The sequence below is a fragment of the Elephas maximus genome, chromosome 13 (genome assembly GCF_024166365.1).
Source record: "Elephas maximus indicus isolate mEleMax1 chromosome 13, mEleMax1 primary haplotype, whole genome shotgun sequence".
NCBI lineage: Eukaryota > Metazoa > Chordata > Mammalia > Proboscidea > Elephantidae > Elephas > Elephas maximus.
Genome location: NC_064831.1, coordinates 29,074,463 through 29,146,551, shown reverse-complemented (window position 1 = coordinate 29,146,551; position 72,089 = coordinate 29,074,463). Strand labels below are relative to the sequence as shown.

General features: G+C 39.2%; 1 non-coding gene across 1 annotated transcript; it reads right to left on the bottom strand.

Annotated features, from left to right (window-relative positions):
- Positions 1 to 32,746: 32,746 nt before the first annotated feature.
- LOC126057407 (small nucleolar RNA SNORA26) lies at positions 32,747 to 32,868 on the bottom strand. Its single transcript, XR_007512497.1, has one exon. It is a non-coding gene; the product is annotated as a small nucleolar RNA SNORA26 (small nucleolar RNA).
- Between the last annotated feature and the right edge of the window lie 39,221 nt (positions 32,869 to 72,089).

Sequence of the window (72,089 nt, the reverse complement as noted above, 5' to 3'; positions counted from 1 at the left end):
CTCAAGAGGACTATCTAGAGTTGAGGACTGCCTAGATTTTGAGCCATATTTGTGGTGAGAGCATTCAACCAGGTAATTTGGAAATGTATTAGAAAGTAATCAATCAATGTCTTCACTGTCTTTAGGAATCTGGGTCTCTGGGTTCTGTGAGGATGCTTTATTGCTGATGGAATAAAAACTATTATGTAAGGATGTGTCCAAAGTTCAGTGTGAATGCTTTGCATTTTATTTTCCTTAGTTTGGCAACATCTACAAATAATGGTGCCCAGTAGAATTACAGGGTTTGGAAATTTTCTTCCTGGAACTCAGATCACACATACTGATTGGACATTTGCATTAGATTCTCAGTTAGTCATTCACCATTTCTGCTGGTAAGCCCATGTTGCGGCCAGCACGTCGGAGGACTCCTTGATCCTTTGTCAAATAAAACAGACTAACGCACATTTACTTTGCCATTTTTATTATCATTAAGTAAAATACCAGAAAGCACTTCAATACAACCAATCTCTAGAGAAAATATTGAAACCACTATCCTAACTGACGTCAGTTCTGTCTCTTCATAAAATGGAACTAACCCAAAACCCAAAATGGAACTACACACTTAGAATTCTCCATCTCTACTAGGTCAAAAGCATAACTTTCTTCCCACGCTGTTCCAAAGCTATGGTGAGTGAAGCGCCTATACTGAGGTCTCCTTTAGAAGAAGCTGGACTCTAGAGACCAATAAATTATAGGGGAAAGGAAGCATGGCATAAACATGTATTGAGAAAGGTTTTATGTATTTGCAATTTTTTGCATTGATATTGTCTCGTTGGTGCTCTTTTATTGAGGTAAACAACAAAAGACTATTCATGTTGTTTCTGGATAAGAGTGAAAAGCTAGCTCAGCAGCAGAAGAGAAATGTGCTTAACGAATCACAGTTAAGACAAAACAGGGATAGAAATAGGGCCAGACTAGTCATCGAGTCATTTAGGACCTATCACAGGGCAGGCACATTGAAGAATTAAGAGGCTAAGATATTGACTGCTAGCAAGAGATGAAGAAGCCTTCAGTATTTCAACCAATTATTCATTCAAAAAAAAGTTTCCTAAGGATCTTCTCTAGGCGCTGGGTCTAAACAGTGAACCACACATAAAAATCTCTGGAGACAGACAGTGAACAAAAAATGGCAAAACACATAGTATGCTAGATAGTATGGGGAACAATAAAGTTTGGAAGAGGACTAGAAAATGATAACGGGTTACAAAATTTTAGAAACTATTTATTGAACCAGAGAAATTTCTGCTGTGTACCAAGAAACAGGATTTGTAAATATAATGGAAGAATGAAGTACTAGTTAAGAACCTAGCCAAGAGCTAGACCTAACATACACCAGTGTGATTGACAATATATGTATTCAGCAACAGCAGGGAATGAGGTTCTCAGACAGAAGTCTTGAGTTTTGGACCCAAGCTGTCACTTCTGGCCATATGAACTTGTATGAATCACTTAACCTCTGAGTCTCAGATTCATAATCGGCATAAAGGAGAAAATATCTTCATGGCTGAAGTCATGGGGTTATGGTGAGGATCTGATAGATATTGTACCTGAAACTTCCTTGTTGACATCTGAGCTCTGGGAGTGCTTGGTAGATACCAATCCAGGGATTTCACCCAAGAGCTTCTGATTCAGTAGGTCAGAAATGGAGCCAGAGTCTAATCCAATGGTTCTCAGTCCTGGCTGTGCATGAGAATCTCGAGGAGAACTCCTAAAAAATACAGATGTCACAGGCCCACTCCAGACTAATATAATCAGAATCTCTGGGGCATAGGCATAGGTGTTTTTTTAAAGCTCCCAAGGCAATTATATTATGTAGACAAGTTAATAATTCATGGTCTAATAAAGTCCATGCTACCATGAGCGATTAAAATTACAAGCTACTAATAGTCCCAACCACCTTCCTCTTAAGTACGAGAGGAGTGGGACACTCTCACTTCACCTATATTAGGTGCTAAGGTAGTTCAGGTAGATTGAAATGCGAAAGTTGCAAGAAGGATCAGTAGTTGGAAAATATGGCCTTGGTGATGATAGAAACGATGTGGGAGATTGCATGATTAAATATTGCAAGACCAATGACTTCATTGCAAATACCTTTTTTCACCAGCATCAATGCTGACTATACACATGGACCTCGCCCGATGGAATACACAGGAATCAAATTGATTACATCTGTGGAAAGAGATGATGGAAAAACTCAATATTATCAGTCAGAACAAGGCTGGGGCTGACTGCGGATCAGACCATCAATTACTCGTATGCAAGTTCAAGTTGAAACTGAAGAATATGAGAACAAGTCCACGAGAGCCAAAGTATGACCTTGAGTATACCCCACCTGAGTTTAGAGACCATCTCAAGAATAGATTTATTGCATTGAACACTAATGACAGAGGACCAGACGAGTTGTGGAATGATATCAAGGACATCATACATGAAGAAAGCAAGAGGTCATTAAAAAGACAGGAGAGAAAGAAAAGACCTAAATGAATGTCAGAAGAGACTCTGAAACTTTGAAACTTGCTCTTGAACATCAAGTAGCTAAAGTAAAGAACAAAATAATGAAATAAAAGAGCTGAACATAAGATTTCAAAGGCTGCCCGAGAAGACAAAATAAAGCATTATGATGGCATGTGCAAAGACCTGGTGATAGAAAAACAAAAGGAAAGAACAAGCTCAGCATTTCTCAAGCTGAAAGAACTGAAGAAAAAATTGAATCCTTGAGTTGCAATACTGAAGGATTCTACAGGGAAAATATTAAATGACGCAGAAAGCATCAAAAGAAGATGGAAGGAATACACAGAGTCACTATACCAAAAAGAATTGGTCAGCGTTCAACCATTTCAAGAGGTAATATATGATGAGGAACCAGTGGTACTGAAGGAAGAAATCCAAGCTGCACTGAAGGCACTGGTGAAAAACAAGGCTCTGGGAATTGATGAGATACCAACTGAGATGTTTCAACAAACGGAGGCAGCACTGAAAGTGCTCACTCATCTAAGCAAAGAAATTTGGAAGGCGGCTACCTGGCCAACTGACTGGAAGAGATCCATATTTATGCCTATTCCCAAGAAAGGTGATCAAACCCAATGGAGATATTATTGAACAATATCATTAATATCACATGATAAGCGGAGAAAATATTGAAGTTGTCAAAGATTTCGTTTTACTTGGATCCTCAACCAACACTGATGGAAGCAACAGTCAAGAAATCAAAAGATGCATTGCATTGGGCAAATCTGCTGTGAAAGACCTCTGTAAAGTGCTGAGAAGCAAAGATGTCACCTTGAGATATAAGGTGTGCCTAACCCAAGCTGTGGTATTTTCAATTGCCTCATATGCATGAGAAAGCTGGACAATGAATAAGGAAGACCAAAGAAGAATTGATGCCTTTGAATTGTGTTGGTGAAGAGTATTGCACATACCATGGACTGCCAAAAGAATGAACAAGTCTGTCTTGGAAGAAGTACTGCCAGAATGTTCCTTAGAAGCAAGGATGGCAAGACTACGTCTCACATATTTTGGACATATTATAAGGAGGAATCAGTCCCTGGAAAAGGACATCACGCTTGCTAAAATAGAGGGTCATTGAAAAAGAGGAAGACCCTCAAGGAGATGGATTGACACAGTGGCTGCAACAATGGGCTCAAGCACAGCAACAATTGTGAAGATGGCACAGGACTGAGCAGCGTTTTCTTTCTGTTGTGCATAGGGTCGCTATGAGTTGGAACCAACTTAATGGCACCTAACAACAACAACAAAGGTAATTCCAGGGTGGGAAGTGGCTTCAAGAGAAGCCAGGTAGACACACATAAATCTTCCCAGATACACAAAAATCTCTTCTGTTTTTACCAATTTTCAGAGAAGGAGAATGCATTACATCCTCCTCTCCATTATTTAATTGTCTTCACGATGGAGAATCCATTCTTTAGATTTGTCCTAAGTCCCTTATCTCTCAGTGTAATGACAGAGTGAAATAGATAGTGTACATGTTGTCTGGGGATCTAAACATAAAGACAGACTCAAGTTGATCATGAAAAGAAAGATGCAACCATAATAGTACATTTACTTACTTTCTGTTAATTTTGATTTGCAGTATCAATCAACAGAATAAAGTGCATCAACCCTGAGAACAACCCCAAATTAAAGTATCCAAAATGTCAAGTGCGACTTGCTGAAAATGTCGTTAGTTGCCGTCTAGTCAGCCTTGACTCATGGCAACAGGCGAAACACTGCGCAGTCCTGTGCCATCTTTATGACTATTGATACATGTGAGCCCATTGTTATGGCTGTTGTGTCATCTGTCTCATAGAGGGCTTCCCTCGTTTTTGCTGACCTTCTCCTTTACCAAATATGATGTCCTTTTCCAATGATTGGTCTTTCCTGGTGACGTGCCCAAAGTAATGAGCACAACCTATTCTTTAAAATATTGACAAGAAACACTTATTTGCAAACAGAATTTTTTTTTTTAAATGGGAAGGAAAGATGGTAAAACTATGCCAGATTATTGTGTAAAGTTTTCATGTAAATACAAATACCAAATGATCAGTTTTTTTTTTCCCCTAGAAAATATTCCGAATCCTGGAGAAATTATCACAGATCTTTTTTTCCCTTTATTTCATTTATTTTGTAATCCTTGCCAGATATTTCTGTGTGGAAATATGTGAAACTTCAACAGGGAATGCAAAAGAAGGAAAATCGATACTAGGTTGCTGTGCTGGGAAGCAGTTTCTGTGAGGTGCAAAGCCAAGGTCGGGGGAGGCTGGGAACAGCAAAGAGGGCTTTCAGCTGTTGGTGAACTACGCCAAGGGGGTCCCAGAGCAGTCTATGTGCTCACCAAAGCTTATTTTTCTAATTAATCACAACATAAACAGAAACCTTGATGCTTAAACAATTACACCTGCGGGACCAGGTGATCCCTGGAGTCCTGTTCAAATGTAACATCTTTCAACTTTTGGGGGTCCATTTTTGAATTGTCTTGATTTCCAATGGCAAAGACTGTATCAAGTAACCATGCAGGAGAAAAATTTTAATCTTGGCATCTTAGTTCTGTAAAACCTTATTTATAACCCCAGGCCAGTTCTGTCTTTACATTTTGAAAAGTGAGATAAGAAACATCCAATCCTTTGCAAAGAAGGGCAAATATTCCATGTGGTTTTTTGAAAGCTGGTTAAAAGTTTCCTCATAACACATTTCGGTAAAATATTTATAAATGAAAACAGCTGATTTCTATTTTCCAGAAACAGAAAAAAGATTAAAATTCATAGCGTATAGAAAGAAAACATTTTGAGAAATTGCAATCTTTTAGTCTCAACTTCATTAAGACTCCAAGGCCAACCTTATTATTTGAATACCTGTTTAAATATTATAAAGAACTCAGCAATAAACTACTGGGGGCGGTGGTTCAGTGGTAGAATTCTCACCTTCCACGTGGGAGACCCAGGTTCTATTCCTGGCCAATGCACCTCATGCTCGGCCATCATCCATCCGTCAGCAGAGCCTTGGATGCTGCTGTGATGCTGAACGGGTTTCAGTGGAGCTTCCAGACTAAGATGGACTGGAAAGAAAGGCCTCTGAAAATCAGCCAATGCAAACCCTATGCATCAACAATGTTCAGGTCTGTGACTGATCATGAGGGCGGCATACATAGGACTGGCAGTGTTTTGTCCCATTGCACATGGGATCTGCACGAGTCAGGGCTGATTTGATGGCAGTGGTTTGTTTTTGGGTAATAACAATAACTACTACTATTTGCATTAAAAGAATCATCTTTACACCTAATATTTTTGGCATTATACTTCTCTTACCTAAAAGCTACTCAAATTACTATTTCGTGGTCCCACATTTCTTCATTTTTGACCATTACCCTATTTATTCTTATTCATTCAGAAGCCCCCAAAATGATTGTTTCCAGCATCTGAGTACACATTAACATGCTCTGCTAAGTGTCTCTTTGCTTATGTTCTTTCCTCCTTCTACTGATTCAATAAATCAGACAAGAATGAGTCAGGCCTACTTGAATGAGTCAGACCTACCTGAATGAGTCAGGCCTACCTGTATGAGTCAGGCCTACCTGAATGAGTCAGGCCTACCTGAATGAGTCAGGCCTACCTGAATACCTGCAGCAGTTCTGCATTAAAATTAATGTTAAGACTTAGAAAACTCTCTGAAGGATTGCTTTCAGGACAGGTGGTTTGATTTTTCTTATTTCTTAGCTGAAAATTGATTCTCTCTACTGAGGTACACTGGACAACTCTAAATTAAGCAAATATATTTACCTTAATTTTGTGACTGCTTCTGAGGGAATCTTTACTGTTGTTGCTGTTTTCTTTTTAATGATTCATAATAGCTCCATTTTGTCATTTTTCTGTGTACATATAGTCAGACTTATGGTTCAGTGCATTTTCAGTTGGAATCCTTCCATAGCATTATAATATGTACACACACACACACACACACACACACAGATTGTATACAGGAGTGCTGGTGGCACAGTGATTAAGAGCTCAGCTGCTAACCAAAAGGTCGGCAGTTTGAATCCACCAGCCGCTCCTTGGAAACCCTATGGGGCAGTTCTACTCTGTCCTACAGGGTCTCTATGAGTTGGGATCCACTCTATGGCGATGATGACAGTTGGAGGACTGGTTGGTTGGAAACAAAAGAAGCCAGTGGCAGCTGAGGGTCCATCTCTTTCCTGAAGGTTGAGAATCACTTGAGATGTTAATGTATGGAGATAATTTAATTTCAAGTAATATTTTTTTCTTTAATTACACAAGTAATACATGCTTCATGCAGAAAACTTATGTCAAAGGCCATCTTTGGCCTAAGACCACCAGGAAACACACCTGTAGTAAAACAGAGTTAGATTTATTGATCTTGCTGCAGCAGAGAAGTCCACTGGGAACCATAAGATGTGTCAGTAAGAGGGTGTTACGGAGTCTTGTTACAGGGTTAAGCTTGTGTTAGGTGATTTGGGGAAGATTTCAAGAACGTTGGTTAGGGTGCTGTCAGAAAATGGGAGAAGGGAAATTCTTTGGGCACGTTAACAGTTTTTATCTAGGTGGAACAGAACAGACTAACTATAACTTGCAAGCAGCTGTAGTCACGCACGTTCAGTTACTTGTAGTCTGCACAGTGTTCCTGTTTTTGTCTGTGTTCAGACACATTTGCAGAATGGTCCTGTGTTCGTTTTGCTTCGTTATGGTCACAGATGAAGGTCATATCTTACTGGTGTGCTGTCAGGTCATTTATGCTCATTAGGAGAACACCATGGTCCAGCTGTTGGAGCCAGTCCAGCTCCCAGCTGAAGCTGTCAGGGACTACTTTTTCCTTTTCTCACTTAGAAGACATAGAAGAGTACAAAAACAAACAAAAAACCCAGTAAATAAACTAGTAAACCAGAAATGCCTGTAATCCCACTATCCAGAGATAACCAAGTTGACATTTTTGTTGTAGGTCCTTTCAGTGTCCTTTCCAGGCATTTAACTATCGTCAAAATATTAGTAACATTTATCAAACAAGATTTTCTAGCCTGTTTTTTCACTTAACAAGATATCAAAACATTTTTCTCTTGTCAGCAAATATTCTCCTACAACATGATTTTTTTTTTAAAATGTTTTGACTACAAAACATTCCATGAGATTAATGGCCTATCATTTACTTAATCAATTCTTTATTGTTAGACATTTACATTGCTTGAACATTTTTACTATTATAAATAATGTTGGGATAGATTTCCTTGTATAATATCTGATAATTTCCTTTAAATGAATTCCTAGAAGTATAATTGCTGGGTCAATGAATAGTCATATTTTTCAAGGACGGATATGTTGAGATAGTCATGTTTTAGGATGATAGCCTCTGTCTGCCAGTCGGGAGAAAATCACAGGAGTTAAGTTGAAGTGATTGCCATGGAGATCTTCTGTACCAGGGCTTTGCCTATAATCCAGAGTCAGGAAAAGACAAATGACAATAAGGATAAAGCTGTACAATTGGAGAAAATCTCATTTGTAGACTTGAGGACTTTCAGTGGAAAGCGAATTTTCACCATGTGGAATGTACCTGAAGCTTTTAGCCACTTATTGAAAAATCCAACTACAAATCAGAATGGAGAACCATCTGATATCTTTCCTACCCCTTCCCATGAAACCTGGAGTTGACCACTTTTCTCTCTGTGTGGCAATGACAGGAGAGGTTGTCTTTGATTCACAGAAAAGGGAAGTAGGACTTGATTCCTCAGGAAGAAGCAAGGATACATGTTGGATAAGATGGGACAAATGACGGGAGGGAAACTTTGAATAGGAGGATGGAGTTCTGAGTCTTCCTTTCCGTTTCCTATAGGTTTAATTTTATTTTATTCTTGATCAATTGCATTGGATAACAAACCCAGTACAAGACTGAATAGCGATGGTGATTAAAAGGCATCTTCTTTCTGATTTGATGGGACTGGACTTACAGTTTTATGATTGAGTATGCTGTTTGGTGCATGTTTTAGGAAGACATCCTTTCCCAGGTTAAAGTAGATTCATTTTATGCCTAGTTTCTCAAGAATTTTAATCGTGAATGAGTAAATGTTGAATTTTATTATTATTTTTTTTTTGCATCAAGTAGACAAATTTTTATCCTTTAATCTATTAATGTCATGTAAAAAATTAATGGTTTTCTGATATTAAACCATTCTTACATCCCTGGACTAAAACTTACTTGGTCATTTTTAAAACTCTGCTAAATTCAGCTGACTAATATTTTTACATTTCCATTCATAAGTAAACTTAGTTTAGAATTGCATTGTTCTTTTCCATTTTGATTCAACCAGCCTTATAAAAGGATTGGACAGATTTCTTTCATTTTAAAATCTGTAGAACAGGTTTTGTAAAACAGAGATTGTATGTTCCCTGCAGATTCAGTAGAATTGGCTTCTAAAACCCTTTCCTCTCACCTTCCTCTTCTACTCTCAACCCCAACGAATGGGGGAATTAATCACTTAGTCAATTTCTTTAATTGTTACTGGATTTTTTAGCTTTTGGATATCTATTAAAATATCAATTTTAATAATTGATATTTTCCTGGAGTATGATCCAATTTCAACTAAGTATTTTAATAGATGGAACATTTATTTTCTCAAGAGTTTTAAATTTTTCTATCATTTCCATAGTATGTCTCTTCCCGATTCTCCACTGATAACGTTTATTTGAGCAATTTTAACATTTTCTTTCTTATTGGTCTTTCTAGAGTTTGTCTATTTTATTAGATTTTTCAAAAGACTGGCTTTTGATTTTTTTAATTCTTTTTTTTGTATCTATTAATATCTCATTTTAATTTTTTTCTTCTACTTGCTAAAGATTCATTTTGTTTTTCTTTTTCTAGGTGTTTGGATTTATTTTCAATTTTTCTTATTTAAAAATTCATTTTCATCCAAGTACCACTTAAGCTGCTTCCTATAAGTTTTTATGTACAGTAATTTTAACTCCTTGTTCTAAGTAATTTCCATTGTGATTTTTCTTTATCTCATGAGTAATTTAAGATTTACAGAATTTCAAACATATGAGGTATTTGTAACCACATTTTCATTTGCTTTATAATTTAATCAGTTTATGGTTAGATTATGTGGCCTGTATGATGCTGAAACTTTGAGATTTGAGATACCTTTGTGACTTAGGTATGGCCAGGTTTGCAAATGTTCAAGCTTATTAGTTTTGTTCATATTTTTGAGTCCTTGCTATATATTTTTTCTCTATTTGATCTATTAATATCTCACAGAGATGTATCAAGATCTCCACTATGATTGTAAATTTGTGGATTTCTCTTCATAATTTTATCCGTTTTAGGATGTTTGTGTGTGTGAGTGTGAAAGAGAGAGAGAGAGAATATGTGTGTTCAAGTTTATGTTGTGAGGTATATTCAAGTTCATGATCATTGTATCTCCTTGTTTTTCTACTTTTATTATTATGTTGTATCCCTCTGTACCCCAATAGTGATTTCTTCCTTAAAATCTATTTCATCAGATGTAAAAATTGCTGCACCAGTATTCCTTTCTGTGTGGTTTGTTTTAGGTGTGACTCTTTTAAAGACTATATACCCAAAAGAATATATAGCTGAATATATACAGCTGAATGTATATATACACCCAAAAATATTTTTATATAAATCAGTTCAAAGGTCTAGGTATTTCTTCAATAGCTGAATACAATTGGTATGATTTATTGTGATTAAGGATATATTAGCTCCATTTCTATCATATATATTTGTGTTTTCAATTTATGATTATTTATTATTCCTTTCCATTGTTTCTATTTTTTTCCTTCCCTATCTTCTTTTGAATCAATAATATTTTGTATATGTTCCTCCTCCCCCCACCCCCCCAACCTGCTAAGGTAGCCAAAGATTATACTTTTATTCTTTTTGGTGGTTATATTTAAATTTGTAATACATGTTTACACTTAAATATATATTTTTAACAAAATTAAAATTATTTTGTATTTCTAGACTCCTCCTGAACAAGGATCTTAGCACTCATTAACTAGCCATTAAACTATATTCCACCTGTCTTATAATTGTTGTTTAAAGTTTTAATTTTCTTTATATAATAACAAATGCTTATTATTCATTTTATAGCTGATAATTTATAGCTAACAAATTCACTCATATTTTTTAAAAAATAAATTAACATTCATTTACAATTTTTCTGCTTAACATTGTTTTCTCTATCTTGCCTGCCTTCTGAGTTTATATTTTTCTGAAAGTGTCTTTATTTTGTCCTAACTCTAAATGATAGTTTAGCTGAGTGTAAAATTCTAGGTTAACCCCTGTTTTCCTGTAGCATTTAGAAATTATTATTATTTTTAGTCTTCTGGCATATATTACTGTTAACCAGAAATGTGAGTCACTGATTATTCCTTTGTAGACAATATGTCTTTGAACTATAAGGATGGTCTCCTTACTCTTAATGTTTTTTTAGTTTATTATAGTATGGTTATGTGTAGAATAATTTTATTTATTCTTCTAGGTGCATCACTAGAAGTATATATTGCTATGATTATTCCTTTGTAGGCAACATACCTTTACACTACAAAGTGGTCTCTTTACCCTTGATGTTTTACCATTTTTATTATAATGTTTTTATGTATAGGATAATTTTATTTATTCTTCTAGGTATGGGGAGTTGATTTTTAATCCACTCCGTGTTTTTATTTCTGGAAAATTCTCAATAAATATTTCATCAAATTTTTTTCATCAGCCTTCCCTTTGTTTTCTTTTTCTCAAACTCCTATTAAATGTTGATGCTTCTAAAATTATCCTTCTGGCTCTTAATTCTACTTTTATATTTTTGATATCAGTGTCTCTGTGTTCTTGGTGAATTCCTTAGTACTATCTTTCAGTTCTGTAATGCACTCTTCAACCATGTCTTGTCTAACATATATTTAATTATATTACTTTTCATTGCTATGATTTCTGACTTTTTCCCTATTGTTTTTATTTAGTTTTTTACTATTTTGTTATTTCTTATTTATCTCCTTGAATTTCTAAAAATCTATTTTCTGAGACTAAAATATTCTATAAAATTAACTTCATCTTTGGTATACACTATTATAATGAAATGTGCAAAGACCTGGAGTTAGAAAACCTAAAAGGAAGAACATGCTCACAAGCACTAACATACCAATCCTCTTCCACATGTTCCTTTAAAAAAAAAAAAAATTAGCATAACACACTTACAAAAATACCTTGGGGGGACGTGGCTGACAAACAAACCCAGAGGGCATGTGTTATTGGTGTGAAAATATGGCATGTGTGTGTAGCCATGAATTACTGTGTCTTTCTGACCAGAATTCTTCCTCTACATTCCCTCCCAGCCCCTCTCCTCCAATAGATGCTTTTGCAAACTGTTCCTCTTTAAACAGTCAGTAAGTGTTCATTATCATTAAATGCACTATGCTTCTCTTGTGTTTAGGACCTAATGCTATGTCCTGAGGTATGGACATGAATAAAAGGTAAGATCACTTACCTCAAGAAATTTACAGCTAGTCATAGAACAAGTCAGAAGTATAGTACACACTGTAGTGAGAATTAGTTAGAAAAGAAAAGAAATATACATATGTACACACATACCTACAGAAAGAAAGAGCCCTAGTAGCACAATGGTTAAGCACATTTGCTAACCAAAAGGGTGGAGATTTGAACTCACCAGCCACTCTCTGGAAGAAAAGACCTGTCGATCTGGTCCCGCACCTGTAAAGATTATAGCCTAGGAAACCCTATAGGTCAGTTCTACTCTGTCATATAGGGTTGGTATGAGTTGGAATTGACTTGATGGCAAACAACGTGTATATATTTATGTTGCCGTTTGCTGTGAATAAGTTAGTATTGAGTACTGATATCTCCTAGGACATAATAGGTACCCAGTGTAACTTATTTCTTATATTTCTACTTGTTTGCCCATAAATCATAGGTAAGGAGGCAGGTGAAATAGTAGAAATATCATAGACTTTTGAGTCAGATACCGAAGATGAGATCCTCACCTTTGCTTACTAGTTCAGATACATGGGCAAATAATTTCAACTCTAAAAGCTTTAATATTCTCATTTTTAAAAATTGGAATAATAATATCTGTATGTTAGAGAGTCTATAGCTACCAATTTGCATAAAAAGAGCTTGCCTCTTATGTCGTGGAGGTTTCAGTCAACTAGAGAAGAAAAGTAAGTAGCTAAAAGAGCTCTGAGTGTTATAATGGAGAAATGCAGGCGCTACAGGAGCTGATAAAGGCAGATCTAACTTTTATAGGCAGTCTCTTAAGGCTGAGATTCTGGTGGAAATCATATTGAGACCTGGGGGATGTGTTAGTTAGGCAAAGAAGTTGGCAGATAGAAGCAACAACAGGTGTGAATCTTCTGGAGCAAGAAAAGGGCTTCCAACCTGTTCCTTCTGGTTCAAACCCCTGCTGAGAATTTGCATTTCCACCCCAGATATACTGAATCATAATCTACATTTTAACAAGATCCCCATGTAATTCTTATGTATAATAAATTTTAAGAACCCCTGCTCTACTAGTGGTTCTCAGAATTGTTCCCTGACCAGCAGCATTAGCATCTCCTAAGATATGTGAATTCTTAGCAGGGGTTCGCATCAGAAGGAACTGGCTCAAAGCCCTGGGCAGGAAGGAGTAGACATGTTTGAAAAAGTGAAAAAAGTCCAATGTGTCTGGAGGGGAGATCATGAAGAAGAGAGGGATGAGATGAGGCACCAAGGACCTGAGGCCTTGTTCTTTTGTTTGTTTTGTTTATTTGTTTTTTAATCCTAAGTATAATGGGAAGCCATCAAAGATTTTTAACCAGATGAATGTCATGCTTGCATTTGTGAATCCAATCATGGCAGATGAAAGGAAAAGGAGGCCTTGGAGAGGAAGCTGGAGACCAGTTGGGAGGGAATTGCTGGAGTCCGGGGGAGAGGTGACAGTGGCTGAGAGAAGAGCCACCGCAGTGCATAGAATGGAGAGAATAGAAAGAGTGGAGAGATATTTAGGGGGCAGAGTCAACTGAACTTGGTGTTGATTGCAGTGGGAGTTGAGGGCAACATTGTGAGTGAAATCCCAGTATTTCCACCAAGTGTTCTGAGTGCCCCTGTCCTTGTGAGTTTGTTCAGTATTGCATCCTGTACAATAAAAAATCTGGACTCTTAGCTTTATGCATGTAAGGAGCAAAATAAGGAAGAAATAGTGGGAAGATGGCAGATCTCTTGGGCCAAATAGAGCTTTTTATGGCCTAAAGTTTTTTGTGGAAATTATTGAACAATATCATTACTATCACACACAAGTAAAATTTTGCTGAAGATCACTCAAAGATGATTGCAGCAGTACATCAATAGGGAACTGCCAGAAACTCAAGCAGGATTCAGAAGAGGATGTGGAATGAGGGATGTGATTCCTGATGTCAGGTGGATCCTAGCTGAAAGCAGAGAATACCAGAAAGATGTTCACCTGTGTTTTACTGACTAGGAAAAGGCATTCCACTGTGTGAATCATAACAAATTATATATAACATTGTGAAGAATGGGAATTCCAGAACACTTAATTGTGCTCATGAGGAACCTGTACTTAGATCAAGAGGCAGTTGTTTCAGCAGAACAAGAGCATACTTTGAGGTTTAAAGTCAGAAAAGGTGTGCATCAGGGTTGTATCCTTTTGCCATACTTATTCAGTCTGTATGCTGAGCAAATAATCTGAGAAGCTTGACTGTATGAGGAAGAACACGGCATCAGGATTGGAGGAAGACTTATTAACAACTTCGGTATTCAGATGACACAACCTTGCTTGCTGAAAGTGAAGAGGACTTGAAGAACTTACTGACGAAGATCAAAAACCACAGCCTTCAGTATGGTCTACACCTCAACATAAAGAAAGCAGACATTGTCACAAGTGGACCAATAAGCAACATCATGATAAACAGAAAATGTTGAAGCTGTCAAGTATTTCGTTTTACTTGGCTCCACAATTAATGCACATGGAAGCAGAAGTCAAGAAATCAAATGATGCATTGCATTGGGCAGCAAAAGACCCCTTTAAACTGTTAAAAAGCAAAGATGTCATTTTAAGGACTAAAGTGTGCCTGACTCAAGCCATGGTGTTTTCAATCGGCTCATATGCATGTGAAAGCTGAACAATGAATAAAGAAGACTGAAGAAGAATTGATGCCTTTGAATTATGGTGTTGGAGAAGAATACTGAATATAATATAGACTGCCAAAATAATGAACAAGTCTGTCTTGGAATAAGTACAGTCAGAATGCTCAATAGAAGTGAGGATGAGGAGACTTTGTCTCACATACTTTGGACATGTTACCAGGAAGGACCAGTCCCTGGAGAAGGACATCATGCTTGATAGACCCTCAACAAGATACACTGGCACAGTGGCTGCAACAATGGGCTCAAGCATGGCAACGGTTGTGAGGATGGCCCAGGACTGGGCCGCATTTTGTTCCATTGTACATAGGGTCACTATGAGTCAGAACTGACTTGATGGCACCTAAAAACAACAACAAACTTTTTTGAAAATTATGATTAAGTTTGACCGTCTATGACTAAAGTTTTTGTTACTCCTCCCCTACATCAAAAATTTAATGCATTAAGCTCATAAAAACGATAATTAAAAATTGTCCCACACACATGCTTTCCTATTAGATGACAAAAGGACATACTTTTAACATACTTTATTTATTCAGGTGGTTTGTTAATATTTGTGGCTTAAAGGAAGCTGTCATTAATTAATGCTCATTCAGTGTCAAGAACTCCATGTTTATTAAACAGTAATAGACACCTGTCCTCTACCTGATCCAAAGGCTCTCGGAGTGGAAATTCAGTGGGCTTTAGTGCAGAAACTTCATGTTACTGTGCTTCTTCTACAGAATGTAGAAGACATTTTTTTTTTTTTTTAATTAACTTTTATTAAGCTTCAACTGAACGTTTACAAATCCAATCAGTCTGTCACATATAAGTTTACATACATCTCACTCCCTACTCCCACTTGCTCTCCCCCTCTTGAGTCAGTCCTTTCAGTCTCTCCTTTCGTGACAATTTTGCCGGCTTCCCTCTCTCTCTATCCTCCCATCCCCCCTCCAGACAAGAGTTGCCAACACAATCTCAAGTGTCCACCTCATATAATTGGCTCACTCTTCATCAGCGTCGCTCTCCCACCCGCTGACCAGTCCCTTTCATGTCTGATGAGTTGTCTTCGGGGATGGTTCCTGTCCTGTGCCAACAGAAGGTCTGGGGACCATGGCTTCCAGGATTCCTCTAGTCTCAGTCAGACCATTAAGTTTGGTCTTTTTATGAGAATTTGGGGTCTGTATCCCACTGATCTCCTGCTCCCTCAGGGGTCCTCTGCTGTGCTCCCTGTCAGGGCAGTCATCGATTGTGGCCGGGCACCAACTAGTTCTTCTGGTCTCAGGATGATGTAGGTCTCTGGTTCATGTGGCCCTTTCTGTCTCTTGGGCTCTTAGTTGTCGTGTGGCCTTGGTGTTCTTCATTTTCCTTTGCTCCAGGTGGGTTGAGACCAATTAATGCATCTTAGATGGCCGCTTGTTAGCATTTAAGACCCCAGATGCCACATTTCAAAGTGGGATGCAGAATGATTTCATAATAGAATTATTTTGCCAATTGACTTAGAAGTCCCCTTAGAGCATGGTTCCCAAACCCCAGCCCTTGCTCCGGTGACCTTTGAAGCATTCATTTTATCCCGGCAACTTCTTTGCTTTTGGTCCAGTCCAATTGAGCTGACCTTCCATGTATTGAGTGTTGTCTTTCCCTTCACCTAAAGCATTTCTTATCTACTGATTAATCAATAAAAAACCCTCTCCCACCCTCCCTCCCTCCCCGCCTCGTAACCACAAAAGTATGTGTTCTTCTCAGGTTTACTATTACTCAAGATCTTATAATGGTGGTCTTATACAATATTTGTCCTTTTGCCTCTGACTAATTTCGCTCAGCATAATGCCTTCCAGGTTCCTCCATGTTATGAAATGTTTCACAGATTCGTCACTGTTCTTTATCGATGCGTAGTATTCCATTGTGTGAATATACCACAATTTATTTACCCATTCATCCGTTGATGGACACCTTGGTTGCTTCCAACTTTTTGCTATTGTAAACAGAGCTGCAATAAACATGGGTGTGCATATATCTGTTTGTGTGAAGGCTCTTGTATCTCTAGGGTATATTCCCAGGAGTGGGATTTCTGGGTTGTATGGTAGTTCTATCTCTAACTGTTTAAGATAATGCCAGATAGATTTCCAAAGTGGTTGTACCATTTTGCATTCCCACCAGCAGTGTATAAGAGTTCCAATCTCTCTGCAGCCTCTCCAACATTTATTATTTTGTGTTTTTTGGATTAATGCCAGCCTAGTTGGTGTGAGATGGAATCTCATCGTAGTTTTAATTTGCATTTCTCTAATGGCTAATGATTGTGAGCATTTTCTCATGTATCTGTTGGCTGCCTGAATATCTTCTTTAGTGAAATGTGTGTTCATATCCTTTGCCCACTTTTTGATTGGGTTGTTTGTCTTTTTGTGGTTGAGTTTTGACACAATCATGTAGATTTTAGAGATCAGGCGCTGGTCTGAGATGTCATAGCTGAAAATTCTTTCCCAGTCTGTAGGTGGTCTTTTTACTCTTTTGGTGAAGTCTTTAGATGAGCATAGGTGTTTGATTTTTAGGGGCTCCCAGTTATCGGGTTTCTCTTCATCATTTTTGGTAATGTTTTGGGTTCTGTTTATGCCTTGTATTAGGGCTCCTAGGGTTGTCCCAATTTTTTCTTCCATGATCTTTATTGTTTTAGTCTTTATGTTTAGGTCTTTGATCCACTTGGAGTTAGTTTTTGTGCATGGTGTAAGGTATGGGTCCTGTTTCATTTTTTTGCAAATGGATATCCAGTTATGCCAGCACCATTTGTTAAAAAGGCTTTCTTTTCCCCAATTAATTGACACTGGTCCTTTGTCAAATATCAGCTGCTCATACGTGGATGGATCCATGTCTGGGTTCTCAATTCTGTGCTATTGGTCTATGTGCCTGTTGTTGTACCAGTACCAGGCTGTTTTGACTACTGTGGCTGTATAATAGGTTCTGAAATCAGGTAAAGTGAGGCCTCCCACTTTCTTCTTCTTTTTCAGTAGTGCTTTGCTTATCCGGGGCTTCTTTTCCTTCCATATGAAATTGGTGATTTGTTTCTCTATCCCCTTAAAATATGACATTGGAATTTGGATCGGAAGTGCATTAAATGTATAGATGGCTTTTGGTAGAATAGACATTTTTACTATCTTAAGTCTTCCTATCCATGAGCAAGGTATGTTTTTCCACTTAGGTATGTCCTTTTGAATTTCTTGTAGTAGAGCTTTGTAGTTTTCTTTGTATAGGTCTTTTACATCCTTGGTAAGATTTATTCCTAAGTATCTTATCTTCTTGGGGGCTACTGTGAATGGTATTGATTTGGTGATTTCCTCTTCGGTGTTCTTTTTGTTGATGTAGAGGAATCCAAGTGATTTTTGTATGTTTATTTTATAACCTGGGACTCTGCCAAACTCTTCTATTAGTTTCAGTAGTTTTCTGGAGGATTCCTTAGGGTTTTCTGTGTATATAATCATGTCATCTGCAAATAGTGATAACTTTACTTCTTTCTTGCCAATCCGGATACATTTTATTTCTTTGTCTAGCCTAATTGCCCTGGCTAGGACTTCCAGCACGATGTTGAATAAGAGCGGTGATAAAGGGCATCCTTGTCTGGTTCCCGTTCTCAAGGGAAATGCTTTCAGGTTTTCTCCATTTAGAGTGATATTGGCTGTTGGCTTTGCATAGATGCCCTTTATTATGTTGAGGAATTTTCCTTCAATTCCTATTATGGTAGGAGTTTTTATCATAAATGGGTGTTGAACTTTGTCAAATGCCTTTTCTGCATCAATTGATAAGATCATGTGGTTTTTGTCTTTTGTTTTATTTATGTGATGGATTACATTAATGGTTTTTCTGATATTAAACCAGCCTTGCATACCTGGTATAAATCCCACTTGATCATGGTGAATTATTTTTTTGTTGTGTTGTTGGATTCTATTGGCTAGAATTTTGTTGAGGATTTTTGCATCTATGTTCATGAGGGATATAGGTCTAGAATTTTCTTTTTTTGTAATGTCTTTACCTGGTTTTGGTATCAGGGAGATGGTGGCTTCATAGAATGAGTTGGGTAGTATTCTGTCATTTTCTATGCTTTGGAATACCTTCAGAAGTAATGGTGTTAACTCTTCTCTGAAAGTTTTGTAGAACTCTGCAGTGAAGCCGTCCGGGCCAGGGCTTTTTTTTGTTGGGAGTTTTTTGATTACCGTTTCAATCTCTTTTTTTGTTATGGGTCTATTTAGTTGTTCTACTTCTGAATGTGTTAGTTTAGGTAGGTAGTGTTTTTCCAGGAATTCATCCATTTCTTCTAGGTTTTCAAATTTGTTAGAGTACAATTTTTCATAATAATCTGAAATGATTCTTTTAATTTCATTTGGTTCTGTTGTGATGTGGTCCTTCTCGTTTCTTATTTGGGTTATTTGTTTCCTTTCCTGTATTTCTTTAGTCAGTCTGGTGAATGGTTTATCACTTTTGTTAATTTTTTCAAAGAACCAGCTTTTGGCTTTGTTAATTCTTTCAATTGTTTTTCTGTTCTCTAATTCATTTAGTTCAGCTCTAATTTTTATGATTTGTTTTCTTCTGGTGCCTGATGGATTCTTTTGTTGCTCACTTTCTATTTGTTCATGTTGTAGGGACAGTTCTCTGATTTTGGCTCTCTCTTCTTTTTGTATGTGTGCATTTACCGATATAAATTGACCTCTGAGCACTGCTTTTGCTGTGTCCCAGAGGTTTTGATAGGAAGTATTTTCATTCTCGTTGCTTTCTAAGAATTTCCTTATTCCCTCCTTGATGTCTTGTATAACCCAGTCTTTTTTCAGGAGGGTATTGCTCGTTTTCCAAGTATTTGATTTCTTTTCCCTCGTTTTTCTGTTATTGATCTCTAGTTTTATTGCCTTGTGGTCTGAGAAGATGCTTTGTAATATTTCGATGTTTTGGACTCTGCAAAGGTTTGTTTTATGACCTAATATGTGGTCTATTCTAGAGAATGTTCCATGTGCGCTAGAAAAAAAAGTATATTTTGCAGCAGTTGGGTGGAGAGTTCTGTATAAGTCAATGAGGTCAAGTTGGTTGATTGTTGTAATTAGATCTTCCGTGTCTCTGTTGAGCTTCTTACTGGATGTCCTGTCCTTCTCCGAAAGTGGTGTGTTGAAGTCTCCTACTATAATTGTGGAGGTATCTATCTCGCTTTTCAATTCTGTTAAAATTTGATTTATGTATCTTGCAGCCCTGTCATTGGGTGTGTAATTATTTAATATGGTTATGTCTTCCTGATCCATTGTCCCTTTTATCATTATGTAGTGTCCTTCTTTATCCTTTGTGGTGGATTTAAGTCTAAAGTCTATTTTGTCAGAAATTAATATTGCTACTCCTCTTCTTTTTTGCTTATTGTTTGCTTGATATATTTTTTCCCATCCTTTGAGTTTTAGTTTGTTTGTGTCTCTAAGTCTAAGGTGTGTCTCTTGTAGGCAGCATATAGATGGATCGTGTTTCTTTAACCAGTCTGTGACTCTCTGTCTCTTTATTGGTGCATTTAGTCCATTTACATTCAGCGTAATTATAGATAAATAAGTTTTCAGTGCTGTCATTTTGATGCCTTTTTATGTGTGTTGTTGACAATTTCATTTTTCCACATACTTTTTTGTGCTGAGGCGTTTTTCTTAGTAAATTGTGAGATCCTCATTTTCATAGTGTTTGACTTTATGTTAGTTGAGTCGTTACGTTTTTCTTGGCTTTTATCTTGAGTTATGGAGTTGCTATACCTTTTTGTGGTTACCTTATTATTTACCCCTATTTTTCTAAGTAAAAACCTAACTTGTATTGTTCTATATCGCCTTGTATCACTCTCCATGTGGCAGTTCAATGCCTCCTGTATTTAGTCCCTCTTTTTGATTATTTTGATCTTTTACATATTGACTTCCATGATTCCCTGTTTGTGTATTTTTTTTTAATTAATCTTAATTTTTTTGTTTTTGTGATTTCCCTATTTGAGTTGATATCAGGACGTTCTGTTTTGTGACCTTGTGTTGTGCTGATATCTGATATTATTGGTTCTCTGACCAAACAATATCCTTTAGTATTTCTTGTAGCTTTGGTTTGGTTCTTGCAAATTCTCTAAACTTGTGTTTATCTGTAAATATCTTAATTTCACCTTTATATTTCAGAGAGAGTTTTGCTGGATATATGATCCTTGGCTGGCAGTTTTTCTCCTTCAGTGTTCTGTATATGTCGTCCCATTCCCTTCTTGCCTGCATGGTTTCTGCTGAGTAGTCTGAACTTATTCTTATTGATTCTCCCTTGAAGGAAACCTTTCTTTTCTCCCTGGCTGCTTTTAAAATTTTCTGTTTATCTTTGGTTTTGGTGAGTTTGATGATAATATGTCTTGGTGTTTTTCTTTTTGGATCAATCTTAAATGGGGTTCGATGAACATCTTGGAGAGATATCCTTTCGTCTTTCATGATGTCAGGGAAGTTTTCTGTCAGGAGTTCTTCAACTATTTTCTCTGTGTTTTCTGTCCCCCCTCCCTGTCCTGGACTCCAATCACCCACAGGTTATCCTTCTTGATAGAGTCCCACATGATTCTTAGGGTTTCTTCATTTTTTTAAATTCTTTTATCTGATTTTTTTCTGCTATGTTGGTGTTGATTCCCTGGTCCTCCAGATGTCCCAGTCTGCATTCTAATTGCTCGAGTCTGCTCCTCTGACTTCCTATTGCATTGTCTAATTCTGTAATTTTATTGTTAATCTTTTGGATTTCTACATGCTGTCTCTCTATGGATTCTTGCAACTTATTAATTTTTCCACTATGTTCTTGAATAATCTTTTTGAGTTCTTCAACAGTTTTATCAGTGTGTTCCTTGGCTTTTTCTGCAGTTTGCCTTATTTCGTTTGTGATGTCTTGAAGCATTCTGTAAATTAGTTTTTTATATTCTGTATCTGATAATTCCAGGATTGTATCTTCATTTGGGAAAGATTTTGATTCTTTTGTTTGGGGGGTTGGAGAAGCTGTCATGGTCTGCTTCTTTAAGTGGTTTTATATGGATTGTTGTCCCCGAGCCATCACTGGGAAACTAGTTTTTCCAGAAAATCCGCTAAAAAAAAATGCAGTCAGATCCCTATCAGAGTTCTCCCTCTGGCTCAGGCTATTCAGATGTTAATGAAGCCGCCTGGGGAGGGTGGGGGAGGGAACAGAGAGATAGGAGAGTAGCACCTGAGAATATAGCCAGAGTTGCTTGTCTTGCTTGGAATGACTATTATATCTGAGATTCCCATGGGCGCGTCGCCTATGTGTGCTGGCTGTGTGGAGATTGCCCCCGGGGGGTCTGGCCCGCTGGAGTCAAGGTCAGATCCTCCGCTTCCAGCCCCACGCCCAGCGTCAAGGCTACCCTACTGGGACCGTGCACTCTCGACTCCAAAATCAGTCGCTGCCTCCCGGACACTTCTCGTCCCTCCAGCCGCGTTGCCGTGCCGCCTCTACGAACCAGTTGGGCCGCCTCCCAGGGTTAGTTCAGGTGGGTGGAGCAGCTCCCCGTGCTTGTGCCGTGACCGAGTGTCCCGGCTGGGACGCTGTTCTCCCCGCTCCAATACCAGTCGCTGCCTCCCGGGGACTTCTCCTACCAGCTGCGTCCCACGTTGCCCGCGCGACCCAACTGGGCCCTCTCCCGGCGTTAGTTCAGGGGGGTGGAGCAGCTCTCCGTGTTTATGCCGTACCTGCGTCCAGTCCAAATCCCGGTGGGATGGTTCCCTGGCTGGGACGCTGCTCTCCCCGTTCCAAGACCAGTCATTGCCTCCCGGGGACTTCTCCTACCGGCTGCATCCCACGCTGCCCGCGGAACCGGCTGGTCCCCCTCCCGGGGTTAGTTCAGGGGGGTGGAGCAGCTCTCTGTGCTTGTGCCGTACCTGACTGGTATGCTGGCTCCAGGCTCTGAAAACAATCGCTGCTTCCCCGTATTAGTTCGTTCTCCACCTCTAAATCTGTGTTTGTTGTTCAGGGTTTGTAGATTGTTATGTATGTGATCGATTCACTTGTTTTTCCGTGTCTTTGTTGTAAGAGGGATCCGAGGTAGCGTCCGCCTAGTCCGCCATCTTGGCTCCGCCCCTCAAAGGCCTAGAAGACCTTTTTGTTTCCTTCTCCATCCACCCTTTCCTGGGCTGGAGAAGAAGTAGAGTGAAGGATGTGAACAGATGGTAGTTTTGTAGGCAGGGTAGATCATGGAGGTCGGTAGCTTTCTCCCTTGGCCAAATTCTGTCCAGCAGTAATCACCCAGTCAGTGTTGACTGATGCAGCTCAGGTACCCAGAACAACAGTGAGGAATGGAGCCTTCTCCTATATAGAAATGGCATTATCCCGGCAGACATGGGGTTTTTCTGTGACTTCAGAAGTTTACATTTTGAAGAATGTCAATGCAAATACCATTTCTGCATTCTCTAGAATAAGAGAGTTTGGAGACTGGGACTTTTTTTTTTTTTTTTTTGCAAGAGTGAATATATGACTATTTTCATAAGGAAACTCCTGACTGTGCTCATAGATACTCCTGCAACTGTTTCCTAGCAAGGACCTTGGGTGGATCAGTCAATGCTCCCTTGGCAATTGGGCCTTCTCTTTGGGATGTGCTTCCAGCTGGCACTCAGGCCTCCATCCAAGAGAACAACTTGAAAAATCTACTACACACCTTTCAAAAACCAAAATGATGACTCCTTTAGCCTCAGACTAGAAGAACTAGATGGTGCCTGGCTACCACCAGTGATTTCCCTGACAGGGAACTCAACAGAGTCCCAGACAGAGCAGGAGAAAAATGCAGAACAGAATTCAAATTCTAGTAAAAAGACCAGACTTAATGACCTGACAGAGACTGAAGGAACCCCTTAAACTATGGCCCCTGGATGCTCTGTTAAACCAGAACTAAAACCATTCCCAAAGGCCACTCTTCAGACAAAGTTTAGGCTGGACTATAAAACAAAAAATAATACATGTGAGGAACATGCTTCTTAGTTAAATCAGATATATGAGACCAAAAGGGCAGCTCCTGTCCAAAAATCAGGATAAGAAGGCAGGAAGGGACAGGAATAGGATGAGTGGACACGGGGAACCCAGAGTGGGAAAGGGGAGTGTGCTGTCACATTGTGGGGATTGCAACCAATGTCACAAAACAATATGTGCATAAATTTTTGAAGGAGAAATTTACTTGGGCTATAGACTTTCACCTAAAGCACACACACACAAGAAACAAGATGAGGGAAATTGCATAAAGAGAAGGTTATCTGGGTCAGAGATTTTTAAGTTGGGAGGGGGCAGGCATATACTATGAGGGGTGATCTCTCGGAATACATGGTAATGCCTTTCCATTCCCCTTGTCCAATCCATGTGAAAATCATTGTGTGTTGTAGATGTTATGATGGAATGATAAATGCTGTGGGGAGAGAGAAAATTTTGAGATCTCTAAAGTAAGGAAGCAAGTTGTCCATTTACTTTCCTAAGGATCCATTTTCTTCTCAAAGTCCTAACTTAACTCATGTTCAACTGTTGGAATGTAGAGTGCTTTGATCCACTCTTTCTAAGTGATGTTTTAATAAAATAGATACTATCGAGTAGGTTCCAACTCATGGCTATCCAGGCGGGTCAGAGGAGAATTGTACTCCATAGGGTTTGCAATGGCTGATATTTTTCACAAGTAGATTTTCTTCCAAGCAGAATTCTAGAGTCTTCTGAGTAGACTCTAACCAGCAACCTTTTGGTTAGCAGCAGAGCGCATTAACTGTTTGCACCATCCAGGGTCTAACACTTCAATAGTTTTCTTTAAAATGCTTTAAAAGTTGCTTTAAGGAGGTGGGGCCAAGATGGCTGACTAGGTAGAAGCTACCTCAGATCCCTCTTGCAACAAAGACTCGGAAAAACGAGTGAATCGATCACATACATGACAATCTACAAACTCTGACCATCAAACACAGATCTAAAGAGTTGACCTGAGTGACAGAGACTGAGAACGAACAACCACGGGGAAGCAGCGACTATTTTCGGAGCCTGGAGCCAACGTCCCAGTCAGGAAACCTTGGCACCGGGCTTTGGACTGGGCTCAGGGGAGCTGAGCACGGCATCCTGGGATGGTGCAAAAAAGGGACGCATCCCTAGCCCCCAGAAGTGACCTCGGGGGAAGCCCAGCCAGTGCACGCAGGCAGCGCAGCAACGTGGCTGACAGAAGGAGAAGTCACCAGGGGGCAGCGACTGGTTTTGGAACCTAGAGTGCGGCTTCCCAGCTGGGGAACCTTGGCGCTGGGCTTTGGACTGGGAGCGGAGGAACTGACCACGGCTTCTGAGACAGCACAAGCACAGGACGCGGGTCTGACCTCAGGGGGCAATCTCTACCAAGCCAGCGCACACAGTCAACACGCCCCTCGGGAATCTCAGATAAAACAGTCATCCCAAGCAAGATAAGTAACTTTGTCTATATTCTGGAGTGCTACTCTCTTCTATTTATCTGAACCCTCCCCTCCCCTTCCCAGGCGGCTTCTTTAACATTGGAATTTCCTGAGCCCGAGAGTGAACTGAGCTGTGGTTTTTCTTTTTGGTCTTTTCCTAACCCATTATCCTGGCCTGAGAGAAGCAGCTACAGAAAACCCAGGGACCAAAAATCCTTCCCTAATTGGACTAAAAACACAGAACCAGCTCCAGCCAAACATATGTGATCCACAGTCTTGGGCTTTCACCCCTACAGGGAACAAGGTGGCTATTATAATGCAAAGGCAATTCTGATAGGGATCTGACTATAATAGTTTTAGCAGATTACTGGAAAGACAAGTTTCCCAGGTCTGATATCTCTGCGTATTCAACAGAGCCCTCACTGGCCCACAACAGGGAACTGAGGGCTGAAGCTCCCCCCAGACCACCTAGCCTCCTGCCTTAGGGGTCTAAGGAGGGTAACACCTACCAATCTGTAGAGGTACTTGCATTGGGGGGCCTAAGGTACAGCTGCAGAGCCCATCCACCAAAGTGCTTTAGGAATAGAGACACACCTACCTCACTGGCACTTGGGGGAAGCCTGTCAGCATCCTGTCCCTCCCTGGAGTGTGAAACCCTGCTGCTACTAGAATCTGGTGCACACAACTATCACCACTACTTCTCTAGGTGGATAGGTGACAGTCTGCACCACACACTTGATGACCCAAAATCAGATTCTACTCAAGAATAGTGAATGGACTCTTAGGCTCATATGTTTGGTAACAGCCCAAACCAGCTGGTAATAGGACATAAGTGATTCAAGGGCTACAACAATCAAGACAGTGCAATCTAGTAGCCCATCTACGTATATTGAAAGAAAACAAAACAAGATAAGACTCAGTGAGCAAGTATAGAATAAATCACTACAATATATCTTAGAGATGGCTCGGAGACAGCAGTCAATATCAAACCACATAAAGAAGCAGACCATGATTGCTTCTACAACTCCCCAAACTAAAGAATCAAAATCTTTCCCAAATGAAGATACAATCCTGGAATTGCCAGATGCAGAATATGAAAAACTAATTTACAGAATGCTTCAAGACATGAGGGATGACCTCAGAAATGAAATAAGGCAATCTACAGAAAAATCCAAGGAACACACTGGTAAAGCAGTTGAAGAAATCAAAAAGATTATTCAAGAACTTAGTGGTAAAATTAATAAGATGCAAGAATCCATAGAGAGACAGCATTCAGAAATCCAAAAGATTAACAGTAAAATTACAGAATTATACAACTCAATAGGAAGTCAGAGGAGCAGACTCGAGCAATTGGAATGCAGGGTGGGGAATCTGGAGGACCAGGGAATTGACACCAATATAGCTGAAAAAAAAATCAGATAAAAGAATTAAAAAAAAATGAAGAAACCCTAAGAATCATGTGGGACTCTATCGAGAAGAATAACTTGAGTGTGATTGGAGTCCCAGAACAGGGAGGGATAACAGAAAAAACAGAGAGAATAGTTGAAGATCTGTTGGCAGAAAACTTCCCTGACATCGTGAAAGATGAAAGGATATCTATCCAAGATGCTCATCGAACCCCATTTAAGATTGATTCAAAAAGAAAATCACCAAGACATAATATCATCAAACTTGCCAAAACCAAAGATAAAGAGAAAAATTTAAAACCAGCCAGGGATAAAAGAAAAGTCTCCTACAAAGGAGAATCAGTAAAAATAAGTTCAGACTACTCAGCAGAAACCATGCAGTAAAGAAGGCAATGGGATGACATATATAGAGCACTGAAGGAGAAAAACTGCCAGCCAAGGATCATATATCCAGCAAAACTCTCTCTGAAATATAAAGGCGAAATTAAGATATTTACAGATAAACACAAGCTTAGAGAATTTGCAAAAACCAAACCAAAGCTACAAGAAATACTAAAGGAAATTGGTCAGAAAACCAATAATATCAGATACCAGCACAACACAAGGTCACAGAACAGAACATCCTGATATCAACTCAAATAGGGAAATCACAAACACAAGTTAAGATTAATTTTAAAAAGAAAAAAAGACTCAAAACCGGGAATCATTGAAGTCAATATGTAAAAGATCACAATAATCAAAAAGAGGGATTAAATACAGGAGGCATAGAACTGCCACATGAAGAGGGATACAAGGTGATATAGGACAATACAAGTTAGGTTTTTACTTAGAAAAATAGGGGTAAATATTAAGGTAACCACAAAGAGGTATAACAACTCCATAACTCAAAATAAAAACCAAGAAAAACATAATGACTCAGCAAACATAAAGTCAAATACTATGAAAATGAGAAACACACAATTTACAAAGAAAAACGTCCTAGCACAAAAAAGGAAGTGGAAAAATGAAATTGTGAACAACACACATAAAAAGGCATCAAAATGACAGCACTAAACACATACTTATCTATAATTACGCTGAATGTAAATGGACTAAATGCACCAATAAAGAGACAGAGAGTCTCAGACTGGATAAAGAAACACGATCCGTCTATATGCTGCCTACAAGAGACACACTTTAGACTTAGAGACACAAACAAACTTAAACTCAAAGGATGGAAAAAATATATCAAGCAAACAACAAGCAAAAAAGAGCAGGAGTAGCAATATTAATTTCTGACAAAATAGACTTTAAAGTCAAATCCACCACAAAGGATAACGAAGGACACTACATAATGATTAAAGGGACAATTGACTAGGAAGATATAACCATATTAAATATTTATGTACCCAAAGACAGGGCTGCAAGATACATAAAACAAACTTTAACAGAACTGAAAAGTGTGATAGACACTTCCACAATTATAGCAGGAGACTTCAACACACCCCTTTTGGAGAAGGACAGGACTTCCAGTAAGAAGCTCAATAGAGACACGGAAGACCTAATTGCTACAATCAACCAACTTGACCTCATAGACTTATACAGAACACTCCACCCAACTGCTGCAAAGTATACTTTTTTTTCTAGCGCACATGGAACATTCTCTAGAATAGACCACATATTAGGTCATAAAACAAACCTTTGCAGAATCCAAAACATCGAAATATTACAAAGCATCTTCTCAGACCACAAGGCCATAAAAGTGGAAATCAATAACAGAAAAACCAGGGAAAAGAAATCAAATACTTGGAAACTAAACAATACCCTCCTGAAAAAAGACTGGGTTCTAGAAGACATTAAGGAGGGAATAAAGAAATTCATAGAATGCAACGAGAATGAAAATACTTCCTATCAAAACCTCTGGGACACAGCAAAAGCAGTGCTCAGAGGTCAATTTATATCGGTAAATGCACATATACAAAAAGAAGAAAGAGCCAAAATCAGAGAACTGTCCCTACAACTTGAACAAATAGAAAGTGAGCAAAAAAGAATCCATCAGGCACCAGAAGAAAACAAATCATAAAAATTAGAGCTGAACTAAATGAATTAGAGAACAGAAAAACAATTGAAAGAATTAACAAAGCCAAAAGCTGGTTCTTTGAAAAAATTAACAAAAGTGATAAACCATTCACCAGACTGACTAAAGAAATACAGGAAAGGAAACAAATAACCCAAATAAGAAACGAGATGGGCCACATCAAAACAGACCCAACTGAAATTAAAAGAATCATATCAGATTACTATGAAAAATTATACTCTAACAAATTTGCAAACCTAGAAGAAATGGATGAATTCCTAGAAAAACACTACCTACCTCAACTAACACAATCAGAAGTAGAACAACTAAATAGACCCATAACAAAAAAAGAGATTGAAACGGTAATCCAAAAACTCCCAACAAAAAAAAGCCCTGGCCCGGATGGCTTCACTGCAGAGTTCTACCAAACTTTCAGAGAAGAGTTAACACCACTACTACTAAAGGTATTTCAAAGCATAGCAAATGACGGAATACTACCTAACTCATTCTATGAAACCACCATCTCCCTGATACCAAAAGCAGGTTAAGACATCACAAAAAAAGAAAATTCTAGACCTATATCCCTCATGAACATAGATGCAAAAATCCTCAACAAAATTCTAGCCAATAGAATTCAACAACATATCAAAAAAATAATCCACCGCGACCAAGTGGGATTTATACCAGGTATGCAAGGCTGGTTTAATATTAGAAAAACCATTAATATAATCCACCATATAAATAAAACAAAAGATAAAAACCACATGAGCTTATCAATTGATGCAGAAAAGGCATTTGACAAAGTCCAGCGCCCATTTATGATAAAAACTCTAAGCAAAATAGGAATTGAAGGAAAATTCCTCTCTACAAAGCCAACAGCCAACATCACTCTAAATGGAGAGAGCATGAAAGCATTTCTCTTGAGAGTGGGAACCAGACCAGGATGCCCTTTATCACTGCTCTTATTCAACATTGTTCTAGAGGACCTAGCCAGAGCAATTAGGCTAGAAAAAGAAATAAAGGGCATCCGGATTGGCAAGGAAGAAATAAAATTATCTCTATTTGCAGATGACATGATCTTATACACAGAAAACCCTAAGGAATCCTCCAGAAAACTACTGAAACTAATAGAAGAGTTTGGCAGAGTCTCAGGTTATAAGATAAACATACAAAAATCACTTGGATTCCTCTACATCAACAAAAAGAACATTGAAGAGGAAATCACCAAATCAATACCATTCACAGTAGCCCCCAAGAAGATAAAATACTTAGGAATAAATCTTACCAAAGATGCAAAAGACGCATACAAAGAAAACTACGAAGCACTACTGCAAGAAACTGAAAAGGACCTACTTAAGTGGAAAAACATACCTTGCTCATGGATAGGAAGACTTAACATAGGAAAAATGTCTATTCTACCAAAAGCCATCTATACATACAATGCACTTCTGATCCAAATTCCAATGTCATTTTTCAGTGTGATAGAGAAACAAATCACCAACTTTATATGGAAGAGAAAGAAGCCCCGGATAAGTAAAGCATTACTGAAAAAGAAGAAGAAAGTGGGAGGCCTCACTCTACCTGATTTTAGAACATATTATCCAGCCACAGTAATCATAACAGCCTGGTAGTGGTACAACAACAGGCACATAGACCAATGGAACAGAATTGAGAACCCAGATATAAAGCCATCCACATATTAGCAGCTGATATTTGACAAAGGCCCAGTGTCAGTTCATTGGGGAAAAGATAGTCTTTTGAACAAATGGTGCTGGCATAACTGGATATCCATTTGCAAAAAAATGAGACAGGACCCATACCTCACACCATGCACAAAAACTAACTCCAAGGGGATCAAAGACCTAAACATAAAGACTAAAACGATAAAGATCATGGAAGAAAAAATTGGGACAACCCTAGGAGCCCTAATACAAGGCATAAACAGAATACAAAATATTACCAAAAATGACGAAGAGAAACCAGACAACTGGGAGCTGCTAAAAATCAAACACCTATGTTCATCTAAAGACTTCACCAAAAGAGTAAAAAGACCACCTACAGAATGGGAAAGAATTTTCAGCTATGACATCTCCGAGCAGTGCCTGATCTCTAAAATCTATATGATTCTGTTTGTATATGATACATGAGAAAATGCTCTCGATCATTAGCCATTAGAGAAATGCAAATTAAAACTACGATGAGATTCCATCTCACTCCAACACCAGCAAGGCTGGCATTAATCCAAAAAACACAAAATAATAAATGTTGGAGAGGCTGCAGAGAGATTGGAACTCTTATACACTGCTGGTGGGAATGTAAAATGGTACAACCACTTTGGAAATCTATCTGGCGTTTTCTTAAAAAGTTAGAAATAGAACTACCATACAACCCAGAAATCCCACTCCTCGGAATATACCCTAGAGAAATAAGAGCCTTCACACGAACAGATATATGCACACCCATGTTTATTGCAGCACTGTTTACATTAGCAAAAAGTTGGAAGCAACCAAGGTGTCCATCAACGGATGAATGGTTAAATAAATTGTGGTATATTCACACAATGGAATACTATGCATCGATAAAGAACAGTGACGAATCTGTGAAACATTTCATAACATGGAGGAACCTGGAAGGCATTATGCTGAGCGAAATTAGTCAGAGGCAAAAGGACAAATATTGTATAAGATCACTATTATAAGATCTTGAGAAATAGTATAAACTGAGAAGAACACATACTTTTGTGGTTACGAGGGGGGGAGGGAGGGAGGGTGGAAGCGGGTTCTTTACTGATTAGTTAGCAGATAAGAACTACTTTAGGTGAAGGGCAGGACAATACTCAATACAGGGAAGGTCAGCTCAACTGGACTGGACCAAAAGCAAAGAAGTTTCCAGGATAAACTGGATGCTTCAAAGGTCAGCGGAGCAAGGGCTGGGGTTTGGGAACCATGCTCTAAGGGGACTTCTAAGTCAATTGGCAAAATTACACTATTATGAAAGCATTCTGCATCTCACTTTGAAATGTGGCGTCTGGGGTCTAAATGCTAACAAGTGGCCATCTAAGATGCATCAATTGGTCTCAACCCACCTGGATCAAAGGAGAATGAAGAACACCAAGGTCACACAATAACTATGAGCCCAAGAGACAGAAAGGGCCACATCAGCCAGAGACTTACATCATCCTGAGACCAGAAGAACTAGATGGTGCCCGGCCACAATCGATGACTGCCCTGACAGGGAGCATAACAGAGAAACCCTGAGGGAGCAGCAGATCAGTGGGATGCAGACCCCAAATTCTCATAAAAAGACCAGACTTAATGGTCTGACTGAGACTAGAGGAATCCCGGCTGTCATGGTCCCCAAACCTGCTGTTGGCCCAGGACAGGAACCATTCCCGAAGACAACTCATCCGACATGGAAGGGACTGGACAATGGGTTGGAGAGAGATGGTGATGAAGAGTGAGCTACTTGTATCAGGTGTGTTGGCATCTCCTTTGTGGAGGGGAGATAGGAGGGTAGAGAGGGTTAGAAACTGGCAAAATTGTCATGAAAGGAGAGACTGGAAGGAGGGGGTGGGCTGACTCATTAGGGGGAGAGTAAGTGGGAGTATGGAGTAAGGTGTATATAAGCTTATATGTGACAGACTGACTTGATTTGTAAACATTCACTTAAAGCTCAATAAAAATTATTTTAAAAAAAAGTTGCTTTAAGACACTACCACTTTAAATTCACTTTTGAATGTGCTATATAAAAATGATTTGAGGATTGTTCATTACATCACTTATTGTTTTCTGGAAAAAGCCCCATGTAAGAAGTTTCTTCTAGAATCTAGTTCTAGGAAAATGTCTTTTCTGCTTTAAGAAACTAATTTAACTCCTTTCCAATAGTAAGAGTAATGTAAGGGATTATGTTGTCCTTTTCACCTTGGCTGTAAGGACATTTATGGGTAAGTTTTTAACTTAAGCTTTTTTTTTTTTTTTCTTGGAAGGAGGGGTGGAGGAGCGTACAAAACAACTCACCAGAAAGTAGCTCAGCTGTGACTGTCAGTAACTGATGAGGACAGGCCACGTAAATAGTGTATATTGAATTATGTTGCTGTTGTGTACGGTCGAGTTGATTCCGACTCATAGCGACACTATAGGACAGAGTAGAACTGCCCCAGAGGGTTTCCTAGGCTGTAATCTTTTGGGTTCAGCTATGTCTCCAGACAGGATCCAAAGTGGAGTTCTCCAATCTCCTCTCTGGACTTTATGGAGCCTTCCTGTGACCTTTTGTGTTAACCTCCTAAAGCACTACGTCAATATTAAAAGGGCACAAACCAGGGTGTTAGCTTAAGCTTTTGAACTATTATATGTGCCATTTCCATTTGTTTCTAAATTTGTATTACTCTTTAACTAATCTCTTTGTTAAAGGCAAATTATGGGTAAGTTTAATAGAGTCACAGATGTCGTGTTATACAGCTTCCAGGCCCAAGGTTTGCCGTAGTCCTTTAGAGCGGAAGCAGCTTGGGACTCGTTCATCTCCCATTGCAGGTAAAATGCTCTACCTAAAATTGTGCCTTATTCATAATCTATGACAGTTCCAATTCAAGCCCTGAACTCTTTTGTTAAATTTTACTCCTTGAACAGATTTAGATTCAAGAAGCTGAAAAGGGCTCCAGGAAGCTTTATGAGCAGACCCAAATTCTAGACACACATTATTAGAGATGGACTTGCTAAGCAAGCCTCCTCGTGTGAAGTTTTAAAAACTTTGGTGGTGGCCTGTTTTAGTGTTCAGTCACCTTTACAGTTAAGGAGTTTGTTTTGCCTAAATTCTTATGCTTCATCTCAGTTGAATTTCCTCTTGCTCAGGACAGATCTAGATGGAGTTTTGACTCATATACCCTGTTTGATAACTCTTGGAGCACTTTTAAGGCACGGTAGCCCTGTGCCTAGCAGGGCCCATGGCATATACTAGTTGATCAGGAAATTGAATTGCATTAGGTCACCTCTCGTCATTCTCTCCTTAAGGCAAAGAGGTGGCGTAAAGTGTCCTTGTTAGTACTGGCCTGCATGTGGCACTTGAAGGTCTCCAAATGCAGGGCTTATACACCCTGCATGGAACCCTAGGGGGGCTTTTACATAGTGCTTGCTTAAGCTCACAAAAGCCTTTTGTGGGTCCCTCCTAGGGCACATTACATTATCCCTCTAAGCCATTAAATCAATCTGTTCTAATTGGATAATGACTCCCATTTTTGAAATCTGCAGAAAATCTGTCCCCACCTCCATCTGGATCTCCAGCAGCAGATTTCCAGAGTCCTGATAGCAGCAGGGCTTTTTGTCCTCCCCGTAGCCCTGCAGCAACCAGGGGCCAAAGACCAATTTGCTGTAATGAATTTAATATGTTTAGTCTGAGCCATATAGTTCCCAGCCAGGCAAAGAAGGCCCCCTTTAGGGTTACTTTCCATTAAGGGAATTAAAGAGGCATGTCAGCAACTGTGGGATCGGGAATGGAATTTGCAAACCCATCCGGTGCCAACCTAGTTTCGACTCCAGCTAGCTTCCTAGCCACTTTCTGGACTCTCCCAAGATGACTTGGCAGCAGTTGATCATGCCCCTGGCTCCTAAAATCAACAATAGACTACTTTCAAGCATGTATTGGAACTCTTGGAAGATATGCTTTTTCATTTCTTTTCGGAGAGTTGCTCCTTATTAGTGATAACAGATGGTTTTGTGAGTGATCAACTCCTTTGGATATCTTGGTAACCTGTTTTGTGTGTGTGCGTGAGAAGTGATGGTTGCCTATATTTAAAATGCACCTAAAACTGTGTTTTCAAAAGGAAGGGAAATGCAAAAGTGTTTAGGTATGTTTAAATTTTAAGTGCTTTAATAGATTATCTGGTCCAGCTCTATTCCTCTAGAAATAGACTGCTTAGACCTCCAGGACCCAGGACATCAATCTTAAGTGAAAATCCCTGAACACTTGACAAGGCAGATGTTCAATGCTTACTAGACTCGTCCAGTTATCGATTCATTTATTCCACCAACAATATAAGCAAGTACTCAACTAGGCATTAGGGGAATCAAAGATGAATAAATGAAAATATTTGCCTTTGAGGAGATCATGGTTTGGTTCAAGACACATATGCATACAAACAATGTGATGAGGGCTGTCAGAAGGGCAAAGAGGTCCTCATTATCTAAGGGCGATAGGTACCAAGAGAAGACCACTTAAAATAAGTCCATTTAAAGTACAGACCAACTTTTCAAAGAAAATTGGGAACGTAAGGTTTGTTTGAGAATTATTCTTGAAAAATAAAACTAAAACTATGAAAGCAATTTTCATTACGAACAACATTCATATTATTATATGATTTTATATGCATTGTAACTCTTAGAACAAAGAATCAAAACAGCCTTTTTGGTGACAAGTGACATTGCAGCAGGAGAATAATGTCATGTAGGGGATTATTTTGCAGAAATATTCAAGAGCTTCAATTTTTCAGAGAACCTATAATAACTTTAATATTCAGATAATTTTATTTTCATCCCTATATTACATCATCTTTATTGATTTTATGTGCGTCAATTGCTAATGCATTTAAACATTCTAGGTCCTCATTTGTTAAGTTTTCCATGTAACTACAGCAGTTCTTCAAAAGGACTTCAATCGCCTTTGTAAAATCATCCATTTGCAAGATTTGCAATTGAAAAGACATCAGTACCAGAGGGAGGAGGATAGACTTTAGTGTGAAGCTGGGAGGATGTCTTGGTGGTGACAGCCTCAGAAACTCTGTGGGGCAGCTCTACTCCATCACATGAGTGGAATTAACTTAATGGCACACAACAACAACAACAAATCTTAATGAACAAGGAACCTGGTGGTACAATGAATGGCTAAGTGCCTAGTTTCTAACCAAAAGGTTGGTGGGTTGTGAACCCACCCAGCAGCTCCATAGCAGAAAGACCTGGCAATCAGCTTCCATAAAAACCTAGGACCAAAGATCAGGCAGGCCTATAAAACAAACAATAACACATGCAGTTCTGTTCAATGAAAAACTAATTTTCTCTCTAAACTTTCATTAAAGCACAACAGCAATAACAGTAAAAATATAACCTAGGAAACCTTATGGAGTAATTCTACTCTGTCAAATCGACTCGACGGCACCTAACAACAGTCTTATTGATGGTCAGCTGATTAGTAAATATTTTCACCTTATAATGACTATGGAGTCTTGGTGATGAAGTGATTAAGAGCTTGGCTGCTAATCTAAAGGTTGGTAGTTCAAATCTATCAGCCACTCCTTTGAAGTAGTTCTACTCCAAGTAGTACTTGAGGCAGTTCTACTCTGCCCTATACGGTAGCTATGAGTCGAAATCAACTCGATGGCAACAGCTTCTTCCATGATGACTATGTCTTCTCTCACACTCTGTTATAGGAACTTGGAAGATCAGTATTTAGTTAATAATAATCACCCCTCTTCCCAGCAATATACCAAGAGTTCAGGTGGCACAGAGGCTGGGAAGATGCTAGGAAAAAAAATTAAACTTTTTTTTAAAACAATTTAATAGATAAGAAATGGTTGTATTCCCACGACTGATTCCATGATAAATCTCTTCATAAGTATGACTTAGCCAATGATGTGATAAGTATTAGTTGCAACTACACTAGTGATTATTAAACTTGCTTGAGATCATTGAAGTTATGTTTCACTTACAACTAAATATGTCTATGAGGTTTTCTAATTCCAAATTCGGTAAGTACTCTTTCCAACATATAATTGGCTCCCAACTATTGACAAACACTGGAAGATGCTATTTTTGTTACTCCTATTGTTCTTTCTTACCCAGTTCTTATAGGGTACTGGAAGAAAGCTAGAAGTTGTTTTATATGCCAACCATACACATTCTTTTACTAAATAATAAAGATATCTCCTGGAGTGGTAGAATTCCATTGAACCTACTTTGCTTGTTAAATGAAGTGCCATGAGGTAGAAAATACAGAAATTTAGGTAGATTAGGTACATTGATTTATGCAGTATCAATGGTAAAAGATATATTAGTGTTAATCTTCCAGACCATTTATCAAAGGTAGTGCAAACCCTTTAAGGGTTTGTTGGAAAACAGTTTGAAAAAACAGAGTCTGAGCAATAGCAGAAGTGAAATCACAGAGGGCAGAAGAAAACCAAAGTATCTTCAGAAACCAAGTATCATCCCATGCCAGAGTGGGAGGAAAATATTCACTTTAGGAATTGCATTCATCTTTTAGTTTCAAGTGACAAAAATCTAATGCAAGCTAGTTTTAACACAATAATGAGAATTTACAAAACCAAAAAGGGTAGTTTTGGCCTCAGAAATGACTCAATAGGGGTTCCAAAATGCTATCAAGGCACACTCTCTTTCTGTTTGCCATCTCTGCATTTTATGTGTGTTGTGGATTTATAAGTGCCTGTCTTACATGTGGATGGCCTTTTTTCATGCAATGGGCAGTAGGCATCCCTCAGCTCAGCCCGACAGCTCTACCAACTGAAAAAATAAAGAAGTTCTGTCCCATCAACCTCAGGTGGAAAATTTCAGAAGAGGCCTCTGTTTGGGCCACCTGATCACCCTATAGGTCGACGGCACTGGGTTTGGGTTTTTTTGTTTTGATCATCAATTGTCATCCTGACTTCCATAAGGGGCAGGATACTATGGTTAGTCCGGTCTGTGTCTTCAGTCTTCTCATCAGGCCAAGGGAGTAGGCTATGTTACTAGAAAAATGGAGAAAATCTGGGTAGAAGAAGACAGCATCCATGACAGGAACAAAATCCTCACCTTTCATTACTTATTTATTTTCTGATCATCTCCTGGTTCTATATGATGGTTATGAATCCTCATGTATGTCAGTCAAAGTAACTGGGGCTAATCTGACTTGGGCCTGAATTATATTTTCATTAGTATCATTCTAGATTTTGAAACAGAATTTATACAGGAATAGGAAGTAATTTACAGATGGCCTGAGGCCAACACGACCCTTTGTCCTGAGCTTGGTTTTGTGTACCTATTTACTATAATTAAATCTGAGGAACAGCATGGGTGTTTCTTCTCTTTGATTTAACTGGGATTTGATGGATTAGTAGAGGTGTAGTGGCAAACACACTGAAAGGCTCAGTTCAAAATAAATTTGCTTCTAAAACTGATCTGTCTTCTCTTAAAATGCTATGAGAAAAATCCAATAAAATCTCTTTCACCTCCTCAAATGAAGACAGCAATGCAAATTTAAATTGGTTTTAGTAGTATTATAGTTTTTAGGGTTTATATTTTAAATATACTTATTCATGTACATATATCTTACGTTTTTTAAATTCATTTCTGGTCTTGAAACAGTTTTAAAAACCATTATGTACACCAACCCCCGCTTCTGTCAGTCTGTCATAATGTGGTGGCTTGTATGTTGCTGTGATGCTGGAAGCTAAGCCACTGGTATTTCAAATACCAGCAGGGTCACCTATGGTGGACAGGTTTCAGCTGGTTTTCCAGAGTAAGAAAGACTAGGAAGGAGGATTTGGGGGTCTACTTCTGAAAAAAAAAAATTAGAGAGTAAAAACCTTGTCTGATATAGTGCCGGAAGATGAGCCCCTGAGGTTAGAAGGCACTCAAGATACAACTGGGGAAGACCTGCCTCCTCAAAGTAGAGCCAACCATTATGGAGTTGACAATGGAGTCAAGCTTTCAGGATCTTCATTTGTTGATGTGGCATGACTCAAAATGGGAAGAAATAGCTGCAAACATCCATTAAGAATAGGAATGTCGAATGTATGAAATATGAATCTAGGAAAATTGGAAGTTGCCAAAAATGAAATGGAACATATAAACATCAATATCCTAGGCATCAGTGAGCTGAAATGGACTGGCTTGGCCATTTTGAATAGGACAGTCATATGGTCCACTATGCTGGGAATGACAAACTGAATAGGAATGGCATTGCAAAAGAACATTTCAAGGTCTCTTCTGAAGTATAGCATTGTCAGTGATAGGATAATATCCATACACCTACAAGGATGATCAGTTGATAGAATATTATTCAAATTTACGCACCAACCACTAAGGCCAAAGATGAAGAAATTGAAGACTTCTACAAAATTCTGCGGTCTGAAATTGATTGAACATGCAATCAAGATGCATTGATAATTACTGGTGACTGGAATGTAAAAGCTGGAAGCGAAGAAGAGGGAATAGTGGTTGGAAAATACAGCCTTAGTGACAGAAATGATGCTGGAGATAAATAGAATTTTGTAAGACCAACAATTTCGTTGCAAGTAAATTTTTTCAATAACATAAACAGCGATTAACCACATGGACCTTGCCAGATGGAATACACAGGAATCAAATCGACTACATCTGTGGAAAAAGACAATGGAAAAGCTCAATATGATCAGCCAGAGCAAGACCAGGAGCTGACTGTTGAACAGACCATCAATTGCTCGTATGCAAGTTCAAGTTGAAGCTGAATTAAGTTAGAACAAGTCCATGAGAGCCAAAGTATGACTTGAATATATCCCACCTGAATTTAGAGACCATCTCAAGAATAGATTTGACCCATTGAACAGTAATGACAGAAGACCAGATGAGCCATAAAATGACATCAAAGACATCACACATGAAGAAAGCAAGAAGTCATTAAAAAGATAGGGGAGAAAGAAAAGACCAAAATGGATGTCACGAGAGACTCTGGAACTTGCTCTTGAAAGTAGAATAGCTAAAATGAAAGGAAGAAATGATGAAGCAAGAGAGCTGAACGGAAGAGTTCAAAGGGCCACTCAAGAAGACAAAGTAAAGCATTAGAATGAAATATGCAAAGAACTGGAGATAGAAAACCAGAAGGGAAGAATACGCTCAGCATTTGTCAAGCTGAAAGAACTGAAGAAAAAATTCAAGCCTCAAGTGGCAACACTGAGGGATTCTATGGGGAAAACATTAAATGACACAGAAAACATCAAAAGAAGATGAAAGGAATACACAGTCACTGTAAGAAAAAGAATTGGTAGACATTCAACCATTTCAGGAGGTAGCATGTGATCCAGAACTGATGGTACTGAAAGAAGAAGTCCAAGCTGCACTAAAGGCACTGGCAAAAAACAAGTCTCCAGGAATTGACAGAATACCAATTGAGATGTTTCAACAAATGGATGCAGTGCTGGAAGCACTCATTCATCTATGCCAAGAAATTTGGAAGACAGCTACCTGACCGACCAACAGCCAGTGTTCCTATTCTTTCTTCTTCTTAGAATACACATGGCACTTCCAGAGTATAGTTCCTGGAGCTTCCTACTTTCATTGAGAAATTGGGATAGGCAGCTAAAACTTGTAGTAGCACTTCAGATTTTGTATCTGGTTATAATTATATTTATTGGAAGAACACACACATAAATATTCTTCACTTTCCGCTTCATATAAAAAAGCTATTCAGATACCATTTGCCAAATGCAAACCACATGAGCCATAATATTTACCTGAGAGTAAGAATAGAGATTGCATCAAGAAGAGTGGGTGAAGAATGGGCAATTCTTCAAACTGAGACATAAAGTATTACGATAACATTAATTTCAAAGATCCTTCTTATTCATAATTTTAAAACACAGGCAACACATGAAAACAATTTCCTGTACTTGGTCTTTTGATTTAATGCTTGTTTTTTTTTTTTTATAGACATGTGTTTCATTTCAAAGGGCGGCTTGAGAAGACAAAGTAAAGTATTACAGTGAAATGAGCAAAGGCCTGGAGTTAGAAAACAAAAGCGAAGAACACATTCAGCATTTCTCAAGCTAAAAGAATTGAAGAAAAATTCAAGCATTGAGTTGTGATACTGAAGGGTTCTATGGGAAAAATATCGAAAGACAAAGGAAGTATCAAAAGAAGATGGAAGGAATACACAGAGCCACACTACCAAAAATAAGTGGTTGACATTCAACCATTTCAGGAGGTAGCATGTGATCAAGAACTGATGGTATTGAAGGAAGAAGTCCAAGCTGCACTGAAGGCACTGAAGAAAGACAAGTCTCCAGGAATTGACAGAATACCAACAAACGGATGCAATGCTAGAAGCATTCACTCATCTATGCCAAGAAATTTGAAAGATAGCTACTTGGCAAACTGACTGGAAGAGATCTATACTTGTGCCCATTTCAAAGAAAGGTGATCCAACAGAATGCTGAAATTATCAAACAATATCATTAATATCACATGCAAGTAAAATTTTGCTGAAGATAAGTCAAAAATGGTTGCAGCAGTACATCAACAGGGATCTGCCAGAATTTCAAGCTGGATTCAAAAAAGGAGGTGGGATAGGGATTTCATTGTGACATCAGATGGATCTTGGCTGAAAGCAGAGAATACCAGAAGGATGTTTACCTGTGTTTTGTTAACTATGCAAAGGCATTCGACTGTGTGGATAGTAACAAATTATGGATAACATTTCAAAGAATGGGAATTCCAGAACACTTAATTGTGCTCATGTGGAACGTGTACATAGACTAAGAGGCAGTCATTGGAACAGAAAAAGGGAATTCTGCATGGTTTAAAATCAGGAAAGGTGTGTATCAGGGTTATATCCTTTCACTATACTTATTCAATCTGTATACTGAGCAAATAATATGAGAAAATGCAATATATGAAGAAGTATGTGGCATCAGGATTGGAAGAAGACCCATAAATAACCTATAATTTGGAGATGTCATAACCTTGTTTGCTGAAAGTGAAGAGGATTTGAAGCACTTACTGATGAAGATCAATGACTACAGCCTTCAGTATGGATTACACCTCAACAAAAAGAAAATAAAAACCCTCACAACTGGACCAATAAGCAACATCATGATAAATGGAGACAAGATTGAAGTTGCTAAGGATTTCATTTTTCTTGGATCTACAATCAACGCCCATGGCAGGAGCAGTCAAGAAATCAAAAGACGTATTGCATTGGGCAAACAGGCTGCAAAAGACCTCTTTAAAGTGTTAAAAGGCAAAGATGTCACTTTAAAGACTAAGCTGTGCCTGACCCATAAATACCACAGTATTTTTAAATTGCCTCATAAACCAAAACAAACCAATTCCAGTGCCTTCGAGTTGATTCCGACTCACAGTGACCCTATAGGACAGAGTAGAACTGCCCCATAGAGTTTCTAAGGAGCACCTGGTAGATTTGAACTGCCGACCCTTTGGTTAGCAGCCATAGCACTTAACCACTATACCACCGGGGTTTCCAATTGCCTCATGTCATGGGTTAAATTTTTTTTCCCTCAAAAATGTGTGTATCAATTTGACTGGGCCGTGATCCCTGGTATTGTGTGATTGTGCACGGTTTTGTCATCTGATGTGTTGTAAATACTGTCTCTATGATGTTAGTGAGGGGGGATGGGTGGCAGTTGTGTTGATGACCCCCCGCCAAAAAAACAAACCCATTGCTGTCGAGTTGATTCCTACTCATAGCAACCCTATAGGACAGAGTAGAACTGCCCCATACAGTTTCCAAGGAGCACCTGGTGGAGTCAAACTGCCGACCTTTTGGTTAGCAGCAGTAGCTCTTAACCACTATGTCACCAGGGTTTTGGCAGGACTCAATCTATGGGATTGGATTGTGTCTTGAGCTGGTTTCTTCTGGGATATAAAAGAGAAGCAAGCGGAGAGACAGGGGGACCATATGCCACCAAGAAAGAAGCGCCAGGAGCAGAACATGTCCATTGAACCCGGGGTTCCTGTGCATAGAAGCTCTAGTCCAGGGGAAGACTGACGGAGAATAAACTTTTGTTTGTTAAAGCCATCCACTTGTGGTATTTCTGTTATAGCAGCACTAGACGAACCATATGCATGGGAAAGCTGGACAATGAATAAGGAAGACCAAAAAAGAATTGATGTCTTTGAATTATGATGTTGGTGAAAAATACTGAATATATCATGACTACCAGAAGGACTAACAAATCTGTCTTAAAGGAAGCACAGCAGAATTCTCCTTGGAAGGGAGGATGGTGAGACTTCATCTTGTGTACTTTGGACATGTTATCAGGAGGGACCAATCTCTGGAGAATAACATCATACTAGGTAAAAGTCAGGGTCAGCAAAAAAGAGGAAGATCCTCAACAAGATGAATTGATACAGTGGCTGCAACGATGGGCTCAAAGATAGCAAGAATTGTAAGGATGGCACAGGACTGGGCAGTGTTTCCTTCTCTTGTACATATGGCTGCCATGAGCCAGAATCATCCCAATGGCACCTCACAACAAGAACAACATAGACATGTATTACATATTAATAGGAGCATGGTTAGTGGAGAAATTGTACTCAAACTCTATAGCCAAAAAGAGTATGGTGAATATGTTTCTTGCAGAGATGGAAATAATTATATTATTAACCACATGCCTTAGATGTCTTAGGCTGGGTTCTCTAGAGAAGCAAAACTAGTGAAGTATATATATATATATATATATATATATATACACACAGAGAGAGACTTATATTAAGGAAATAGCTCACACAGTTGTAGAGGCTGGCAAGACCCAAGTCTGTGGGTCAGTCGTCATGCTGGAGGCTTCTCCTGAGTCACATAGCTGCAGGGACTGATGAACCCAAGACAGGCAGGTAATATAGCAGGCCATTGACTCACAGGCTGTGGTGGCTGATGAATCCCAAGATTGGCAGGCAATACGGCAGGCAGCTGGTTCAAATCCCAAGAACTGGAGGTCAGATGATGATGAGCCAGATGCAGGATCCAGAGCAAACAAGCAAGCTTTGCCAGATCGTTCTTACACATGGGATGCAGGCCATATCGCTGAGGAAACTCCCCTTCCAACTGATTGGCTGATCACATCTGGTCACATCATGGAGAATGACATCATTACATAACCTTTCTGTTAGCAGCTGAGCACATTAGCCATTTGCACACTCAGGGGCTCCTAGGTGCTGATAAGGGTGCTCTAATAAATCTGAGTATCTCCAATTATATAAGGTACAAACGTTTACCTTGCCCCAGGAACACATATATCACAGAAAAAACAACATACAAAGAGCTGACAAATATATTTTTTAAAGTTCAAAAATAAATAATGCAAATCAAAGCAATAACACAGCATTTTCAATATATGGACACCCATGTTCACTGCAGCACTGTTTACAATAGCAAAAAGATAGAAACAACCAAGGTGCCCATCGACGGATGAAAGGATAAACAATTATGGTGTATTCACACAATGGAATACTATGCGATGATAAAGAACAACAATGAATCTGTGAAACATCTCATAACATGGAGGAATCTGGAAGGCATTATGCTGAGTGAAATTAGTCAGTCGCAAAGGGACCACTATGATGGTTAAGATTGTGTGTCAACTTGGCTGGGCCATGATTCTCAGTGTTTATGTGTGATCACTCTCATGATCCAATCTGCTGTGAGTAGCCAATCAGTTGAAAGGGAGTTTCCTTGGGAATATGGCTTGCATCCAAATATAAGCAGACATTCTGGCTTTTTTGCTTACTGTGGATCCTGCATTGCCTCCTGTTTGTCTGACTTCTGGCTCTTGGGATTTGAGTTATCAGCTTATCTGCAGATCTTGGGATTTGTGGATCTTCACAGCCTGAGAGCAGGAGCCCCACTTTCTGACCTGCCAATCTTGGGTTCACCAGCCCCTGCAGCTACGTGAATTTAGAGAAGCCTCCATCCTGATACACAGACTTGGGACATTTCAGCCTCTACAATCACGTGAGCCATTTCCTTGATATAAATCTCTCTTTGTATATATTTATACACTTTACTGCTTTTGCTTCTCTAGAAAACCCAGCCTAAGACAACCACTATTATAAGAACTCAAGAAAAGGTTTAAACGCAGAAAGAAACATTCTTCGATGGTTACAAGGGTGGGGAGACAGGGATGGAGAGGGTACTCACTAATTAGATAGTAGTCAAGAATTATTTTAGGTAAAGGGAAGGACAACACACAATACAGGGGAAGTTAGCACAACTGGACTAATCCAAAAGCTAACAAATTTCCTGAATACAACCAAACTCTTCGAAGGACAGAGTAGCAGGGGCGGGGGCCCGGGGACCATGGTTTCAGGGGACATCTAGGTCAACTGACATAACAAAGCTTATTAAGAAAACGTTCTGCATCCCACTTTGGTGAGTGGCGTCTGGGGTCTTAAAAGCTAACAAACGACCATCTAAGATGCATTGGTTGGTCTCAACCTACCTGGAGCAAAGGAGAATGAAGAACACCAAAGACACAAGGAAAATATGGGCCCAAGAGAAAGAAAGGGTCACATAAACCAGAGACTCCATCGGCCCGAGACCAGAAGAACTAGATGGTGGCTGGGTACCACCACTGACTGCCCTGGCAGAGAACACAGCAGAGAATCCCTGATGGAATGGGAGAAAAGTGGGATGCAGACCTCAAATTCTAGTAAAAAGACCAGACTTAATGGTCTGATTGAGACTGGAGGGACCCCAGAGTTCATGGCCCCCAGGCTGTCTGTTAGCCCAAAACTAAAACCACTCCTGAAGCCAACTCTTAAGACAAAGATTAGACTGGACTATAAGACACAGAAAAACACTGATGAGGAGTGTGCTCCTTAGCTCAAGTAGATGTGGGCAGCTCCTGTCTGGAGGTGAAGTGAAAAGGCAGAGGAGGGGACAGGAGCTGGTTGAACGGACATGGGAAATACATGGTGGAGAAAAGGAGTATGCTGTCACATTGTAGGGAGGGCAACTAGGGTCACATAACAATGTGTGTGTAAGTTTTTGTATGAGAAACTGACTTGAACTTTAACCCTCACTTAAAGCATAATAATACAAAAAAAGATTAAAAAAATCGTTTTCAAGTGTACAATTAGCAAAGTTTGCTTTTTATGATAAAAGTGAACACTGATAAGAGGTTGGGTGAGATGGACACTCTTAGGTGATTCAACTAAGCAACTTGACAGTATGTATGACAGAACTTTTTAAAACACCATACGTTTTTAATCAGAGATGTGTTCAAAGACATAATGAAGATGTTCATTACAGTTATTTATAATACTAGGGAAAAATAGAAATGACCCCCTTAAATATCCAATAAGAAGAGAAAGGTTGAATAAATCATCATATGCCTATATGGTGGAATTTTCAGCAGTCATTGAACAAGGCTCATGTCAGAGCCCAAGAGTTCACGAAAGAGAGCTGAGTCCGGCCCAGAATGTGGGGCAGTCAACTCAGCCATCTTGAAACAGGGAGCAAAGGCTGAGCCTGTCAGACCTAAAAGAACTGGAACCTTGCAACCCAAGTACGCAAGTATCTAAACCAATAGGGACAGGACACAGGAGAGCAGTGGCTTGTCATGGTCCCATTGGACGGGGGCAAGGGGCTGTGTTTATGTGTGACCTTGTGTATCAGTGACCAAGACAACAGTAGTCATGGAATGAGCCAACTCCAGAGAAGGAATGAGCTTTCTTTTTGACTGAAGTAATGCCAGAGTTCCTGGTTAATATAAGAAAGAAATACTGTTCGTGTATGTGTGTGTGTGTGTGTGTGTGTTTTCTCTATCTACTGAATAATTTTTAAAAATTGGATACACCATTGTATTTGCACCTGACATTGGTGAAAGCAAGTTGAACCAAATAGATAGAAGGTAGATGGTTACAGAATAACACAAAAGAAACACATCAAAATATCCACTTTATTTTTGCCTGGGTAGTGGGATTTCGAACAATTTAAAAAATTTCTTTTCAATAATTCTGTGCACTTAAACATGCAATTAAAAAAAAAACAAACAAACTCTTGCCTTCAAGTCCAACTCATAGCAGCCCTGTTGGACAGGGTAGAACTGCCCCATAGAGTCTCCAAGGAGTACCTGGTGGATTTGAACCGCAAACCTTTTGGTTAACAGGTGTAACACTTAACCACTATGCCACTAAAAAAAAAAAAAAATTTTTTTTTTTTTTGAAATACTCATCTTCAAAATTTTTTTTTAAAGGGCCATTGTATATTTTTGATCACTGGAATGATGAACATTGTGAAGTCTTAATAGAGACAGAATAGCCAGAACAGAACATTTCTTTAGGGGTTTTTTATCGTAGGAACCTTAACAGATTACAACTTTAAATTTAGTGTAAAAATCCTCAAACTCACATCCATTAAAAAAAAAATTCAAAAGGCCATACATACCACAGATTTCTTTCCCTGGAAGTAAGGATTATGGTTATTTCTAAAAATACAGTGTTTTTTTGGAATTTGTAGAAAGCTTTTTATGTTATAAGCACTGTAGAATATAAAAATCAATCTTATTTTGCTAAAGCCGATTGTTTAAATTTCAGGTACAAACAACCGATATTGCTTTTTAAAAGAGCTACTGGAAGAGCTACTAAAAATTCAAATTATGTAAATACAGATACTTATAGGGTTTTGTTGCAATTCTTCAATTCAGATAACTAGAAGAAAATCACGGTGTTTTAAACTTACATCACCATTAAAGGGCAGCTGACCCATTCATAGTGAGTGGAAACAGGTAATTCTATGGGTGATTCAAGTCAACGCCTTCCCGATCTTCCCTTCCACGTATACACAAGCTCACTTAGCACATCATTTTACGTTCCTCATGTGAGTTCTTTTTAATACTTTAAATCCCCATTTTCTCATACACAGTTCACCTTACCGAAGAAGGAAAATGTAAGACAGAAATAGACACATTAGTTGTATGGAAGTTTTTACTTGGCTTAACATGTCCTTTTACGGGGGAAAATTCCAACCTTCTATAGAGAAGTTTGGAGTTCTTGGGTGGTGTAAATGCTTTGCTACTAACCAAGAGGCTGGCAATTTGAACCCACCCAGATGTGCCTTGGAAGACAGGCCTGGCAATCTGCTTCTGAAAGGTCACAGCCTTGAAAATTCTGTAGAGCACAGTTCTACTCTGGCATGCATGAGATTGCCATGAGTTGGAATCAACTCAACGGCAGCTGGTTTGATTTTTTTAAAAAGAAGTTTGAGGGAAAAGAATCTTTCCCTATTGTGGTACATTGGGGAGGTGTCATGGATGGAATTGTATCCTTCCATAGTATTTGCCAACTTGGCTAGGTCATGGTTCCCTTGTATGACTGTCTACCATTTTATCATCTGATGTGATTTCCCTATGTGTTGTAAATCCTGTCACCATGATGTAATAAGATGGATTAGCAGCAGTTATATGGATGAGGCATACAAGATTAGTGTCTTAAGCCAATCTCTTTTGAGATATAAAAGGGAGAAGCAAGTAGAGAGACATGGGGACCTCATACCACCAAGAAAGCAGGGCCAGGAGCAGATCACGTCCTTTGGACCTGAGGTTCCTGCGCTGAGAAGCTCCTTGACCAGGGGAAGAATGATGACAAGGAATCTTCCTCCAGAGTTAACAGAGAGAGAAAACCATCCCCTGGAGCTGACACCCTGAATTTAGACTTGTAACCTACCAGACTGTGAGAGCATAAATTTCTCTTTGTTAAAGCCATCCACTTGTGGTATTTCTGTTACAACAGCACTAGATGACTAACACAGGGCTTTGACAATGATCTGCCTGGAATCTAACTGGGACCCAGAAAAAATCTTTACACATGTGCCTAAAGATTTGTACAATATGAAGGTATTGACTTGTCATGTAGTAACACTTCCCCTCCCTGATTTCAAAATGAAGGCATCCTCAATATAGAAAACTTGAGAAACACAGAAACGGACAAATATAAAACAAAAATTCTCTGTAATTTCACTATCTGGTTGTAGCCTTCTAATCCTTTCCTAGAGTCCCTGAATAGAAAAAACAGTTTACATTCTAGGCTGCTAAATGAAATTTGTCAGTTCAAGCCTATCTAGAGGCGCCTCAGAAGAAAGGCCTGGTGATCTAAAAAAGATCTACTTCCAACAAATCAGCCATTGAAAATCCTATCAAGCACAGTTCTACTCTGACACACATGGGGTTGCTATGAATCAGAATCAACTCGAAGGCAACCGATTTCTTTTTTTTTTTAGTCCTTTCTCTGGCATGTACATATACTACACATAATTAAAAAAAAAATTATAAACCTGAGAACATGCTGTTTATTCTGTCGTCACGAATGTTTTTCCATACCAATAAACAGTCTTCTACAACTTGTTTCTTTTTTAAATGTTAGTACCTATACTCCATTCTATATAAAAAAAATATACTCATCATAAATTATCTTCTATGTATGGCCTGTGGTTGGATTTTGTTTGTTTCCAAGTTTTTGCAATTATAAATATTACTGAAATTGAAATCATTTCAGTGTTATGCTCACAGTTCTCAGGTTAGAGAGTGAAATAAAAGATCAGGCACTTAAGTGCCAAACCATTGTAAGAATTATCAGTTCCCCACAGTTATAGCATAGAAGTGCATCTGGTATCGATATTATGTATTAACCAATGAACCGGGAAGGGCAGGAACTTTTTTTAGGTTTCCATGTCGTAAATGCACCAGAGGCTATGACAGTGGATACAGTGGCTACAAATTCAATCAGTTTTCAATCATGAGGACAAAACCTTTGGATGGAATGGCCGCTCAAGGTTGGCTGGTTTGGAATCTCATTATTGTCTGTCTCTATATACAGCCTGAGACCGGGCATGCTTCTTTGCAGATACCTGAGGGTGGGAAAGGATCCCGGTCCTTGGTATCACCTGTAACAGGGTCCCCGTCCCAGCTGGCCTCTATGAACCTCACCACTTTCATCTGTGAAATGAAAGTAACAATAATTACCTCGGGATTGGTGTGAAAATAAAATGGATGATAGATATATGAAAGTGTCTTATGATCCCTAAAACACTAGGGAAGTATAAATCATTGTCATCATTATTCCCAAATTCATAAACAAAACCATTCTCTCTCTCTGCACATACACAGGCATTAATGAGTTGCACATGTATGTAACTTAGTTGAATTCCTTAAAGAATCTCTGGCAGGTGGGATGGGTGCTAGGGAGGGGGAGAGACAGGAGATAGTGGCACTGTTCCCTTCAGGAATGAGCAGCCCCAGCATGAGCTGTGACTCCCCTGTTCCTTCAGGGTTCCTACAGGGCGAGTGCTCCACCCAGAAAGAGAGAGAGAAAAACAGACAGACACAGCCTCCTCCAATGTGGCCCCTGAACGCAAGCCATCTTCTTCATCTGGTGCTCAAGCAGAGAAATCGTTCTGTTCCAGGCTGGAGATTCTCAGGGACAATTTTGATTGTACATGTTTTTTGCCTTATGTATACACTGTGGAACCCAATTCCCTTGCTGCCTTCCTCAGCAGCAACTCCACTGTATTATCCCCATTTTATAGATAAGAAAACTGACACCAGGGAGGTTGCCAGTCAGCTTAGGCAGCAGGACTAGTGGATTAATGCATTCAGGGCCATACCACTGACTTCCGCTTCAATTTCACTGCAAAATGGCGCTAGGCACCAAGACAAAACCCAAACCCATTGCCTTTGAGTGGATTCCGACTCACAGCAACCGTACTCTTTATTCTCGCCAATAGCCCCTGAAGGTCCCTCTGGAGCTTCTCACTGGTACGTAGGCCCTCTTCCTCTTCAATAACACAATGAGCAAAGGTGTCTATGAAAAAAAGGAATTCACCAAAACTCAGAAAACAAAAATTTAATGTGAGAGAAAGGATCATTTGCCCCGAATAGGAATGTACCTCACTGCCCTTAATCTCGCCTGTGGATTTGTCAGGAGGTGGGGTGGAGGAGGCTGAGGGCTGTCCTGGAGGGATAGCAGCACAGTGTCTTGGCAGCCCGGCTGAGGAAGGAGGACACAGAAGCCAACCCCACCAACAGCGGCAGAGTTGGGCCCTAGGAGGACGTCTGGGAACCAATGCCACCAACAGCGGCAGAGTTGGGCCCTAGGAGGACGTGGTTTGCTCTCAGTTTGGCTTCAGAGAATTTGACTTTTTTGTTTCTTTTTTTTAAAATCCCATTTGATGGCAGAAGGGTTAATTTCTTTGTGGTTCCTGGCTCCTGTGGAAAGTTCCTCTATGGCTGAAAGCTTGATAGGCCCTAGTGAATTTGATCCAGGATAAAATTTTTACCAGTTCACCAGGTAAGCTCTGGCTTTCCTTGTCCAAATGGGAAATTTAGTGCGAAACCAAAGTAGTTGCAGGTGAAAATTGCCTGTGTATCCCAGAGGTGGTTCCTCCCCACCAAAAAAAATCATGTCCTGCTTGGGAAAGAAAGCACCAAAAACCAAAACTGCTTTTCCTTTTCATAAGCAATTTTCAGCCAAAAGGAAAAAGAATTTTATTTTTTGTGAATCCACAAAAATGTGATATTCACCAGTGAGGAAATCACATTTGTACAACTGTATTAAAGATGTTTTTCTCATCCAGGCAAGTGGGAAAGTTTTACATGAAACTGTTTTTGGGGTGGAAGAGGGTGGGGAGTGCTTTTACATAGAGGAACTAGCCTCACTTGCTTTGGAAGTAGGGATAGCTCTAAGAAGCAAACTCAGAAGCTTCTCTTCAGTCTCTCCCAGCTGCCGGTCCACCGCCATCACTGATTTAGGTTCAAGTAGAACCCCACAAACCACATTTTGAACTTTTTTAAGCTACACATTTTTGAGGGATTTGAGCTGTGGTTTGAAAAAACTGGCATGAAAACATATGCATGACAAGATACCTTTCCCCAAGGACACTTCTTCAGGAAAATAGGCACGTTCTCTGAGGCTGGTTGCACATCAGCTTCCTAACCCTGTTTCTTGCCCCTTGGGTCCTGTGTTTATTGCCCTGTAGAAGGGGTAACAGGGCCTGGGTGAGAATGCATTGTTTCTGGGGTCTTGCGCTGGGGCACTGACAGCCCCCCTATGGCTCTGTGAGGCTGATCTCCATGAGGCAGGTTGGGCCAATTCCAGAACCAGGCTAGAGGCTGTGGGGTCATGAACCTGACCTCTCCTGCTCAGCTTCAGGAAGGCCTGCCTTCTAGTCCCACATGGAACATACCTGGCCCTCAGTCAGCAGCCTGGCTCTCAATATGTCCCACCCTCGTGGACGTTCTCGCACCCTGCTGCCGGGCGCACATCCGGGTTCAGACCGCAGCCTAGTGCGGAAGGTCTGCGGGGGTCTTTAGGCCTCTCGGTCCGAGCGCCGCCCCTTCAGGTTTCAGGAGGCACAGCGGCTTCGGTGCGCCATCGGCTACCTCTGCTGGGGCAGGCGGGTGCCTTGGGTCCCCGCCCACCTGCGTCATAGACAGCCTAGGGCAAGCCAGCTACGTGGTTCCTTCCCCGACCCATCAGAGCCGAGAAAGGGACCACAGGGGTGCCCTCGGGAGACGGAGGCCAAGGCCCAGGAGCGTCCGAACCAACGACGGGATCTACCAGGTTCGGGATCCCAGGCCCACACAAATAGCCCCAGGGTTATCCGCTTCAGTAGTCCCGCCGTCTTGTGCTTATTTCCTACGCTAGTCGTCAGGCCTTGCCCAGGTAAGGGGCCCGCCCTCAAGAAATATTACATATCCAGTGTCAATTCCTGACCCAGTGTTTTAAAAGCAGTCAGGGGCTGTAGCCCTCTTGCCAAATGGTGAACTGGCTAGCCTCTGCCTGCTAGAGAGGCCCTTAGCCTGCCCACTCCCTTTAAATGATACACACTTAAACCTATTGACTCAGCCTAGAGCTCCTTTGCCTTGGGAGGATGTCTCTCAAAAAAACAGTGCACACTCTTGTTACCCTCCCTGTCTGAATACACCCTGACAGTGGAGAATACAAGCAAAGCAATCACAGTCAGCTAAGCCAGGTGAATAACAGCGAGTTTGCAATACACTCACATTTGAATATTAAAGATGGTAGGCATTAGGGTTGAATTGTGTCCCCCAAAGAGACAGGTTGAAATCCTAATTCCTGTAACTGTAAATGTGACGTTGTTTGGAAATAGGGTCTTTGAAGATGTTATCAGTTAGGTTGACATGCAGTGTAAGGGCTGATGTCCTTATAAAAGAGGAGAAGATACACAGAGACAGGGAGACAGAGGATGGATGCCATGTGACACTGTGGCTGTAAGTCAAAGAATGCCCAAAGCCACCAGCAGCCAGGAGAGAGGAATGGAACAGTTTCTTTCTCAGAGCCCTCAGAAGGAATCAACATGGCTGACATCCTCATTTGGACTTGTGACCTCCAGAACTTTGAGATAATACATTTCTGTTGTTATAAGCCATCCATTTTGTGGTATTTGTTGCAGCAGCCACAGGAAAATAAGATAGTAGGTGTCAGCTAGGCTCCTTCTGTAGGAGGACAGAAAAAAATCCAGTTAAAGTCAATATAAGAGATAACAAGGTAATGAGTATTAGATACTAGCATAAACTGTGAATGGTGCAACAGGTTAACTCGTATGGTTGCTATCGGAAAGGCTGAAGGTTAGAGTCCACTCAGAGGTGCCTGAAAAGAAAAGCCTGGAGATCTGCTTTTCAAAACTCAGCCATTGAAAACCCTATGGAGTACAGTTCCACTTTGTCTCACATGGGGTCACCATGAATTGGATCAGGATCAGTTCTGTGAGTGTGGAAATGGCTTGTGATGAGGACAGCTCAGAAAGGAATACGTGGGACTGATTACACAGGAGCTGGGATTGAGAAGGGCAAAAAAGGTTAGAGGGATAAGTGGGAGGAAGTGGAAGTTGGAGAAGTGAAATGGCTTCAAAGTTCACTGTTTTTTTTCTACCTCAAGAGAAAGTTGAGTAGGGAGATTGAGATGAAAAATAAGAAAAGACTGGAGAGACAGACAAGAATCAAAGCTCCCTTTATAAAAGATGCAAAGGAGCCTGGGTGGCAAAAGCAGTTTGCAATTGGTTGCTAACTGAAAAGTTGATGGGCATAATCCACCCCGTGGCTACACAGAAGAAAGGCCTGGCAATCTGCTTCCATGAAGATTACAGCCAAGAAAACCCTATGGATCAGTTCTACTCTGTAACACATGGAGGCACTATCATTTGGGGGCCAGCTGGACAGCAGCTAACAACAACAACAACGATAAGCAAATGATGCACACTGAGAAAAATTTAAAGAGAAAGTTAAAGAGCCTGTCAGGAAGAAACCATTCCCTTGGTGCAAGCCATTAAAGAGCCGTAAACTAAATGACACTGGCAACTACGCCCAAGCTGCATTTCGAGATCGCTCCCTCAGGTAAAGAGTCACGTCTGTTTCTGTTTCCTAAGTTTTAGAATGGCTTTTTCCAAAGTATATAAAGGAGAACAGAAAATACCCCCTGTCATGTGTCCTGTTTGGACCAGCCTTGGTCTCCCATGTGTCTCAAGACCCTGGTTTGGGAGCTGGAGCAATGTGGCCTGAATGGACTTGGCCGAGGGTTGCCTATCTCAGCCCTAATGGCCCATTGGCTCTTTTATCCTCATTGTGGGCCTTTATTGCTCCCTGTCTCATTGCACAGCCTTTCAGTAAATGAACCACCAGCATGACTGCCTTGCTGGCCTTTGGAGGTGGCGTTCTGCTATAAGGGATCCCCCCAATCTGTCTGGCTGCAATTCTTCTATTTTGTCTTCTGCTTATGGGGCAGGGGGGCAGGGGAGGGAGGTCCTCAGTTTAAATCAATGCTGGGAGCAAGCATGCTCTGTGATCTGGCACCGATGGTGGGTTGTCAGGAATTCGTTTGCTTGAGTACATTCAGTTGAGGGAATTGACTCCTTCCTTTCTCCCCAAAATCTACTCCTGCCCCAATGTTCTCCATCTCAGAAAATGGCCCCACCGTTACTCAGGTCATCCTTAACTTCTGTCTTTCTCACACCCAATTCATCAGCAAGTCCCATCAACTTAGCCTTCAAAATATGTCCCGAACTTGCCCACTTATCAGCCCTTTGCTGCTGTCACTCTTAGCGACCACCATTTCTTGCCTAGACCACTGTAGTAGCCCCCAGGCTGGTCTCTCTGTTCTACTCTTGATGCTATGATCTCAGTTCTTCACACAGAAGCCAAAGTTGCATTTTAAGAATTGAATTCAGATTATGTCAAGGCCCAGCTTGAAACCTTCTGTCTTCCCAGGACGCTCATGAAATACTAACCCTTCACCAGGCCCGACCTCTGCCTGATTTTCCAACCTTATTTCCTATCACTCCCTCCACACCCACTCCGCTCCAGCCATACAGGCCCTCTTGCTGCTTCTCTAAAAGGTCAAGTTCATTGCCATTTTAGGGTCTTTGCATTTGCTGTACTCTGTTTGGAATGTTCTTTCAGACCTTAATAAGGCTGGCTTCTTGTCTTCATTCAGACCTCTTTTCAGATGTCAACCCTTTGGGCAGACCTTTCCTTACTATGCTAGTTAAAATACAACCCCTCTTCCCTGGCCAGCTCTAGATAGATAGAGAGATTGATGGTCATGGTGACCTTATGTACAACAGAATGAAACGTCATCTGCTCCTGTGTGGTCCTCACTCTCGCCTGCATGTTTGAGCGCATTATTGTGGCTATCGCGCCAGTCTATCTCACTGAGTGTCTCCCTCACCCTCTTTGGCCTTCTAGTTATCAAACACGATGTCCTCCTCTAGTTGTTGATCCCTCCTCATGAGGTGTCCAAAGCAATTGAGTCAGACAATCTTCTGTTGTGATCCATTAGGTTTTCATTGGCTAATTTTTGGAAGTAGATTGCCAGGTCTTTCTTCCTAGTCTCTTAGCCTGGAAGCTTCACTGAAACCTGTCTACTATGGGTGACCCTGCTGGTATTTAAAATACCACTGGGTGGCATAGCTTCTAGCATCACAACAATACTTAAGCCATCACAAGACGAAAGGCTGATAGATGGGTGGTGGCACCTCTATGTACTTGTACCCAAAAGTTTGGGACCCACTGGTCTAGAGTTGTCCTTCTCAGATTTTAGGTTCAGGAATCACCAGGTCATCTTGTTAAAAATACAAACTTTGATTCAGTGGGTCTGGGATGGGCCTGAGATTCTGCATGTCTAACAAGCCCCCAAGTGATGTATGTAATTTTATGATCAGAAGACCAAGCGCTCACTGATTGTGTCCCAGGGGCATTGTGGGATGCTTCCTACATGGCAAGAGGAGGGAACGGAAACCAAGTGCAACCTCCTCTGGGAGTGTCCTGCAGGGTGACAAGATGCAACTTTCTGGTCACAGGTGGGAGAGAGGCTGAGTCCGCAGGTAGTGGAATTGAGAGAAACCACCTCACCCTGGCAAACATTGTTAGGGCTGGTCTAGGCAGTGGGGGGAGGGGGGAGCTGGTGGTGGTGGTGGACCTCATTTCCACTCATATTCCTTCCAGGGCTTTCCATGGAAGCTTCATTTTTTTCTCCAGGCTTTGTTTTAAACTTTCTTTCCTGGTTGGGGGTGGGGAGGGGAGTGGGGAAGGGGAGCAAAACTAACAACAAAAGCAAAAAAGTTGAGAAAAAAAACAGCTTGATAATCTCACAAAAACATGTTTACCTGGTAGATTTACTTGGAAAAGATTTATAGGTGGAAATGAGTGGCTATAGAGTCAGAGTCTCTTCACTGTCTGATTGCTTAATGCCGTACTGAAAATAACAAGGCTTAATACAATAAAATGGAAAGACTTCTGGGTAGAACACAAATCTACATGGTGCTTCTCTTTCGCCAGATTTTCTTTACAAAAAAAAAACAAACTCATTACTGTCGAGTCGATTCCTACTCGTATTACAATTGAGTGAAAAAATAAACTAGACTAGATGAACTGTTATTAGATATAGTCAAGACAAGCAAGAGACTCACTGAATCTCAATGTATGACTGAAAAGGAGCAGAGACATAACAATATCTGACTCCTTGATGGACTGTCGGGACAGAACTGCTATGTAATTGGATTTATGGTCATAGAATAGAGAGAATTAATAGAGAGAAAGGAGCCTTGGTGACACAGTGGTTAAGAATTCAGCTATTAACCAAAAGATGGCCAGTTCGAATCCACCAGCCACTCCTTGGAAAGCCTGTAGGGCAGTTCTAGTCTGTCCTATAGGGTCACTATGAGTCGGAACTGACTCAACAGTAACAGGTTTGTTTTTTGGTTTAATAGAGACAAGGTGCCTTCTGTTTTTAGACACAAGGAAGTGTCTGCTTTCTCCATTCTAACAAAAGTTAACTATGTACTTTTTTCTTTCAATGTAAAGCAAAGACAAGAATGTCAGTCTTTTGTCTTCAATTTTTATGACTCTGGAAATAATATCTCAGACTACCGAGTTACATAAGTTTAGGAGGAGCATAGATTTTCTTTGGGGTAACTGAATGCAAAAGAATATGAGTTGCTTAAATTTTTGTCATTTATTTCAATCTTGTGTGAGTCTAGCCTTTAAAGCATTGGGATTAATGTTCACTAAAAGTAATGTTAAGTGGTCTGACTTCAGGTAAGAGAGTTCTCAAGACATTTCAAGTAGAAAAGTATGGTCTAAGGAATCAAATTACCTCCCTTTCTGATTGCCTCTAAAATAATTAAAATTATTAAGTGAATAAATAAAAAACATTAATTCTTGATTTATGATTTATTTTTGCAATCTATATTATATATGTGAATTTCCACGTTCCACAAAGGGTAGCAAACAATGACCATGAAAATGAATTTTAAAAGACAGCCTAGCTCTCAGCTTAACTAGAACAATTCCTATCTAAAAGAATGTCAGCTCTATCAGCATTCCCATGAGAGAAAAGCTATGATAATTGGGACCATGTGTTCCAAGCGAAGCTACATAGCTAAATCACGCAAGCTTTCTGAGGGTATATACAGAAGTGATTAAACAATAAAATTGTAATGGCATATGTATGCATATGTGTGTGCGCGTGCATGTTTGTGTAGTATTTTGTATAAATTTATACCAGTTTTTAGTCAAAATATACATTGAAGGGATCTTAAGTGGTAATAGAAATAAGAACAACAATAATGTAATAAATTAAGTGCCAACAAATTAGATAACTTGGAAGAAACGGACAAATTACTAGAAAAATAGAAACTACTGAAACTGACTAAGAAGAAATAGAAAATCTGAATAGATTTACAGCAAGAAGTTAAATTATTATTTTTAAAACTTCCCACAGAGAAAAATCCAGACCTATATGGCTTCACAGGTGACTTCTAGTACAGATTTAAAAAATTGAGACCAGTTCTTTATGAAGTCTTCCAAAAAAAAAAAAAAGGAACGAACACTTTCCAAATCATTCTATGAGGCCAGTATTACCCTGACACCAAACTCAGGCAAAGATATCACAGGAAAAGAAATTAAAGAACAAAAATTCTCAATAATATACGAGTAAACCAAATCCAGCAACATATAAAAAAAGACTATGTACCACAGGTGTAGGGGTTAGGATTTAAAATACTTAAAAAAAATTTTTTTTTTTTTTAATCTTAGGGAAACACAATTCAATCCATATCAAAATCATTTGTGAAAAATTCACAGCTACCATCATACTTAGTGGTGAAAATTGGACACTTGCTAAGATGAGGAACAAGAGATACGTGTTCTTTCTCTCCACTTCTATTCAACATTGTAGTGTTCTAGTGATGGCAATTGGGCAAGAAAAAGAAATAAAAGATGTCCAGATAGGAAAGGAAGAAGCAAAACTATTTCTATTCATAGATGACATGATCTTGTGTAGATAAAATCCTGAGAAATTCACTAAAAAACTTTTGGGACTAATAACAGCGAGGTTGCAGGCACATAACCAACACACAAAAATCAATTGTATTTTTTAAAAAATTGTATTTCTGTACACCAGCAATGAACAAGTCAACAATAAAATTAAATATAATTCCATCAAAAAGGATAATATACTTGGTAATAAATTAAACAAAAGAAGCAAATACTGTTAAACTGGAAACTACAAGGTATTGTTGAAAGAAATTCAAAGATATCTAAATAAATTGAAAGAGATCCTTGTTTATGGATTAGAAGACTTCATATTGTTAAGATAGCAAGACTTCCCATACTGATGTACAGATTCAACATGATTCCTATCAAAACCCCAAATGAGGTTTTTTTGCTTGTTTGATTTTGTTTGTTTCTGCAGAAATGGGAAAGCTGATCATAAAATTTACGTGGATATGTAAGGAACCTAGAAAAGCCAAAACCATCTTGAAAAAGAAGAACAAAATTGCAGGACTCAAACTTCTCCATTTCAACATTTACTACAAATCTACAGTAATCAAGACAGTGTGGTGCTGGCATGAGGACAAAATTATATGGATTAATGGAATGAAACTGAAGTCCAGAAATAAATTCTTGCATTCATGGTCAATTGATTTTCAACAAAGGTGCCAAGGCAATTCGATGGAAAGAAAGAGTCTTTTCAACAAATGATGCTGGAACAGCTGGAACTCTATATACAAAAAAATGAACCCAAATCTCTTCCTTATACCACACGCGAAAATTTAATAATAATGGGTCTTAGATCAAAATGTAAGAGACAAAATTGTAAAAATCTTAGAAGAAAACAGACGTAAATCTTCATAGCTTTGGACTAGGCAATGATTTCTTATATATAACACCAAAAAATACAAGCAATTTAAGACAAATATGGATAAATTGGATTACATCAAAATTAAAAGTTATATTCTGAAAATGAAAAGACAACCCAGAGAAAGGGAAAAAAATTGCAAATCATATTTCTGATAAGGGACTGGTATCCAGAGTATATACAGTGCTTTATTTTATTTTTTATTGTGCTTTAGGTGAAAGTTTACAGCTCAAGTTAACGTGGCATTCAAAAATTTATACGTGTATTGTTTTGTGACATTGGTTGCAATCCCCACAATGTGACAGCACACTCCCCCTTTCCACCAGTTCCTGTCCCTTCCTGTCTTCTCAGTCTGCTTTTCGACAGAAGTTGGCCATTTTGATCTCATATATTTGATTGAACTAAGAAGCACATTCCTCACATGTATTATTTTCTTTTTTACAGACATATCTAAATCCTGGTGGAGTAGTGGTTAAGCGCTACGGCTGCTAACCAAAGGGTCAGGAGTTCGAATTTGCCAGGCGCCCCTTGGAAACTCTATGGGGCAGCTCTACTCTGTCCTATAGGGTCCTTATGAGTTGGAATTGCCTTGATAGCCCTGGGTTTGGTTTTGGTTTTATCTAATCTGTGTCAGAGTATATACAGTACTTTCAAAAATCAGTAATGAAAAGACAAATGATCCAATTTTAAAATGGGCAAAAGTTTTGAATAGACATTACTTCAAAGAAAACATATAAATGGCCAATAAGCACATGAGAAATGCTTAATATTATTAGACATTATTGTTGTTAGGTGTCGTCGAGCCGGTTCTGACTCATAACAACCCTATGTACAACAGAACAAAACGCTGGCGGGTCCTGCGCCATCCTCACAATAGTAATTATGTTTTAATTCATTGCTGCAGCCACTGTGTCAGTCCATCTCTTAAAGAGCTTTCCTCTTTTTTGCTGACCCTCTACCAAGCATGATGTCCTTCTCCAGGGACTGGTCGGCCCTGATAACATATCTGAAGTACTTGAGAGGAAGTCTCACCATCCTTGCTTCAAAGGAGCACTCTGGCTGTATTTCTCCCAAGACAGATTTGTTTGTTCTTCTGACAGTCCACGGTATATTCATTATTCTTTGCCAGCACCATAATTCAAAGGCATCAATTCTTCTTCAGTCTTTGTTTTGCATTGTTCGGCTTTCATATGCATATGAGGCAACTGAAAATATCCTGCCTTGGGTCAGGGGCACCTTAGTCCTCAAAGTGACTTTTTTTTTTTTAACACTTTTAAGAGGTCTTTTGTGGCAGATTTGCTGAATGGAATTTGTCATTTGATTTCTTGACTGCTGCTTCCAGGTGCATTGATCACTGATCCAAGTAAAATGAAATCCTTGACAAAGTCAATTTTATCTCCATTTATCTTGATGTCATTTATTGGTCCAGTTGTGAAGATTTTTATTTTATTTATGTTGAGGTATAATCCATACTGAAAGCTGTAGTCTTTGACTTGTAGTCTTCGACTTGAAGCGCTTCGAGTCCTCTTCACTTTTCAGCAAGCAAGGCTGTGTCATCTGCATATCACAGGTTCTGAATGAGTCTTCTACTAGTGCTGATGCCACATTCTCCTTCGTATAGCCAGCTTCTCAGATTATTTGCTCAGCATACAGATTGAATAAGTGTGGTGAAAGGATATAACCCTGACGCATACCTTTCTTGATTTTAAACCATACAGTATCTCCTTGCTCTGTTTGAATGACTGCCTCTGGATCTATGTACAGTTTCCACATAAGCACAATTAAGTGTTCTGGAATTCCCATTCTTTGCAATTTTATCCATAATTTGTTATGATTCACACAGTCAAGTGCCTTTGTATAGTCAATAAAACACAGGTAAACATCTTTCGGTATTCTGTGTTTTCATCCAAGGTCCATCCGACATCAGCAATGATATCCCTCATTCCACATCCTCCTCTGAATCTGGCTTGAATTTCTGGCAGTTCCCTGTCGATGTACTGCTGCAGCCACTTTTGAATGAACTTCAGCAAAATTTTACTTGCATGTGATATTAATTATCTTGTTTGATAATTTCCTCATTCTGTTGATCACCTTTCTTTGGACTAGGCACAAATATGGATCTCTTCCAGTTGGTTGGTTAGGTAGCTGTCTTCCAAATTTCTTGGTGGAGATGAGTGAGTGCTTCCAGCATTGCGTCTGTTTGTTGAAACATCTCAATTGGTATTCCATCAATTCCTGGAGCCTTGTTTTTTGCCAATGTCTTCAGTGAACCTTGGAATTCTTTCTTCAGTACCATCAGTTCTTGAGCATATGCTACCTCCTGAAATGGTTGAACATCGACCAGTTCTTGCTTTTGATAATACCTGCATCATTCGATATTTTGCCCATCCAAAAAAAAAAAAAAAAAACAAAACCGTTGCCTTCAAGTCGATTCCAACTCAGCGACCCTATAGAACGAGGTAGAACTGTCCCATAGAGTTTCCAAGGAGTGCCTTGTGGATTTGAACTGCCAACCTTTTAGTTAGCAGACATAGCTCTTAACCGCTATGCCACAGGGTTTCCATTTTTGCCCATAGAGTCCTTCGGAATTGCAACTCAAGATGTGAAGTCTTTCTTCAGTTCTTTCAGTTTGAGAGATGCCAACCATGTTCTTCCTTTTGGTTTTATAACTCCAGGTCTTTGCACATTTCATTATAATATTTTACTTTGTCTTCTTGAGCTGCCCTTTGAAATCAGCTCTTTTACTTTATCATTTCTTCCATTCACTTTATCTACTCTACGTTCAAGAGCATGCTTCAGAGTCTCTCCTGACATCCATTTTAGTCTTTTCTTTCTTTCTTGTCTTTTAATGTCCTCTTGCTTTCTTTTAAGTATGAGGTCCTTGATGTCATTCCACAACTCGTCTGGTCTTCGGTCATTAATGTTCAATGTTTCAAATCTATCCTTGAGATGGTTTCCAAATTCAGATGAGATATACACAAGGTTATATTTTGGCTCTCATAGGCTCATTTTAATTTTCTTCGTCTTCACTCAAACTTGCATATGAGCAATTATTGATCTGTTCCTCAGTCAGCCCCTGCCCTTGTTCTCGTTGATGATATTGAGCTTCACTATTGTTTGTTTCCACAGATGTAGTTGATTTGATTCCTATGTCTTCCATCTGGTGAGATCCATGTGTACAGTCACCATTTATGTTGTTAAAAAAGGTATTTGCAAAGAATAGGTCATTGGCCTTGCAAAATTCTATCATATGATCTCTGCGCTTCATTTCTATCACCAAGTCCAATTTTCCAACTACCAATTCTTCTTTGTTTCCAACCTTCACATTCTAATCACCAGTAATTATCAATGCACCTTGAGTCCATATTTTATCAACTGCAGACTGCAGAAGTTGGTAAGAATCTTCAATTTCCTCATCTATGGAATTAGTGGTTGGTTGGTAAATTTGAATAGTAGTCCTATTAATTTATCTTCCTTATAGACGTATGGATATTATTCTATCACTGACAGCATTGTATTTCAGGATAGATCTAGGAAAAAAAAAAATTTTTTTTTTTTTTTTTTGACAATGACTGCGACACTATTCCTCTTCAATTTGTCATTCCCAGCACAGTAGACCATATGATTGTCTGATTCAGGATGGCCAATACCAGTCTGTTTCAACTCACTAATGCCTAGGTTACCGATCTTTATGTGTTCCATTTCATTTTTTATGACTTCCGATTTTCCTAGATTCGTAGTTTGTACATTCCATGTTCTGATTATTAATTGATGTTTGCAGCTGTTTCTTCTCATTTTGAGTTGTGCCACATCAGCAAATGAAGGTCTGGAAAGCTTGACTGCATACACATCCTTAAGGTTGACTCCCCTTTGAGGAAGCAGCTCTTCACTAATCGAATCTTGAGTGCTTTCCAATCTGAGGGGCTCACCTTCTGGCACTATATCAGACAACGTTCCACTGTTATTCATAACGTTTTTACTGGCCAGTTCTTTTAGAAGCAGATTGCTCGCTAGGTCATTCTTCGTAGTCTGTCTTAGCCTAGAAGCTCTGCTGAAACCTGTCCACCAATGGTGACCCTGCTGGTATTTGGAATATCGGTGACAAAGCCTCCAGCATCACAGCAATATGCAAGCCATCACAGTACGACAAACTGACAGAGGTATTGTTAGTCATTACTAGTCATTAGAGAAATACAAACCACAGTGAGATACCACTTCACACTCGCTAGGATGGCTGTTTATTATTAAAAGACTGTCAATAACAAGTGTTGACGAGGATGTGGAGAAACTAGAGCCTTTATAAATTTGCTGGTAGGAATAGAAAATGGTGCAGCCATTCTGGAAAAGGGTGTGGTAGTTCCTCAAATTATTAAAAATTGAGTTACCATCTGACCCATCAATTCCATTCCTAGTTACAAACTAAAGAGAAATGAAAACATGCATCCTCACAAAGGCTTGTACATTAACGTTTACAGCAGATTATCCATAATAACCCAAAATTGAGAAACACCCCAAACTGATGAATGGGTAAATAAAATATGGTATATCCATACAATGACATAATGTTCTGCAATTAACAAAGTGAAGTATTGACTTCAAAGCAGATGAACTTTGAACACATTACACTAAGAGAAAGAAGCCTGTCATAAAAGACAACATACTGTATGATTTATTTATAGGAAATGTCCAGAGTAGGCAAATCTATAGAGACAGAAAGCATATTATTGGTTGCCTAGAAGATGTGGCAGTCTGTTCCACAAGATTTATAGCCTTAGAAACACTATGGGGTTGCCAGGAGTCTGAATTAACTGGACGGTAGTGGGTTCTTGGGTAGGGCTGTGGGTTTGGGGGCTAGGGAGAAATGGGGGGGTGACTGTTAATGCTAATGGGTATGGGGCTTTTTTGGGGGGTGATGAAAAATGCTCTAAACTTAGATTGCACTGATTGTTGCGCATATGTGTGAATATACTAAAACTACTTACACTAAATGTACACTTTAAATTTTATGGTTATGAATTATAGCTCAAAAATGATATTAAAAATAAATAATAAAACTTTAAGTTTGGAAATATAAGTTATGTGCTATGTAGTAATTTATTTCCTCTTCCTATTCTTTTTCAGTTGATAGTAAAACAAACGTATTTTTTTCTAGTTATTGGTGGCCAACCTCATGGTTAATTGCTTTAATCATGTAAAATTTGATTGTGCCTAGGCAAAAACTAGATTACTACAAGGTGAAGATGAAAAAACTGTATTCCCAAACACCACTGTATGCCCAGTTCCTGTATACGCTTGGTGCTGGGTGTTTCAAAATAGGAGAGGCTCCCTGTAGTTAAAAACTTTTTTTGTTTATTTATTACTTAATGCATTGATTCAATCTAATCAACAAAGGAACCATGAAAATTTAATACAGAAGGGTAAATATGGTTTCTCAGGTGTCACAAAGAGTTGTAGAATCAGATTCAGGTCTGGGATGCCGTCAAAGAGAGTTGTATCGGATTCCATAGAAATGTGTCATGGAAGAGGCCAAGTAATGACTTAGTAAAGATAATTGCAAACATCTGTACAACTCTCTCAAATTTGCATAATCTCTTCCCCAAATTGTCCTCTTTAATCTCCCAATATCCCTTACAGGAAAGTATTTCCCCCTTCAATGCACAGAAAAAGTAAGAGTGATTATACACCCCAGATATTCTACTCCAAATCCTAGATCATTTTCACAAGTACATGGAAGCCTGTGATTCTGTGAGAACTTATGGGCAAGAATTTTGGAGAGCACGTGGGGGACAATAAAAAGAACAATAATCAGAAAACATTACTGTGGAAGAATAATGAGGGCAGATCTGCTACGCCCAAGAAATGGATTGACCCTTTCCTGCTACCCAAAACAAACCCAGTGCCGTTGAGTTATAGATTATATATACAATTGTCACTGAAGCATGTCGGGGTAGGGATGGAAAAAAAAAAAAAAAGATGGAGGGCATTATTTATTTGGAAATCTGCTTAAAGTTTCATTTTGCTTAATGCGGAGTCTCCGTTAACTTTATAATTTTCCTCAGCTCATAGAGGAAGCAGTAAAAGAAATTGCCACTTGTTTTTATTTTTAATTTTTATTGTGCTTTAAGTGAAAATAGAAACCCTGGTGGAGTAGTGGTTAAGTGCTACGGCTGCTAACCAAGATGTCAGCAGTTGGAATCCACCAGGCACTCCTTGGAAACTCTGTGGGGCAGTTCTACTCTGTTCTATAGGGTTGCTATGAGTCGGAATCGACTCGACGGCAGTGGGTTTGGTTTGGTCTTAAGTGAAAGTTTACAAATGAAGTCGGGCTCTCATACAAAAATTTATAAACACCTTGCTATATACTCCTATTTGCTCTCCCCCTAATGAGACAGCACAATCCTTGCATCCACTCTCTCTGTCATCATTCAGCCAGCTTCTGACCCTCTCTAACCTCTCATCTCTCTTTCATACAGGAGATGCCAACATAGATCCAAGAAGCTCATTCTTCACCAGTATCATTGTCTATCCCATAGTCCAGTCCAATCCCTGTCTGAAGAGTTAGTTTAAGAAATGGTTCCTGTCTTGGGCTAACAGAAGGTCTGGGGACCATGACCTCCAGGGTCCTTCTAGTCTCAGTCAGACCGTTAAGTCTGGTCTTTTTATGAGAATTTGGGGTCTGCATTCCACTGCTCTCCTGCTCCTTTAGGGGTTCTTTGTTGTATTCCCTGTCAGGGCAGTCATCGGTTGTAGCCAGGCACCATCTAGTTCTTCTGGTCTCAGGCTGATATACTCTGTGGTTTATGTGGCCCTTTCTGTCTATTGGGCTCATGATTACCCTGTGTCTTTGGTGTTCTTCATTCTTCTTTGCTCCAGGTGGAGACCAATTGATGTATCTTAGATGGTGGCTTGCTAGGGTTTAAGACCCCAGATGCCATTCTCCAAAGTGGGATGCAGAATATTTTCTTAACAGATTTTATTATGCCAATTGACTTAGATGTCCCCTGAAACCATGGTCCCCAAACCCCCGCCCCAGCTATGCTGGCCTTCGAAGCATTCAGTTTATTCAGGGAACTTCTTTGCTTTTGGTTTAGTCCTGTTGTGCTGACCTCTCCTGTATCGTGTGTTGTCTTTCCCTTCACCTAAAATAGTTCTTATCTGCTATCTAATTTTTTTTTGCTATCTAATTAGTGAAAGCCCATCTTCCTCCCTTACTCCCTCCCCCTTCTCCTAACTAGCAAAGAATATTCTCTGCTGTGTAAACTATTGCTTGAGCTCTTATAATAGTAGTCTTATACAATATTTGTCCTTTTGCAGTTGACTAATTCCACTCAGCATAATGCCTTCCACATTCCTCCATGTTACAAAATGTTTCACGGATTCATCATTGTTATTTATCTATGTGTAGTATTCCATTGTGTGAATATACCATAATTTATCCATTCATCCCTTGATGGGCACCTTGGTTGCTTCCATCTTTTTGCTATTGTAACCAGTGCTGCAATTTACATGTATCTGTTCCTGTAAAGGCTCTTATTTCTCTAGGATATATTCCAAGGAGTGGGATTGCTGGGTTGTATGGTAGTTCTATTTCTAGTTTTTTTAGGAAGCGCCAAATCGATTTCCAAAGTGATTGTACCATTTTACCTTCCCGCCAGGAGTGTGTAAGTGTTCCAGTCTCTCCACAACCTCTCCAACATTTATTCTTTTGTGTTTTTGGATTAATGCCAGCCTTGTTGGAGTGAGAGGGAATCTCACTGTAGTTTTTTTTTTTTTCTCCTGTAGTTTTGATTTGCATTTCTCTAATGGCTAATGACTGTGAGCATTTCCTCATGTATCTGTTAGCCACCTGAATGTCTTCCTTAGTGAAATGTCTGTTCATATCCTTTGCCCATTTTTTAATTGGGTCATTTGTCTTTTCGTAGTTGAGTTTTGGCAGTATCACGTAGATATTAGAGATCAGACGCTGATCGGAAATGTCATAGCTAAGAACTGTTTCCCAGCCTGTAGGCAGTCTTTTTACTCTTTTGGTGAAGTCTTTGGATGAGCATAGGTGTTTGATTTTTAGGAGCTTCTAGTTATCTAGCTTTTCTTCTGCACTGGTAGTAATGTTTCGTATATGGTTTATGCCATGTATTAGGGCTCCTAGTGTTGTTCCTATTTTTAATTCCATGATCTTTATCATTTTAGATTTTATATTCAGGTCTTTGATCCATTTTGAGTTAGTTTTTGTGTATGGTGTGAGGTATGGGTCTTGTTTCATTTTTTTTTGCAGATGGATATCCAGTTATGCCAGCACCATTTGCTGAAAAGACTGTCTTTTTCCCATTTAACTAACTTTAGGCCTTTGACAAGTATCAGCTGCTCTTATGTGGATGGATTTATGTCTGGATTCTCACTTTTGTTCCATTGGTCTATGTATCTGTTGTGGCAGTACCAAGCTGTTTTGACTTCTGTAGGGGTATAATATGTTCTAAAATCAGCTAGAGTGAGGGCCTCCCACTTTGTTCTTCTTTTTCAGTAATACTTTACTTATCCAGGGCCTCTTTCCCTTCCATATGAACTTGGAGATTTGTTTCTCCATCTTGTTAAAAAATGTCGGAATTTGGATCGGAATTGTGTCATGTGTATATATGGCTTTTGGTATAAAGACATTTTTACAATTTTAAGTCTTCCTATCCATGAGCAAGGCACGTTTTTCCAGTTATGTAGGTGTTTTTTGGTTTCTTGCAGTAGCGTTTTCTTTGTATAGGTCTTTTATGTCTCTGGTAACATTTATTCCTAAGTATTTAATCTTCTTGGGTGCTACTGTAAATTCTATTGATTTGGTGATTTTCTCTTCGATGTTCTTTTTATTGGTGTAGAGGAATCCAACTGATTTTTATATGTTTATCTTGTATCCTGATGATCTGCTGAACTCTTCTCTTAGTTTCAGTAGTTTTCTTAAGGATTCCTTAGGCTTTTCTGTGTATAAGATCATGTCATCTGCAAATAGAGATACTTTTACTTCTTTCTTGCCAATGTAGATGCCCTTTATTTCTTTATCTAGACTAATTGCTCTGGCTAGGACCTCCAGCACAATGTTGAGTAAGAGTGGTGATAAAGGGCATTCTTGCCTGGTCCTGATCTCAGGGAAAATGCTTTCAGACTCTTTCCATTTAGGATGATGTTGGCTGTTGGCTTTGCATAAATGCCCTTTATTACGTTGAGAAATTTTCCTTCTATTCCTATTTTGCTGAGAGTTTTTATCATGAATGAGTGTTGAACTTTGTCAAATGCCTTTTCTGCATCAGTTGATAAAATCATATGGGTCTTGTCTTTTGTTTTATTTATATGATGGATTACATTAATTCTTTTTCTAGTGTTGAACTATCCCTGCATAACTGGTATGAATTCCACTTGGTCATGGTGAATTATTTTTTTGATATGTTGTTGAATTCTATTGGCTAGAATTTTGTTAAGGATTTTTGCACCTAAGTTCATGAGGGATATAGGTCTGTAATTTTCTTTTTTTGTGATGTCTTTACCTGGCTTTGGTATCAGGGATATGCTGGATTCATAGAATGAGTTTGGGAATATTCCGTCCTTTTCTGTGCTCTGAATTACCTTTAGTAATAGTGGTGTTAACTCTTCTCTGAAAGTTTGGTAGAAATTTGCAGGGAAGCCATCTGGGCCAGGGGTTTTTTTTGTTGGGAGTTTCTTTATTACCTTTTCTATCTCTTCTTTTGTTATGGGTCTATTTAGTTGTTCTACCTCTGTTTGTGTTAGTTTAGGTAGGTAGTGTGTTTCTAGAAATTCATCCATTTCTTCTAGATTTGTTAGAGAACAATTTTTTGTAGTAATCTGTTAGATTTGTTTGAGTACAATTTTTCATTGTAATCTGATATGATTCTTTCAATTTCACTTGGGTCTGTTGTAATATCACCCATCTCATTTCTTTTTTGGGTTATTTGTTTCCTCTCCTGTTTTTCTTTTGTCAGTTTGGCCAATGTTTTATCAATTTTTTAAATTTTTTCAAAGAACCAGCTTTTGGTCTTGTCAACTCTTTCAATTGTTTTTCTGTTTTCTATTTCATTTAGTTCTGCTGAAGGTTTCTTTTGTTTTTGTCTTTCTATTTGTTCAAATTGTAGGGATAATTCTTTGATTTTGACCCTTTCTTCTTTTTGTATGTGTGCATTTATTGGTATAAATTGACTTCTGAGCATTGCTTTCACTGTGTCCCAAAGGTTGTGATAGGAAGTGTTTTCATTCTTACTGGTTTCTATGAATTTCTTTATTCCATCCTTAATGTCTTCTATAATCCAGTCTTTTTTGAGCAGGGTATTGTTCAGTTTCCAAGTGTTTGATTTCTTTTCTCTGCTTTTACTGTTATTGATTTCCGCTTTTATGGCCTTATGGTCAGAGAAGATGCTTTGTAATATTTCAATGTTTTGGATTCTGCTAAGGTTTGCTTTATGACCTAATATGTGGTTTATTTTAGAGAATGTTCCATGTGCCCTAGAAAAGAAAGTATACTTGGCTGCCGTTGAGTGGACTGTTCTGTATACATCTATAAGGTCGATTTGGTTGATTGTGGCATTTAGATCTTCCATGTCTTTATTGAGCTTCTTTCTGGATGTTTTGTCCTTCACCAAAAGTGATGTGTTGAAGTCTGCTACTATTACTGCGGAGCTGTCTACCTCACTTTTCAGTGCTGTTAGAATTTGTTTTATGTATATTGTAGCCCTGTCTGTGGGTGCATAAATATTTAATATGGCTATATCCTCCTGGTATATTGTCCCTTTAATCAATATATAGTGACCTTCCTTATCCCTTGCGCTGGATTTAACTTTAAAGTCTATTTTGTCAAAAATTAATATTACCACTTCTGCTCTTTTTTGATTGTTGTTTGCTTGATATTTTTTTTTCCGTCCTTTGAGTTTTAGTTTGGTTGTGTCTCTAAGTCTAAGGTGTGTCTCTTGTAGGCAGCATATAGGCGAATCGTGTTTCTTTATCCATTCTGTCACTCTCTGTCTCTTTTTCAGTGCATTTAGTCTATTAACATTCAATGTAATTATGGATAGGTATGATTTTACTGTTGTCATTTTGATGTCTTTTTTGTGTGTTGTTGACAGTTTCTTTTTCTCTTTTAATTTTGTGCTGAGTAGTTTATATATTGTCTTTTCCTCTTATTCATTTTTGTTGATTTTGTTTCTAACAAGTCTCTATTTTTTTCTTGTATTTTATTTTGATGGGTAGGATAGTTAGTCTCCTTTGTGGTTACCTTAATATTTCCCTCTAATTTTCTAAGTTTAAACCTAACTTTTATTTCTTTATATCACCTTGTCTTCCTCTCCATTTGATAGATCTATGTCTACATTTCTTAGTCCCTTTTTATTATTTTAATGTCGTCTTCTTTTACATAATGACTTTGCTCTTTCCTTGTTTCGAGCGTTTTTTTATATTGATTTATTTTTTGATTTCCCTGTCTGGGTTGACATCAGATTGCTCTATCCAGTGTTCTAGTCTTGGGTTGGTACCTGATCTTACTGATTTTCTAACCAAAGAACTCCTTTAGTATTTCTTGTAGTTTTGGTTTGGTTTTTATGAATTCCCTAAACTTCCGTTTATCTGGAAATGTCCTAATTTCACCTTCATATTTGAGAGAGTTTTGCTGGATATACGATTCTTGGCTGGCAATTTTTTTTACTTCATTTTCTTAAATAAGTCATCCCATTGCCTTCTTGCCTGCATGGTTTCTGTCCAGTAGTCCAAGTTTATTCTTATTGACTCTCCTTTGTAGGTGACTTTTCGTTTATCACTAGCTGCTCTTAAAATTCTCTCTTTATCTTTGGTTTTGGCAAGTTGATTATAATGTGTCTTGGTGACTTTCTTTTAAAATCTACCTTATGTGGAGTTTGATGAGCATCTTGGATAGATATCTTCTCATCTTTCATGATATCAGGGAAGTTTTCTGCCAACAATCTTCAACAATTCTCTCTGTATATTCTGTTTTCCCTCCCTGTTCTGGTACTCCAAGCACTCATAGATTATTTCTCTTGATAGAGTCCCACATGATTCTTAAGGTTTCTTCATTTTTTTGAAAATTCTTTTACCTGACGTCTCTTCAAATATTTTGATGCCAAGTGCTTTATCTTCAAGATCAGCAATTCTGCCTTCCACTTGCTCGATTCTGCTCCTCTGACTTTCTATCGAGTTGTCTAATTCTGTAATTTTATTGTTAATTTTCTGAATTTCTGATTCCTGTCTCTCTATGGATTCTTGCAGCTTATTAAATTTTTCAATATGTTCTTGAAGAACCTTTTTAAGTTCTTCAACTATTTTATCTGTGTGTTCCTTGGCTTGTCCTGTGTATTGCCTGATCTCCTTCCTTACGTCTTGAAGAGTTCTATACATTAATCTTTTGAGAATTCTGCTTCCGGTAATTCCAGGAAGGCACCTTCATCCAGAAGATCCTTTGATTCTTTGTTTGGAGAGTTTGTTGAAGTGATCATCGTCTGTTTCTTTATGTGGTTTGTTATTGACTCTTGTCTCTGAGCCATCTATAAGTTATTGTCTTAGTTTATTTTATGTTTGCTTACTGTATCCTAGTTTCTTGCTTTGTTTTGTTTTGTTATGCCCAGATGGGTTGTTTGAGTGAATTAGCTTGATTATTTTCACCTTTGGGGCTCTCACTTCCTGTTACCAGATGGCTAGAATTGTTATCAGGTATATGAGCTTATGAGTCCATTCACTTTTCTTGTATGAACTGAGCCCAGGTGTCCAGGTAGCTGGTCATCAAATGTGTGGTACAGGCTCTGTCCTACAGTCTTAGAGGGGCAAGGGTGTTTTGCAGCAGGGGTCATGCTCTGAATAAGACAGGGGCTGAGAACTGTTCCCTGAGTCTCTGAGGAAAGCACATCCCTGTTCCCTAGAGCATACAGGTTGGTGGGTTCTGCAGACAAACCATGGGCACCCAGTGCTTTTGTTTGTAAGGACTGGGAGGTACCAGTTATCCTTGGTCCCCTGTTCCGGGTGGCTGGGCGACCTGAGTGGAGCTACCAGTTCTTAGGCCCCTGATGTAGGTAGGTGAGGATCCTGTTTAATAGGCAAGGCTGTGTCAGATATCAAACACCCACCTCTCTATTGCACAACT